Source organism: Microchirus variegatus (assembly GCF_963457635.1).
Source record: "Microchirus variegatus genome assembly, chromosome: 11".
NCBI lineage: Eukaryota > Metazoa > Chordata > Actinopteri > Pleuronectiformes > Soleidae > Microchirus > Microchirus variegatus.
Window position 1 is genome coordinate 13467218 of NC_139812.1, and position 54379 is coordinate 13521596.

The window sequence follows — 54379 nt, forward strand, 5'->3', positions numbered from 1 at the left end:
GATAACGTTTGTCGATATCATCTGTGGACCATAGAAAATAATCCGTGTTGCCAGTTGTGTTTCTTAACCGCAGTTTTTAAAGAACCTGAATAGGAATGGTGGTCACGTGACCTGCACGGCCCGAGTCTCCACAGACACACAGCGCAGTGATTCATCGCTCTATAAACGATCTTTGCTCCCTCTCTCCCTCACTCTGTCTCTTATCAGCGAGGAAACTTCAAACCCGCTCGTCCCACATTAACCTGAGGTTCAGCCTCCTCTGGACTGTTTGTGTGAAACAGCTGTGAACACACGACTCTGTTTTCTGTTTTTAAAGAAAAGAACGAACACAGCAGCACCACTTTAACAACATGCCTGTGCGGGTGGTGTTGCAGGGTCCCGGACCCTGGGGATTCAGGCTGGTTGGGGGAAAGGACTTTGAGCAGCCGCTGGCTGTTTCCCGGGTGAGTTGCTTGTCACTGTTCGCTGTTATCAAGGACAACACCTGAGTTTATTGTCCACCTCTTGTCTTCGCCGTGAACAGGCTAACAGTTAGCTTCCACTAGCAATAGCCTCAGGTAAAGGTGCTACCGTTAGTTTACACAAGCCTGTACTTTAGCTAGCGTTAGCTTGTCGCCGGCGTGTTGTTAGTGACTGAAGTTGTTTTTTTTACTTCAACACTTTCACTGAGAGACAGCACTTAACACTAGGCTAAAGAATACATGACGTGTTTTTCAGGTGGGGAACTGTAATTCGCTGTTTGGCTTATTGTTACAGGTGAAACTATTATTTGACGTGAATATTTGTGTTGTGACCAAACAGGCAGAAAACAAACCAGAGTATAACACAAACTACAAATAATAATTTTCAATTAAACCCCGTTTATGTATTAGTCCAGGTTTTGAGTGTATAGGTAGCCAAATTATAGACATTAAACTTAAGCAGCCATATCTTACCCTGTCATCATCAGTGGACCAGAACATTTCCTGATGATGAACAGACATTCCATTCAGTCTGCGTATTCCTCATCAATCATAATAAGAACAATATAGAAGAGAGTGACTCATTTTCAGGGTCACATTAATCCTTCATTCCAACATTTTTATATCTCCTATTTCCAGGGTTAGTGAGTGAATTTCAGTTCCTTGTTGAGCAACTGAAAACCACTGACTTATTGATAGATTTGCTATGAGATTAACTTGACACTTGACTTGAATATATTATAATTTCAGCCATTAGCTTAATTCTAATTCTGTTCATGCTGCATTGAATGTATCACCCTAAACCAGAAGTCTCTAACTCACATGCGGGCCCCCAATCGATCACATGCAGCCCTCCACTTAATATCATGTTATAATGAAAACATGCCCCACGACCTCACTGTCTTTTAAACACAGTTTGTAGCTGAGGCACAGCTGCCAGCGAGGTGATAGAATAGAATATATGTTTGCTAGCACTGTTTATTATAACAGTAATAATAAGACATTTGGTCATAATTTTCCCATTTTTAAATGTATCAATTACAACATTCTATTACATATATAAACACGCTTGTTAGGGCCCGAGCCACGAATGGCAGTGGCCGAAATGGCTCCTCCTACACTATTGTTTATGTAATTTAAAATAAATGTCTGTTTTTATCATGATGCAATATTGTGAACAGCATTGGCCCCCATGTCATTTCAGTTTGAGACCCCTGCCCTAAACACACATAAAAAAGCAGCTATATACTCTATCCGCTGTTACAACTTTGAATTAAAAGCATAAACTTTTACTATCCCCCTGTGTTGTTTAAACCTTTCTACTGAGTCAACAGTCATTTTACAGGACCATCTTACATCTATATACATACTTTATTGCTTTATTAGACACAAGTACTCCAGTTTATTTTTTTTACAGACGGACACCCCTGTGGCTGTAATGAACCAGAATATGACTTTCCACTGTGTACTTTAGGCTGCTGTTCTTGTTGTAAATGTTGTTGCAGTGGTAGGTCCACCCCACCCATGGAAAAGTGATCAGGAATTTCTGCACTTTGCCAGAGTCTATCTCAACCTTATCTATGACAGTGGAGCCGCCGAGCCTGAACCACTGAAAACACCTCTGCCTGTGTTTACTGTCAACAAAGTTTTCAGAGACAGAGCTCAAATCTAGTAGTAGCAGCATGTTCTCATTTGATTAGAACCTTCTGGAAAGCACACATGGAATTGAGAGCATATTATGTTTGTTGTAAAAGTGTGCTTCCCATTTTTAATAAGTTAACTTTGTAGACTGTCAATGCTTACAACACTAAATGTTTGAATGAGGCATGAAAACACATGTGTTAAGACTTTGCCTCACGTGTCTCAGAACTTACTCTAGAGTTACAAATGACTGTGCAAACACGTTGAGACTCAACACATGAATATTTTAGCCCAGATTTCTGAAATGTTTGACAAATGATTGTTGTAAATATTAAAACATTAAAAGAATTTGAAGGCGCAAAAGTCATCATTGCAGTTGACTGATTTGAAACCTTTTTTTAATGTGGTAATGTCACAGCCCTTAAAGTTGTTGCTTTATATTGTGTTGCAGGTGTCCCCTGGGAGTAAAGCAGCTCAGGCCAATCTGTGTATCGGAGACATCATTTTGGCTATCGATGGAGAGTCAGCAGAAGACATGACTCACTTGCAAGCGCAGAACAAGATTAAGGGCTGTATCGATGAGATGGCGCTCTCCATAGACAGGTAGGATGTAACCGCATGTACCAGTCTGATGTAAATTGCCTCAGGCTGGAAAAACACTGAGTAACTTGAGACGGTTCACCTACACTCAAGGTGTTCAGGGAGTGATGTTATGCTCTTAAAAGGGCAAGTTTGTCTTTTGTTTTCCTGAAAGGAGTATATGTATGCTAAGCTTCGGAATACAGTGTCATGTCCGTGTCAGAATATTCTTATAGCAGATTATTTTAAGCAGTAGGTTTGTTGAACACACTTGAGGAGGCAGACTGAAGTAATTTTGACCATTCATGTTAAGAGAAAATCAAGAAGCCTGGCAATGGTACCTAAAATAATTGTGCTGTATTGAAATGTGCTACAAGTGAAACGCTTTGTTCACTTGTGAATAAAATCATGTTACTTCGTCACAGTGTTTACACAGGAAAACACCCAGAAACAGAAATATTTTTCAGGCATGTTACATTAAAAACCAATATGTGTAGAATTCTAAGCTATTTTCTCCCTCCTCTGTCCCTCAGGTCGGAAGCTAAATTGTGGTCCCCGCTTTCATGCAAAGAAGGGAAGACGCATCCATACAAGATGAATCTTGAATCAGAGCCTCAGGTGTGTATGTGTCGAGCTCAAACCTTCAGGCAGCACCTGAGCTTTCTACAAATTACTTGCCCAACTCTGTCATTTAGATCAAAATTGCGAGTGTTCCCATTCACAGGTAGCCATATATTTTCTGGAAGCTTGCGCATTCTTGTCCAACCACACCCGCAAAGGCTTGTGGGTTCTTTTTCTCTTTATAGTGTCAATGATGAAGTCATTGTTTACTTTCCAACAGGAGGTTTCCTAGGAGACGGTAGTTTATCAGCCAAGCTCTGACGCAATCCACAGTCCCTGCCAGCTGAGTGGAAAGTTGAGGCCAAAGTGTGAAATCATGTAGGAAATGATGTGATATCTTCCAGACTCTGTGTGTTTCACAAGTCACAGATGTTGCATATTTTTGTTATACACACAAAAGCACGTGTTTCCAGTGATTGTCTGGAGTTTTTCACTTTGATGCCACTTAAGTTTTTGTTATATATTCAAACCACTGTATTGTTCAATTTAAGTTCATGTAACATTTTTCCATGCAAGTACTGTTTTTTTTGTCTTTTCTTTTTCTACATGAACTTTCTTTCTGAGACTCTGGGGTATTCTGTAATTAACATGTCAGATGCTTGACGCACGAGTTATGTTGAGAGGCTTTTTCCATGTTTCCACTGCAAAGCATGGGCTACATTTTGTGGTATTCGTGTGCCCACTTTAATGGCATGCCAGTGTGATGATGTTAACTGGTTAGCTACAATTAAGGCTGACTCCAGAGTCCAGACTGATAAATTATGTGTGACTTTGTATCAAACTTGAAGCAGTTCTCGAAGGAAAAGACATTTTCACTTCAGAAAAGTTTAAACATTACTTCTATTGAAACAATTGAACCACATGTAATACTACAATCGTAACTGCATGTTTTTTGTACATGTTCATTGGAAACTGTTGTGGCCACCTTTGCATCAAGTTTGTCGTACATGTGTGTTGCATGTGTTGGATAGTGTGAGTTATGTTAAGTGTCAAATACTTGCACTCACCAACTTCCTGTCTGGTTAACCTTTTTAACAGAAGTGCTTTGATTTTTACAGGAGGTGAAACACATCGGGTCCACCCACAACAGGAGCGCCCTGCCGTTTGCTGGTTTTGGCTCTAAAGTTGTGACCAACCAGTACAACAGTCCCTCTGGTCTGTACTCTTCAGAGAACATCAAGAACTTCAACTCGGCTGTGGACGAGGTGAAGACCATCACTACAGCCAATGAAGCCACCAGCAAGTAAGAAAAAGTTCAAATTAAACTACTTTTACTCTGGTGACGGTGCCCCAAGAGGGTCAGGATTAATACAACACTAATGTTATCACAAACTCAAAGATTTAACTATGGTCTTTGGAGTTTGAGGTTTAAGAAAGTGCACATCGAATACATCTGGTAAACCATTAGGTTTTTTTCGGATGCTGCAATTTTAGAATTAGTCGAGTTATATCTCCACTCTGCAATCCATGTTTTTTAAAGTAATTCCTCACTGTTCTCTTGTGCGATAGCTTTTTTCCCAACTCCTTTTTTTTATCGCAAATAAAAGTATGTCCATATACATCACCTTTTTAAAATTGAAAAAGCAGGTCAGAGTTAAGCAACATGCCATGCTCTCCTAGTGGTTACTCTTTTTATCATTGAAGTTACTCTCTTACTGTGCACATGAGTTAAAAGAAATTAAAAAGTGAAGAATAATAATGACACTAAGAATAATTTAGATTGTTTGAATTTGTTGATTTTTTTTTATTGATTTATTTATGAGTTTGCTCATCAAACGTTGAGCTTGTAAGACTTGGGCAACTTTTGTAACAAAACTTAAATCTTTTTCTGCACCAGGGAGGTTTTGTTGTTTTTGTTGTTTTATAAAAGTAAGGGATGACATTGTGGGGGGGGTGTAGTTTGTAGATTCAGTATTGTATTTTAAAAGCAGTTGTATTCACACTGTGAGAAACTGCGGGGCATTTGCAGAGCTTTGTGCTCTGAGTATTTGCCCCAGAATTAATGTGTGGTGATGGTCAAACAAGTGGAGGTATTCAGAGCTATAGGGGGATTATATTAAGATTCTCATACCACTTACTTCAGCCTTTAAGACCTCAAAATGTTATAAGACTATATTAAACCATTTTTTTTTAAATCATTATTTCAGCTCAGATTTTGTCAGCTTCTTTTTTTCTTTCATGGCTTAATGTATAAACATTGAGGATATGCAAAGACAACATTTTTACCTACTGCTGACATACTTGCTTTGTAGATCTCCTTCAGATCCATCAAAGATGAACAAGCGGTCGCCTGTGACCGCAGATTCAGAGGTCTACAAGATGCTACAGGAAAACCAAGAGTCTGATGAGCCTCCACGACAGTCGGCTTCATTCATGGTGCTTCAGGAGATCCTTGAGACTGGTATGAACCCTGATTATTATTCACAGTTTCTATAAAGTATTATTATATTATTATTTTTACACTGCATGCTTTCTGTGGAAAGCACGAATAGATTTATTGGGATTTTCTGTTAGAAAAATATGTAAAATCATCAGAATCTGTGTTCAGATCTCAGTCTGTGTGATGTTTGTAGGTGACCCTGACAAACCTTCAGGCTTCAGGAGTGTGAAGGCACCCACGACAAAGATCGGCTCATCAGTGGGGGGTGTAGAGAAGTTACCCACCTGTGACAAATGTGGATCTGGGATTGTGTAAGTATTTTATGATTCTGCTGTAACCGTCTTATATAAAGCGCACAAAGGATTTATTACTTCCAGATCTCATTTCAGTGGCCCAGATTTGTGTTCACCTCTGCACTGATAAGATTCTGGCATCTTTAAGGTGCCGATATGCTGTTTATCTTGTTTCCGTCTGATGACATTTGGTAAAAGATAAGATGAGGAACACAAAGAGGCCATGAACATCTCAGGATTGTGTCTCCCTCTTGTGGCTGAATGTAGTAAAAACCACCAGATGAACCTTGCTCCCGCAGCTCATTTGTTCTCTTCACTTCACTTGCAGTAGTGTTGAAATACAATTTTATTTCATTAGAAGAAATATTAAATTAATGCAGGTATTCATTTTGAGTGAGTTTTCTGTATTGGATTAATTTTCCCTTACAATCCATGATATTACACTTTGGTCACCTGAGGTTGTTTTTTAAAAATGCTATTGAAATGTTTCAATTTTAATGAGGTTTGTTCCCCCAAACTTGGCATACAGGAAAATAAGCCTGTTTTTCATAATGTCGATTTGCACATACAAAAGAAATTGATTACTAGAGATAAGACGAGCATAGGCATAATTACATAAATTATCGCATGTTTCAAACATCCATCCATCCATTTTCTTGTCTTTTAGCTCTTGCTGTGAATCCAGTCCTCCTTGTGAAATATTGTACAGCAGAATTATTTTACTTTTTGTAAAGACCGTCATGAGTATAAAAAGGAATTTGTCCTACAAATATGTGATTGACTGGGAGCAAGTCTTTGCCACCATGTCGGTTGTAAAAAAAAATTCCCACTAGATTCATCATGTTCAGCAAATCGTTGACAATATTTGGCCACGCAGAATAGTTCTTAATAATTTAAAGTGCATATGTGATGTGATATTGTACATCATGTGTTATCTGATCTTTACATGTGCACTTCAGGGGGATTGTGGTGAAGCTGAGGGACAAGTTCCGTCACCCTGAGTGCTACACCTGCACAGACTGTGACACCAACCTAAAACAGAAGGGACATTTCTTTGTGGAGGACCAGATTTACTGTGAGAAGCACGCACGGGAGCGAACGACTCCGCCTGAGGGCTACGACGTGGTCACTGTCTTCCCCAAGTAGAGCGCCGGCTGAGCTCAGCCTTGGACTGCACACCACTAAAATTGCATAACATAATCCAAGACATTACAGTATTTAGCTCATGCTACTCTTAAGACAATCAAACGAATCATTCTCTGTCTGGCATTCTGCTTCAGTACAGTCACTGAAAGGCATGAAAGTAAGCAACTACCTGTTTTCAAAATGTCAATTTGCACATTAACTTAGGCTACTACAAAAGATAAATTGATTACTGGAGATAATTATTATTCTCCTCTTCCCCTAAAATGGTATTAGAATGACAGCCAATTGTTGTCTTTGTACATGTGAGTCATGTTTCTTTTTTAACAGACAAACTCCCCCAAGAGACGACATAGTTTTCTACACTTTTATTAAATAAATAGACCAACTATATGCTGCAAAATAGCACGGAAAACACATTTGAATGTCACTGCCAAATAAATATTTTTTATCTTTAACCCACTGTGTCACAAGTCGTTGATTGTCCTCCATGGTATTTTAGTGACATCGTCTGTGGTCATGAGATAAAAAGACAAAAATGTTCCCAACCTCCACAAATGATGTTAATGGCTAACTTTGAAAAGTACTTCATTTTTTAAAATCCCTTTTTAGTGAGAACTTTGTGTTGTAGTAAGGTGCTGCCCTGTGTGGGTTTTTATCTGAACACTGGCCCCTTGGCACAGCAGCCATTAAGCATGAAGATATCATTTAATAAATTACGTGTGATTTTCCTTCTCTGATTTATCAAATTGGCTGCTGTGTCAAGGGCTCAAGATCAGACGTAAGTGCAGGTGTTGAAGGTTTTGTCCAAGTCCTAATCTAACTACTGAACATGTCGCTGCAGGTGACATGCTTACTCTTTTACCCGTCACTGTTCATTACAAAAACACTTAATTAATAACAATAAACAATTAAACAATAAATAGTGCAAAGTTTTGAGATGTTTTCACCACATAGACGCGAAATGAAAAGCTTCGCCTCTTCTGATGATTTTACAGCTCATTTCATTGACCGACGCGTAATAGCTGTGCGGGTCAAAGTCAGGTGAGGACACATAACCAGAATCTGCAGGTGAAACACTCGGCGGGTTCCTCAGGTTTGACACCAGCGTCAGGTCCGCCGTGCGTCCCTGCGGGTCTGCCATGCGCAGAGTCTCCGTCAGAGCCCAGATGTAGTTGTGCGCAAAACGCAAAGTTTCTATCTTGGTGAGTTTTGCGTCTTCGGGCAGCGCGGGCAGGATGCTTCTCAGCTCGTCCAGGGCCGAGTTCAGGTTGTGCATCCGGTGACGTTCCCTGTCGTTTGCTTTCATTCTGCGTCTTCCCCGCGGTCCAGACCTCTCACTCCTGCTTCTGTGCTTGGGATGTCTTGTTGAGGACGGTAGTCTCCGCATTAAAGTGTCTTCTGAAGTGTCCCCAGCTTCATCCTCGGAGGTGTGGGTTGTCGCTGGGTGTCTGGACGTGCGCAGGTCACCGGGCTCGCATTGGACTGCAGGAGACATCCTGTGCAATTAAAACAATGATGAGTCTCCATCAACACTGCTGTAGCCAAACTTAAAACATGTTTTCAAACATGCCTCGTGTGGAGATGATTTTACGTATCTCCGTCTTTTAAATGATGCACTGCGGTCAATACGCATGTGCACTACAACATATGGAATCCATACACCTAACAGAAGAAGGGTTGTTACAGTATGTTGACACTTACTTGTGTGCTCGTGACAGGTGAAGCTTGGATAAGGAGTCAGTCAGTCGTCCTTGTTAATCCTGCGCTGGAGCTGGAGGTGCAGACGGTGCACACGTGCAGCTGACAGTGAGGGATGGATGCGCATCTTTGTCATTTTATATGGCCTTTATCTTATCTTTTTGCCTGAATCAACAGCGGCTGTCAAGTAGCCAATCAGCTTCCAGGCAGCGCGTCCTTCACCCTCTCCATCTCTCAGTCTCCACAGTTCTTTATGTGTTCGTTGTGATTTTCATTTAAATACACTCAGAATGAAGTGGAATAGCTGATGCCAGCTTAATATATTATCTCAAAATGATTGTGAAATAAGTTCCCCTAAGCATTGTGGTCTATTAAATAAAATATTGGAACCATTAATTAAAATATGACAGGATACAGAATGAGCTATGCTTATAGTTATTATGATTATATTACTATTCACGTATTAGAAGTGGTAACAGCAAACATTATTGTCACCTGACCACTTGGCAGTGATGAACGTGTTCTGCCTTGTGCGTCAGTAGTTTTGTTTATTTCTTTGTTTTCTATGGACGCACACAGCAGAGGGAAACATTTTACGCATAGAATCTTTATCCAAATCAAACATAGTAAAGATGTTTGCTCAGATCCACCGTATGATCTCAAGGCTGCAGTATATGTATATGCGTGTCTTATTTGAGACGTTTAAATTGCGCAGATAATCTTATTTTTTTGGCTGTAAAAGCTGTGGCATTTGAGTAAGTATTTAAAATGTTGCTTACGTTTTGGAGTGAAAAATTATTTTAAGCAGAAGGTACGAGTTTGCTCATGCATTTGTTAATAGATCTCCATCCTTTATGGTTAATTGTGCCACCTTTTACGCACATGTTGGCACGTGTGCTGCCTGGTGCACAGTAGTTATGGTACATTGAAAACTGGCTCCAAGTTCAGAACAGCACCACACAAATACATAAAATCACGATTATTCGCAAATATATTTTTATAATTAAGTATATAGGTGGATTTTAGCTGTGCGCTCAAGTTTGGCATTTAAGAACCTTGAATACTTGAAAACTCAACCAAAACCGTTTTTTCATGAGAAGAAGAGAAACTAATTTAAACTAAATACTCGTCTCTGTGTAAGCGAATACAATTTAACCTATATCAAACAAAGTGTTTATTTTAAATGCCACACGTTTGGACAAACGTTTGCTTGCTGCGTTAAAGCACAATGCTCCGCTGTTTGGACAAAGACAATTACGCATGGAGCCACCTGACAAAGGAGATTTAACAGGGCCAAACCTTTTGTGTGAACTGATAGTACAAAGGGTCTTGTTGTGTGTGACGACAACAAAAGCTCGATTGCATCTGTAATGTGAGCCTACATGTGTGCGCAATGGCCTCTCCAAACATGTCCAATTTCGCCCAAACTCAGTATAGCGCATGAGAGGTTTGTAATATAACTGTACATTTAAGAAGTTAAAGACCAATAAAATGTGTCAGCAAATACACACACGTCTCAGCTCCGGTGGGGGGAGAGAGGGGGAGCGTGGCTGAGCTCAAACATGATTTACAATTGCCAGCAAATGATCACAAAAAAACTCCCCTGAACTTTCTGTCTAAATATGTGTTTTGGGAACAATCTGATAACCATATGCTTTCAATAAACTGGACAAATATACTTGTGAGATATGAGATGGTGCCTTGCTGTTATAAAGGGCACGAATACTCTAAAGTAAACTAAATATTACCACTTTACAAATAATCATTGATGCCAAATCCATATTCGGATATCGTGAACAGGTGTGGGTTTGAAGTTGCCAGTCTCTCTCCTTTGATTTTTTTATCAGTGTGCTGTAGTGTCTTGCTTGTTATGCAAAGTATAGGCAAACATAAGCGGCCAGTCGCTGTGGAAATAACAGATATCAGAGAGGAGTCGCTACGAAAAGTGATTTAACAATATTTAACAATAAACCGAGTAAGCTCCAGAGCAGGTGATACCTGCCCGATTCTCCTGATTAATACTTCCTCAGCTACTTCACTTTACAGTCTCTTTGCTTATTTATTATACAAAATCTATTTATTATTATTTTAGCAAACAGAAGTACCAGGTGGTGCTTTATTTTCTTCTTCAGCTTTTTGTTTGAAGGACGTTTTGAGGGGGCAATCAAAGTCCAACAACTCGCTGACCAGATTGTTGTCATCCCAAACTCGCAGCGAAGCCATTCAATGTGCCCCCCCTCCTCTTGTTCTCTCTGGCAAAGAGCTGCCGAGAGAAGAGAAAAAGAAAAGGAAACTTCTTCAAGAAAGGAAAAACATCTTAAAACATTTAATTGCAACCCGGATGCCATATGTACACCTCTTGTGCAACCCCTCAACAATGTGACTGCCTTTTAGAAAGTATGGAGTGCGCCTTTGGAGACGTGTGCGCTTTTGGAGAGGTGCGCACGTCGTGACCAGAATGACCCCGAGCACACTTACAACAAGAAGTAATTCACTTTTAATGTGCTTTGGAGTTTCCTTTCACGGGCATTTCATTGTAGCTCTCACCTCAGCTTTTGAACACAGTGTACACCAATTACAGTGGAATAGCTGTCCTTTAGAAAGAGTTTGTCTTTTTGTAAAGATTGAAGATTTTAAGCACTAAGGGGGCTGTGGCTGCAAGTCGCCCCCTTTCACCCTCCAGACTACGGTAGATTGTTGTTTTTCTTTTTACGCTGGTTGCGTGTTTGCAATGCTGAACTTTGCATTCATTAGTTGCTCTTTGAGGATAACAAATAAGAACAAATGTGCATTTTCTATAGCTGGATAAAGTTCTTACAGAATATTTATGTTAGCCACTGAACATCAACAAAATGTCACTTCTACTAAAACTAACACAGGTCTTTTTTGTGTATGTGGGGCTTTTCATTTGAAATGTTGTGTCCATGATGCTTGGATGTGAATATAAATAAAATACGATTTCCATTGTGGAGAATGTCCCATTTTTTTTATATAGTTTACAGTTTTATAGATTTATGGTGATACGCTGATGCATGTGAACATAATGCAGCAACTGTTTAGGGCTCTTTAAAACTATTTTGAGCTTATCTATTACTATAAACTGGCATTCACAAGGAAGAATTATCAGCTGCATTGTAACAGCCACAGTGTACACCACAGTCTGAGCTCACTGACATCGTTATTTCAGTGACTTCCTCGGTAGTTTGTCATATAAAATATTTGTATTTATGTATGATTAATTAAAATGAAAACATATTGTCCTTTTTAACAAAGTAGAGACTTTCATATTTAGAGACAAAAGTTATTATTGCAACATCTTTCTTCATGGTGTACTGTTGGCGTTGCACATGCAGTACCACTGCTCGGCAGCTCAGTGGCGCTGTTTTCACTTGTAAAATAAAAAACGTCCTCACAAAAGCATAAAAAATATTTTATTAGTGCTACTCAGGATTGTTTTTCATTTTAGTGACAATATTTGTGGCTTAGGGACTTTCGTTGAAAAATACATTTGTTGCTATTGTACAAGACAAAATAATTAGTATTTTAATTCAATAAATGCAATATAAATCCATGATAAGACACAATAATAAATAGAGGTGATGGTGAAGGTGATGATGATCTCACCACTGCAGTCTGTGCTCTTTTGTTCACTTGTTGTCATTAAATGTACGCAAACTACCGCACTTGTATATCTTCATTTATAAATCCATTCTTGGTTTGCTGCCATTTTTTTTCCTCCCTGTTTCCCAAGGCCTTCATTACATTAAATGTTTCCTCAGAATGTAGTGAGCTTGACAAAAAAGTGTTTTCCTATACTCTGCTCCTTCAACCTGGAAAATGCTAAAGCACGATCTTAAACTATCCAGATTGGTCCAACTATTGGATTTTACATTTATTTTAAGAGCACTAGAGTGAGACTCTTTGGAAACCTGTTCCTGCTTTTAGTATGTTTATCTGTTTTTACTTGATACTTAAACGTGTACTGTATTGCAGTATTAAATCTGTCTGTAAGTACATTTTCTTATATGCATGTTCAAAACAGGCATTTGTTGTGAATGAAATGATTAATGTATGCATGGCCAGGATATACAATCTAAAAATTAAATATTACAACTAAAAGTTGCCTCCTGACTAAAATGGACTTTGCAACGATGAAACTGTATTTAATGCATCTGCACTGCAAACTGTTATTTCAAAAAGAAAAGAAGCAACAACAACAACAAAAACAGATGATTAAAATATGACTACACAAGTGTAAGGACAAGTAATGATAACAGAATAAGCCACCACCCACCCACATATATTTTTTAAGTTTTTTAATTTCAAATGTTAAGAAGTTATTATGTCCACTTTTTATGTATTGTATGTGTATTGTTCTGTGTAGCAGTGTGGCTCACAAAATAGTATCTGTGCTCCTGTTTCTGTGATGAGAAGTAGCTCATTCAGAGAGGTGTGGTTTCTCTTCTGGCCACAAGGTGGAGTATCCGCAAAAGTGAGCACAGCTCCCAGTTCCATAGTGTGCCAGAGTAATTTATATTCTATTTTTTCCAGCGTGAGAAATACAACGTGTGTCAGGAGTGCGTGACGAACCACCAAAAAGCGTGACTGTCACGCTTAATGCGTGCGAGTCCTCTCATCTTGAAGTTCTGGTGTGGTGAAAGTGCATTGCAACAGAAAAAGCTTAACTACAGGGTAGGGTAAAGGGTAACTACAGTGGCCTTTGCATACCAGAAAAGTGAGTTCAGTTCCCATAGCAACTAGAATATTGTATTTGTTTTCAGCTGTGAGCGTATTTACTTTATTCAAAAGGCTTTACATAAATGTTAACTCAGCCCTAAAACGCGAAAGCATACCGTGGCTTGTTTGTCCCTCCGGGCTCCTGCAGAAACATGGCGGCGCAAGATGGCGGACTTCATCGCAACAACCTTGCCTAAAGTACATTAAAAAAAACTTATTCCAAGGCTTCGAAAACCAAAAGGTTTTTATTTTAAAGCGACTATACACATATACAGCCATACGTATAAGGAGCATACCTATTTATGTCGATAAACCCTCCTAAATGTTTCACACTGCGCCTTGAAATGGAAGATCTACAAACTATGTGGGGCCACACCACCCGCGGGCCTTGTCATGGCACATATCCATGTGACTGTAAGATCAGCGCAGGCGGCTATGTCAGTCTACTTCCTGAATCGGGGGTTAGCTGCTTGTTGCTGTGTTTCATAGCACCATGTAGATGAGAAGCAGAAGAGGGGGAAAGCAGCAGCAGGAGGCGACTTTCCTGAGAAGCAGAGACGAAAAGAGGAATTTGGGAGAGAGTTGACCTCGAAACATGGATTACTGGGTGAGTGTCGCTTCACTTCGCTCTGTTTTTGCACATTACGCACACAGTGCGGCTCATGTGACGGCGACACAGCTGCTGTAGAGAACAGGAAGACTTGTTTATCGCCACTAACTCGACTTGTTTACTGGCGAAGATGCTGCAAGTTCACAAGCAGCGAAGCGAAGCCCTACAGTAGAAACAATTCACCCACACGTTAATACTGCAATGTGACATTTAATATGAAGAAGTGTCATTGTCCTTGATAATCCACAACAACAATATAAACAAGTAACTCATAGATCTGCCTTTAGAATGATTCAAGGTTTGTTTTCGTGAAGTCACAAAGCTGATTTGTTTTCTAATAAAATGTGGAGCAGTGGAAAGTAGAGTTCCTCCTTGTAGCAGGTTTAAAGCTCCATTCTATTGTTCACTGACGCTCATACAGTTTAAAATTAGACATCCTGTTCAACACAAACCTACAGGAAATCCAAACAAAGCACTGCTTTCAATAATAATGCCTGTAACTGCAGAGCTGTTGAGATTTGTGGGATTTTTCCTCAAAGGACCAACATCAACTTGTGTTGATGGAGTACACCAGACATCAGCAGCAGACGAAAGACTAGAGGGCAGCTTGTCTTACACAGATGTGCTGTCAGTGCAAAATTACCTTCCAGACAAACTCTGTCCTGCTCTCTGCTACTACATCAGTCAAGAATGAGCTTGATTTTGACTGGAAAATCAATGCATATCATGATAACACTTGTTTAGACACACTTATAAACCTTGACTATCAATATGTGCCCTTTTACTGTAGCACAACTGTAAAAAACAACAAATATTATTATACATTTTCATACTTTGTTTCCTTATACTGTATGTCACTCCTCAAGGGGAAGGTGATGAGCACCTGCTTTACCCTGCTGTGCGCCTGCTCGTCTTTTCATTGCAGTTGTTTGCATATCTGTCAATGTTTGTTCACTTTTGACCGTCTTTTGAATAAAGCAGTAATAAAAAAGTGTGGGCTGTGGCTCCCTGGTGAGCAGTGAGAGATCATGCCAATAAACAGATATAACGTTTTATCTGTCATTAAACTTCAAACAATTGTAAAATATTTTAGGATTGGTGGGGCAGAATTTAAAATGGGCCACTACTGTTGAATTTGGGAATGACTTCTCTCTGGGTCTCTCTTTTAGACTGTGAGCAGTGGTGATGTTGTGCTCACTGCCAGCTTTCACCTTGCTGTATCCAGGAGCAGCCACCCTGCAGTCACACCCAGTTTTCCATGAGAACATGACCTCCCCTCTGAACAACAAAAGCTCTTCTTACACGAACAGTCAAATGTTGTATGAGGGGGAGCTAAGGAATGGGCGTCCACTGCTCAACAATGAGTCGCACAATACGCATACAAAAGTCTTTGTGTGGAGTCCGTTTAGGTTTTCCTGGAGCGAGACTCGCTTTGAATGGTTTTAGATAAGTGGGTGGACCAGAAAGGGAACTATATTGGCAGAAAATATGTTGGATAACATAAAAAGGCCAGAGGTAGACCTGCCTAATGCACTGACATTATGTGTGTAGCATCAGTCAGTTATGTATTAATCCTGTTGTGAACATTTCCAGTCAACATGTGTTAGAAGATATTTTCAGTGTAGACATGCTTGTCTCAATGCAACTGATCTCGCCAAACCTGTATGAGAGCAAGGTAAGGGTTAGCAGGCAGGTAGATTCACTCCCCATTTACTATACATGAAAAAAAAAATCCAACTTCTCACAATACTCAGTGGCTGATTGATGAGGCGTAAATAATACCTGACCTCCTCTTAGGTTGGAACTAAGTAAGTGGAAGGTTCTGACTTAAACACAGATGTTTTCTTTCTTTGCAGAAAGTGGAACTTTTATCATATTTATTATATTATTTCAGGTGTTACTTAAGATAATGATCTTTGAACCTTCAGCTTTTCTCCATCTGATTGTGGCTGATGTGGAGAAACCGGTGTCCCTGCTATCAAATTGCCCGCTATAGTGTTGTAAAAACACGGCGCGAAGGAGAGATAATGAAAAGATAATAATGCTACACTTATGAAATAACATTAATATGTAATTATCGTGTTGCATTAAGGCTCAGTTAGATCTACCCACTCACTCAAAAATAACAGCATTCATGTTTGGATGTCCAAAAAGCATTTCAGCAGTTATTGGTAACAATACAGTTCTGTCTATTTCAAGTACAACTTCCTGTCTTGTCTCACCAAGAATGACTCAACCGGCTGCACGTGTTGTTGTGGGTTTGGGTGCTGGGAGGGGCTTGGTGATAGTCGTGCTTTCAGCAGAAGGAGATCTCTTAATCTTCACATGGACGACTGTCTGAAAGACTTCTAAAAAACAGTGTTAGGAGGAAACTGAGCTCTGTTAGATCTGACAATGGCTTTGGGAGTAAGTACTAGAATTTGACCATTTAAATCAAGACTTAGGACTTAACGAACTTAAATCAACCATTTTATCGATAGTTATTTATTTAGTGTATCGTTTTACTCTAAACATCAACATTGTGTGCCATAGAGTTTGACTTAAAGGAGCTGTATGTAAAAAAAATAAAAAATAATCTATTGAGTCAAAAATGACCATGCCATCACAGATTTAAGGAAACATGTTCAACCGAAATACTAGTTAACTGATAACAATGGTGCAAAGTTAATTAAAATGAATTGTACAGCCCGAGAATACTGTTCATGTTAATGTTGTGGAAAAGACAGTGCTTCTCGTAGGTCTATCTTTGGATTCATGCAGAATTGGTTCCTCAAACTACCTGGCAACCTTGAGTGTCTGAGGAGGAAGAGCATGGGAGACGATGCTCTCCTATATTTTTTTCATTTAGATTGGAGTACACACTCTAGTTGTACTGTATGTATTATATAGCCCCTATAAATACATCACATATTATTAAATATTAACACACTGTTGGAAACCAGACGTCTCTGAAACTCTCCTGTGTCAGTAAAGCCGCCTTCTTGTATTGTGATACATTGTGTGTGTGTGTGTGTGTCTGTGTTCAGAGTGCCTTGGAGGTGTATAAGGAGATGGTGCTGCTGTATGTGGAGGAGGGCCGGCGGCAGGTGAACTCTCACTGCGCGCACCTGGAACCGTGGCAGATCATTGGAGTGACAATCATCGCCACACTGGGAGCAATCTGGATCAAGGGATTCCTCTTCCAGCAAGAAAGTAAGCTTTCACATGTGACACGTCGCTACAACGAGGGGTCTTGTGTAAACTGCATCAAAAGATAATAATAAGTCAACAATGATGCATCATGCTCACTCAGCTTTCTGAGTCATACTGTAATTTGCAACCACTTCACCTCTGGTAACGTACTTGTAACAACACGTGGTCTGAGCAATTTAGGCAATTACTTTTCTTTTATCCCTTTTAGTTTCCCTCATGCTCTGAAGTCTTCCACTACTCTATAAGGAGAAACGTACATGTATCTTTGTTACTGAGAAATCACAAAGACTTTGCAGATGTACTATCAGTCAATCAATGGTTGAATTCCTCCACAACAGAGTCTGCCTCACCCATTATACTTCAGCTCTTTCGAGAGTGAGAGAGAGCTGGAGAGTTAGACTAAAAGTTCTAAGTCGACATGGTTCCAGTTCTCATCGTTCACTTTTTGCCCAGACACGTGATGACTGGTCACAGTCAGCTGATTAATCTGTTGATGTACCACAGTTTCACCACAGCAGCTGTCTTGTCTTTTTCTTTTTGGTTAATAGGTCTGATGTCACGAATAAAGAAGCGGTGCTTTCGACTCATCAGAAAAATACCCTACATTGGCGGAGCAGTAAGTATCTGTGGTAAATCTGTTCCCTCTTTTCCTGCATATGGGCACCGTCTCTGCCGTCTCTGGCTCCATGAGTCACTCTAAGATGATAACGCGCAAAGGGAGGGGAAGGTGGGGGTCAGACCTTTGGCACACATAATATCACGCAATAGTGATAACACTTGGTTACTTCAGGTCATTGCATCACTGTGAGTGAGAGCTCACTTTCAGGCTTTATCAAAATATGTCAATAGCACTTGTTATTTATTTTCGTGGCTTTTTAAATTACTCTATGGTGATATAGTCAATGCCTCTAAATCAACTCTTCCCTCTCTCTATGGCAGATTCAGAGCCAGCTGAACAAGGCTTTGGATGACATGTCTGACAGTCTGTGTACTTTGAAGAATGGGATGAGCTACACTAAACAGCTGCCGTCTAAAGGACTCTCCCAGACGCAAGTGCTAGACAAAATCCGAGAGTACCAGACTCTGAGTAAGTCTCCGTTCCCCCCGCCTGAGCTTTCCCTCATTGGTCATAAACTTAACAGCTGAGTCCCTGCATTTGTTGTTTTAAATGTGTTCTCCTTTAATTTCAAATAATAACCATGAGACTTGTTTTTATATCCCAATGTTAAGCTTTTATGACCAATGTGAAATCCCAAATCACATCTGAACTATTCTGAGAAAACCAGTTTTCCAATTTCTAAAGAGACTCCGTGTCATTGCAGATGAGGTGAAGTGGGAGAAAGGATGTGTTTCGGGTGCAGTGTACTGGGGTGACGAAACGCTGACCAAGCTGCTGGTGAAGGTATTCATCTTTGTCTCTCTCTCAGGACCTTCGCACAACACAATAACATTTTAGCATTAGTTACTGATAGCAGGACATTGTTCAGTTTTGTACGATTAGGCAAACTAATTCTTTGCTACAATAGTCAGTAAATATGAGCCGGGTTAAGGAGTATTTTCTCCTGCTATATCTGTAAATGTTTTTATTTCTCTATCTTTTTAACTTAAGGTGTATGGAGATTTTGCTTGGAGCAATCCACTTCACCCAGACATCTTTCCCGGCGTAAGAAAGATGGAGGCTGAGGTTGTCAGAATGTGTTGCACACTTTTCCATGGTGGTCCCAACTCCTGTGGCACAGTAAGTAACCGTACTGTACATGCTCATAAAATACACAGGCCAGACTTCATATAACATTATTTACATCTACTTTGTTCAGGTTACTTCAGGGGGAACTGAGAGCATACTGATGGCCTGTAAAGCATACAGAGACATGGCGTATGAACGAGGTGTCAAATACCCTGAAATGTAAGATGAGCCGTGTCTGTGTGTGTGTGTGTCGAGCCTTTTTGTTTTTTTCACCGTAACACACAGCTTTTAATAATGTTTATGTGTTTTGTTCTGACCTCAGTGTTGCTCCTGTGAGCGTCCATGCAGCCTTTAACAAAGCAGCACATTATTTTGGAATGAAGCTTGTTCACGTGCCCCTTGACAATAAAACTATGAAAGTAGACGTGAAGGTGAGAATACAACATATATAGACCGCATGTTATTCTTAGACGCGAGCTCCCCTCATATTGTTTTTGTTATTTTATTTTCAAAGGCTATGAAGAGAGCGATCGGCAAGAACACAGCCATGCTCGTGTGCTCAACGCCACAGTTTCCTCATGGAATCATGGATCCTGTTGAGGAAGTCGCTAAGGTCAGATGTGAAACATTTTCCTTTTTCATGGGCTTACAAATGAAAACAAAGAAGTCCCATGATGACACTTTCCCGCGGTGTGTTCCAGCTGGCTGTACGTTACAACCTCCCGCTGCATGTGGATGCGTGTCTTGGAGGTTTTCTCATTGGCTTCATGGCCAAGGCTGGTTATTCACTCGCCCCGTTCGACTTCAGGGTAAAAGGCGTTACCAGCATGTCTGCAGACACTCACAAGGTAAGGAGTGGCTGCTAATTTCCCTTCAAATAAATCTGTTTTACATATTATTTTGTTGTAATAGCTTACAGCAATCATAGAATGTAGAGAGGATTCATAGAATACGCCATCTATGAGCTCAGCTGGCTCTATTTGCTGTAGTTATTTTAAAGCTACACTGTGTATATTAATGTGTAATCTGTGTGACATTCCTCTCCAGTATGGCTACGCCCCCAAAGGCTCCTCAGTAATCCTGTACAGCGATAAAAATTACCGTCACTACCAGTACTTTGTAGCTCCAGACTGGCAGGGTGGGATCTATGCCTCACCCTCTGTCGCAGGCTCCAGGCCAGGTGGAATCATCGCCGCCTGCTGGGCGACCATGATGCACATGGGAGAGAACGGATACTTGGACGCCACCAGGAAAATCATCAGTACAGCACGCAAAATCAAAACAGAGTAAGACACTCAGATTCACCCAGTGTATTTATAATGATACAGAATGTCATTCGTCTTTCAACACCTTTTAACATTTTTTTTTTTTCTCATTCACAGAATCCGCAAGATAAAAGGAGTGTTTGTGTTTGGAGATCCGGAGGTGTCAGTAGTGGCAATAGGTTCAGATGATTTTGATATTTTCCGTCTGTCTAATGCTCTGACGTCGAAGGGCTGGAATCTGAACACTCTACAGTATCCATCCAGGTACGTATTAAACAAGAATCGGTGGAATAATAATAATTATTATTATTATTCACTGTTTTTAATGTGTCATTTTTTACTCTTCCACAGCATCCACATTTGTTGCACAGTTCTGCACACCAAGCCTGGAGTTGCAGATCGCTTTATCAGTGAGGTCAAAGAGCAGGTCGCCATCATCATGAAGAACCCCAAAGAGAAAACTACAGGAATGGTGAGAGAGCTCTGCTTACACACCTGACAAATTTACATTAGGGTAAAATATAAGTTATTAATATAAGGTTTCAGAACTTTAGGTTTACTGTATTATAGAATATAAAACAAGATGCAATATGACCACATGAGATACCACCAAATATCCAATGACGTCTATGACGTCATGCAAGGATGAGAACTTTAATACATGAACTGTTTCAAACATCTATCTTGCATTTTTAATCGGCACACAACATTCCGACTGCCGCTGCACTGTTTGAAAATGCGATTTACATTGAAATTTAGTGTTTCAACCCTTAATGTGGCTGCATGTTTGATCAGCAATTAATTGTTAAAGACCAATTGTTCTAAAATAAAACACACTGGGTGTCTAAGGCAAATAAATATGATGGCCGATCAGCCATTCATTTTACAGAATTGGTTTAAAAAAAAAAAAATTATGAAATGACATGACTAACTGTAACTAACTTTAGCACTATAACTGAATGAACATTGCACTGATTGTTAAAACAAAACAGACTATACAGACAGAACATCTGCACTGGAATGTACCAGGAAACCTAATGTGGTTTAGTATCATCAAAAATATGAACAATGATACTCTAATGCAGGGGTGTCAAACTCATTTTCACTGAGGGCAACATCAGCATAATGGTTACCCTCAAAGGGCCAGATGTAACTAAATGTAACCAAATATAATGTAAAGGTAACTACTCCGTAACATATTGCTTAATAACTTTCTGTATTTATTACTTATTCAAGTTACAAATATGATGCATTATAGATGTAACCCGGTCCGCGATGGTAATGCCGTCAGTTTGCGGGTAACGCAATTGCCATGCATTGTGGGAAATATAGTTTATGGTCAACGCACGTGGACGTACAGCATAGACCTATTTTAACACAGATTTTTAAGACCAATTAATCACTCGCGGGCCACATAAAATGACGTGGCGGGCCACATCTGGCCCTCGGGCCTTAAGTTTGATATATGTGGTCTAATGAGGAATGAGGAAACAGATATGAATGGTTTACAACATGTTTACAACAACCATCGATTGTCACGTCACTGTTATAGTAGAGCAAAGAAACCAGAACATATTCATTCTTAAGAAACTGTCATTTCATTAACAAAAATCTAAAACACTGAAACTGATTACTCAGTTGTCGAATAGCTTTAGTAATACATTAATAGATTAATTGTTGCAGCACTAACAGTCACAATAGAAGGCTTAAATTGCAGCTTTAATGATTGTGTTGTTTTTAAACACTCCACTGTTTTTTCCTCACTTAATCTTGCTTGAGAATTGTGTATTAGTTTCCCACTGGGACTTGTTCTGCTCCTCAGGGTCATACCTGAGTCAGATACGAACACACACATGCTGTACATATACTTTCAGATTTATCTTGACCAAAACAAGCCGAGTATCTCGGTATCTCTAAAGTCCATCATGATTAAGCTTTCAGACCTCCACGTTGCTTCTCTATCAGAATATTGCAGTGATAACGGCATGTAATCTATGCATGACACAAACATCTTACTCAACATAGTTTTCACTTAATAACATGTTATAAAAATACAGACTTTAAATATAAGCCAGTATGTTAAAACCCACTTATAACTGGACAACATTAATAAAGGGGCGTTGTTAGATAATTATCCACTAACAGCTACACTGTGCACTGATGCACTCGCTCATGTTTCAGGGAGCGATCTATGGCATGGCCCAGTCCATCCCAGACAGATCCATGGTGACAGAGATCTCCCGAGGCTTCCTCGACTGTCTCTACAGCACTGAGGTGCGCGACACCAGCCACATGAACGGCAACGGCAAAGCCCACTGAAACAGAATTGGGCCCCCCTCACAGCCCGAGCACACTGCATGCTTGTTTTCCTCATAAGAGCTCTGATGTAACTGCTCAACGGTTGCCTTACCTTGCACACCTACAACATGGGAGAACATCAGTGAAGATCTGTGAAGCACAAGCCACTGTCATTTTAATCAGCCCCAGGGGGTAATCACATGTAATTCTGAGCCCAAACGGCTCAGAGAAGTGACAACTTTTTGGTCTTTTCATTTAATTAACTCAATGACATAGAACTGTGTGACTTATGTTTTTCAATGTTCATTTTAATTGTTTTTTAGCTTTTGTCAAATGCATATATCTGGCATAATTTCATTGTGAATTAATTCAGATTTTTTAAACTCCAGAAACATTTCAGCTTGCAAACACTGCTTCAATGACTCAGCAACAAATACAGGCCACTGAATGCTCTTTAGAAACTCTGTGCTGCCCTCTAGCATGAAATCTGATGTACTGCTCCAGACTGGCTCTACACATGGAGCTGTGAATACCATTTTCACCATCATATAGAAATAGTTTGCTGGGAAATAGCATTTAAATGAGAATGCACTGCTATGCCCTGACAAGAACATATCAGGTAAATCTGTAATTCACTTGAAACTACACTTCTCTGACTTTATGTCTGTTTATTCTGGTTTGCACTGTGTTTGATGACATTCAGTTTTTTCTTTTTTAAAGTCTATATATTTGTGTTCTAACATCCACCATGATAGGGATTGCAGACAGAGGGATAATAACTTGCAATGTGGGGTCTTAAAATACAACAAATTGTTTTTAAATTTAAGCGAGAGACAAGTTGCAACCAGGAAAATGCATATTTGAAAGCGGGAAGAGGAATCCAAAGATTACCAGCCATTAATTTTTTTTTTTTCCAGCATTGGGGAAGAACTTGCGCATAGTCGTTGGCTTGTAAAACAATCTTATAATAACAGACTGGACTGAAAAATGTTTCCAACCCTGGTCTAGTGTATATTATCATGTATCAGACACTTTACTCAGTCTGCAGAGTCACCTGTGTACTACCTTTTTATTTTAATTATTGTTCTCCTAATTCAATCTACCTCAGTTTCTGCTCATCCACTTATATACATTCTAACAGGGCAACTGTTTTTATTTTCCACTTATAACACAAACTGCAATAGTGTTCTTAATTGTCAGTCACAATCCGTTCAGCAGGAAATGTGTGCATTCAGTCGGTTGATAAAGTCACGAGGTCACACCAAAAGGACCTTGTGTTGTTCTCATTACGTGTTCTCTCCTAATATTTTCGCTTCTTGATCTTTGTATTTCCATACAAATATGTCCACGTTTGTGCAATATGTTTTCCTTTTTAAATGAATGAGAAACGAAGGGGATTGCTCCACTATCAATGTTATGTTATTAGAGGCATAGTGTTGGACGATGTTATCGGTGTAATTTACCATTTGTGTTTATAAGTCACTTAATTTGTGAGGCTTTTCTTAACCACCTGTGATTTTACAACACACTGAACAGTTTTACAAAGATGATAGATGAATGTATTTTAGGTTATTACATGTGCAGGGACATTTTATTTTTCATCTTTTATTCCTTCACGCCTTGTCAAATGACTAATGACAGATATTAGGACATTAACAGCCCCACTAAACCCATCCATCTTCAAATACTGCAGCCAGTGACAGGATGTGGAGACATGCCTGTGCAAAACAAACAAGGGCTTCTCCAACAATGAACAACCATCCAATTTGCTTTTTAGTCAAAAGTGATGAATAAATGGCAAAGAAATATCTTTTTAATAAAAATGTTTAATGCAAATTCCTGTGTAACTGACAGTAGTTATTCTCTATTTGTTTTCTGTCTGTAAATTAATCACATTATTGTATTATGGGTTGTTTGACGGGCGTCAAATGTAACAGGTGACGGCAAGAGATATTGGCAGAAATGGCTTAAAGTGCCCCTCTTGCACCGCCTCTCACGCGAAGGCTCAAGGAGAGTTTTGTGTGACCTTGACCATAACTTAGGAAGCTCCTGCAGGTTTCTATTAGCAAATGATCCACAGCAAACACTGTTAATCCACTCAGCACCGTTAACGTTTAACGCAGCAGATGGTCCGCACAGTTGTTTCCACTGAAATGCATCAAGTCTCTGCTCAATTAAAGCAACGTGAAGGAGAGAGAAAGTGATTTTAATGACAGTACACTCTTAGAAATAAATAAGTGCTAAGTAGAACCATATAAGGTTCTTCGGCTTGTCCTCATAGGAGAACCCTTTTTGGCTCCAGGTAGAACGTTTTTTATAAAGGTTCCACCTGGAACCCTTTTGGAGGGTTACACCAAGAACCCTTTAAAACCCTTTATCCAGGAAAGGGGGTTTAAAAGGTTCTCTGGATCAAAATGGTTCTTAGTGGAACCATTAGTGTTACCAAGAACCCTTGAAAAACCTTTTCCAGAAGAAGGGGTTTTTCAGAAGCAAATGGTTCTAGGCAGAACCTCAGCCCTTGTAGAAGGACCTTTTTGGAACCCTTATTTCTAAGAGTGTAGAGTACAAACATGTTTAGGACATGAGCTGTGACAGAGGCACATGTTGAGTTGGTAGCAACTGGACTTGAAGTTTTTCTTGATGTTGAAGAAATGCTGTGGAATTAATAGTGGAATGGTTACTGAGGAATGACTTGAACCCTTATACTTTGTAAATGTGATTTTATAGCCAAACATCAAATACATATTGGACCCTTTACAGATGTATGCCGCATGATTCAGAATGAAAGTAACTGGTTCAAATTCTTTGGATTGTGCAGGTCAGAAACACAGATCAATGACTTCCACTGCTGATTATTCCTTTACTGTGAAAACGTGTTGGTCACATCAGAGATGCTTGGTCTACGAAGGTGGCCAAAGTGATGTCACGCTGCGACAAGCCTCCACAGTCATGTGTGCTGAGAGTGATTTGAACCTGGAGGAACAAACGGGAAAACTGTGACCATGACGATCATCAAATGACTCGGATAATTAGGTTGACGGTTCATCTAAACAAGTAATATAGACAAATATCTAAAGTATCTGCAGTTTAAAAAACTGAATTGTTTCTAGTTTATAAAGCAGTCCTCAGCTTCCCAAACAAAAGTTAGAGAAATCACAACATTTAACTGGAACCTACATACCATAGAACCCTTTCAAAATCCAAACAGTCGTTTCTCTTGTCCTTTTTAGATAAGAGCTGTTTATACTGAAGAAGATGAATCTTTTTAGTGCATAGGCGGTATTTATATATATATAGCACTTTTTCTGGTCTTGATGACCACTCAACTGTTGCCGTTTACCCATTCATAGACTTTTATATGGCACTAAAATTCGCTGCACTTTTTCTACCCGTTCTACCTAAATTTGGGGTTAAGTGTCCAGGGATAATTGACATGCACATAAGAGGAGCAAGGGATCCATTTGCAGTTTTTATATAGTTTTTAAAAAACGAAGCTAACCTCCTGACTACCAGTAGTTCAAATCTGTCCTCTGTGGAGGACATTTGTAAACGTGAATATCTCCCACCCACTGCATACTACTGAATGAAGTCCTTTTGGTATCTACATTAATTAATAAAAGGGCCTGTTATAATATAATATAATATAATATAATATATTCAGTATTCTAATTACCTTGCAAAGATTGGGGAATTAAACAAAAAAAGTGTGTCCCTAAAATAAAAATCATAAATAACCCAAAAAAATCTGCAATTAACTATGAAATATAAAACGCATGGCTTTTTTTTTTTCAGTGCTTCTTGTTTAGGAATGTATTGTTTACAATGTGAATTTAAATCTGGGGGACATGATCCCAGTGCAGCTCTCCTCTCTGGCAAGTCAATCATGAGGTGATATTATTCACTCATGATCAGAGATGTAGTCACTTTAAAAGGCCTGTACATACTCTGCAAACACAGATAAATGAGTTCTCTCTCCTAGTCCTTTCAGATTGCTCTTGACACGTTTTTCTTGTGTGGTGTTTGACAACTATTGTGTGATTGACCAGACATTTGAAGAGAGCGTGGTTAATGCAGAGATGTTACCATTCCCTGTGAGGACTTTCCAGGAGTTTTGCACTTTCACAAGTTTCACATTTAGTATGAAATGAGCAGAACTAACATGTTCTTGTTCTTGCCACCTCAACAAATGTCTGTGTTCTTGCGGAGTATGTAGAGGCCTTAAGGAGTGAACTCTTCACTGCAGTCAAGACAAGTCTTTTATACCTTATTATAGACATTGAACCACTCGGGATGATGGTCCATCTTCTCTGCTTGTAGAGCCACTCTGGACATGAAACCGAAAGCCTGAAATGGAAGACAAATGATTGCAGCAGCAGCAGCATCCTATACACAATCTGTTGAGTGAAGCGCTACACAATGACGGCTACAAACCTGATTGAAGTCTTTAAAAATAAACTCTTTGTAAATTGCGTCCCGCCCCACGACCTCCACCCACTGAGCGTTGCGTAACAGGGGGAGGAGGTGAGCCCTCTCCTCTTCATTCAGACTCTGTATCTTACCAGCCTGTGGGGACAGAGCAGCTGATTTTAGAAGGGGCAGTTACACAAACACAAACAGTGATTGGCTGCACAGAATCACATCTGGAAACAATGAGTCTGCATTCCTGCTGTAAAAACTAACCAGGCATGTGGTGGTGTTGTGGGGGGAGGTTCGGGGGTGGGGGAACTCTTTTTTTTTTTTTTTTGTCATTCGGTTCATAATCTTGTCGCATGATGCAGAGTCACATGCTTTTAAAATCAATGAACCCCTCCGTAAAAACCCGCCTCCCACATCTTAACTGCACTGACAACATTTCTCTACATTGTGCAAACAGAAATTACTCTGTTGGTGCTTATATATTCCACAAGATGAAACGGATGATATGACCCCGGGACTAAAACAAAGTGATGACATCACTGGGTGTCATAGCAACGCTCTAATCACCTTTATCTGTGGAGTGAATGGGCAGAGCACAAACAAAAGCCACTGGCTTAAACCATTGTGCTTGGACACAGGAAAATCTGCTTATATCCTATCCTGAAATAACATGTCTACACTTATAGATATATGAGCATTTCTCAGCCTGCAGTAAAACATGATCCAAACAAGTTTCAGATATCAACAGGTTGGTTTGTGAGGTGATCAGCAGACATGTGATGGTGCAGAGGTTGTGTACTCACCATGTTTGCAGAGCGCCTTCACACACACACACAGAAGAGAGAGAGGATTCAGCTCTCAGAGACAAAATGTGTTGTCACAGGCAGTAAGTGAAGTGCAACTGGAATGAACACATCTAACACACATGAGCTGAGCTGTGTGTGGGTCCTGCTCACAGCAGCTGCCCCTAGAGAAGCCTGAACAGAAATGCTCCCGGCTGATTGGCTGCTCAGCCACTTGTCAACACAGGTTTAATCATAAACTGTCATCTGTTGTGCAAGGTACACATGGTGAGGTTTTGTAGCAGCAGATTCAACACAAAGGCCAGCGCACAAGTGTTTGCTGTGTGATGAAAGAATGAATTTACCATCTCCCCACTCTTTAATAATCTATTCTATGTTGTGTATGCACACATATTTATGACAAAACATATTTAGTTACACATTGAAAACATATTTCAAAGCTTTAACCTAACTTGAGACACAAACAAATCCTGTTTTTTTTTTTTTGCCTTTATGAATAGGATGTTGTTGATTGATTTGATTTGTTGATTTCTGCAACATCTGTAGCTTTAGTGGATTATGACAGAGGTGTCAAACTGACGGCCCGTGGCCCACAACCTCCTCTTCCTATAATTTATAAATGTGTTTATTATGTGTGTGGCCAAGGCACACATGCCAGTGGAGTGAGTGAATAGATACAATAATAATGCAAAATATATTTGCTAGCAATATTTGACATTTGGGTATAATTACAACAACATTCAACATAAACTAACATGCTGCATATACGCTTGACTGGTGTTTTAATTACAGTTGTCCATGATATTATATACTTCATTTTAGATGTAGTTATGTATGTATTATCTGTTTTGTTTTTTTTATTAATTTTGCATCATTAGCATGTTTTTATTGTGAAGGAAACCTAATTTCACATTAAAAACATGCGCTTTTACTTTGAAATTCATGAATATCTAAATTGCGAACTCATATTGCTCACTTGCTACTGAACAGTTGTTTTTCCCTCTTGATCAGACTAGATGCTCATTGGGCCCCAGGTCATTTGAGTTTGACCCTGCTGGATTATGGTGACTGTGTAAAGAGGGTGGACACTGTGTGCCACTAAGTGCTATGTTTTAATACAGATCTTGGACATTGTTTACATAACTGCACTTTATCGTTTTTGTATTTTCACAGATTTACTAATTTGTCTACAAATCTGTTCTTGGTTTAATTCCTACACATCTGTGTTCATACATACAGCCAAAAATAATGAAGCCCTGCTCTCAAATGATAGTCAACAAATGTCTGTCTCCAAAATAAGAACTGCTTTCTCCTTCTATGTTTTTAAACGCCTTTAAATGTGTTTTATGGACGGTCATCAAAGAAACATGTTGTTGTTTCACATTTAGCCTTTATGAGGGGTTCGGATTAAGGATCTTGTTGTTATGGCCTGTATGCTTTGGCACTTTAATGTATTATTACTTTATTAGTCTCTCTCTCTTTTTTTTAATTCTTCTTTAATTACTTTCTTTTATCTTTTATATTCTGTCCTGAGTTTTATATCTGACATTGATTGACAGTGTTGTCTATGTAATTATTTGACCGGGACTAAGAGATCTTCTATATCACTGGGACCGTCCTGCCTAAATAAAGGATAATATATCTAATAATATATAATGATTATAATTAGAATAAAATACAAAAGGAATTTATAATTTTTTGGGGAATTAATAGAAGATAGAAATATTGACTGAACATTGTGTTTTATGTCTTCTACAATGTATAATATTTGTCTTTGTTTGTATCGTGATTGTCTCTCTTGTAAATTAAGTATAGATTTATACAGTATATTTAACATGAGTTAAAAGTGCACAGTGCTGGTCCACTACAATTAATGTCTGTGTTGAACAGGACAGCAGATTTTAAATGTGAGCTCTGCCCCCTCAGCTGAACGGAGTTCATGTCAAAGGTTAATGAGGTGCTCCTGTGAGATTGCCCCGGTGAACTCAACTGTCACATCGAGCGCTCAGGGAAATGAACTCGTTAATGAAATGAGAAGAGGAAGAGGATGTGACAAGTGATCAGCTCTTAACAGTTGGCTGGATAAGGTAAATGAGAAGGTTGATGTAGCGGTTTTTTTTTTGAAGAGGAAAGCAAGATGTTAGCTAAAACAAACCCCTAAAATGAACATAGCAGCAAACTGTGTTTGAAACTGTTCAAACTTAAATGAATACTTCACCAATTTGCGTTTAGCTTTGTATTACTAGAATAGAGGTAGTATTTTTTGAAAAATTGGGCTTCCCAACCTCAATTTCCCCTGAGTTGAGAAATATCTCCATTATTTTTTTTGTTACGTGCCCACCACCAGTGGCACCTGGTCCTGTTAGCATAACTGTTAGCAAAGATGGCGGACACTGTTTAATACTGTTTATTAATGTTTACTGGTTACGCTAACAGGTACGTAACAAAAAAGAATGACGATATTTCTCAACTCAAAGAGAAACTCTCATACACAAAACTTGGTGAAGAATTCCATTTTCCACACACACACACTCACACACACACACACACACACACACACACACACACACACACACACACACACACACACACACACACACACACACACACACACACACAGAGACAGTGCTTAGTGATTATTTGTTGCCCCAAACATCAGACAGTAAAGCATGCCTTCTGCCCTTTGACCACTTTTTATATTGGTGAGAGTGATAAAGATGAGCAATAGACAACAGTGGCCGTCCTGAAGAAGCAACATGGGGCTCAGGTTACTGGAACAAACCATTCTGACTTTGTTGATCGTTGTAGCCAGCAGCTATGGACAACATGTGAAACCAGGTGAGTCATATTATGGTTCAGTGTTGGTGGAAGTGGATCTGGTTTCGTTCCCATAGCGGTCGTTTTACATCCGAGAGTCTTTTTATAGTATTTCAGTCCAAAGTATGTAGTACGGCTTCTAATCATCAAAGTCCAACTCTATAATAACACATAGACATGTGTGAACGTATTTCATCAATATTATAGATTATGTCAATGTTATGATCTTGATGGTGACTGTGATTTAATTCTGCTCTGTGTGATGTCCAAAAAGCTGTAAGTCATTGAACTGTTCCAGGTTCCAGTCTGAAAATGGACCAGGCTTTGTTGGCGTTTCATAACGAGCTGATGGAAGAAGTGCAGGTTTTCTACACATCAGATTACTGCTACAAGGTAAAGAAATCCTGCATAATAATGTGTAATGTGGTTGATGTAAGATGTAAGGACAGCAAATAAGTTTAAGGATGATAACCCTCAACATTACTGTATGTCCTATTGTTTGTTTTTCAAATTTGGCAGAAGAGATTTTAGAGCAGGGGTGTCAAACTCATTTTCACTGAGGGCCACATCAGCAGAATGGTTACTCTCAAAGGCTCCAGATAAAACTGTCATAGAGAATAAATGTAACCAAATATAATATAAAATGAAGGTAACTACTCTGTATCATATTGCTAAATAACTTTCTGTATTTATTACTTCAATTTCACTCGTCACATGATGCATATACCATGATACACTGTGATCTAGTGGCGGTGCCGCCACTTTGCGGGTAACACAATCGGCATGCATTGTGGGAAATTTAGTTATACAATGACGTGGCGGGCCACATCTGGCCCCCTGGCCTTGAATTTGATACATGTGTTTTAGAGCATTGAGGAGACACATTTAAGTCAACACTCTTTAATGCTGCCTTAGACATTGTCTGTTTGCACTCATCAAATATTACTTAGTTACTTTTTACAGATATTTATTAGTTTTAACATTCCCTTGAACATTCTTGAATCATTTAACCCAGTGTTTCTCACTCCTGGTCCTGGAGAGCCACTGTCATGCATGTTTTAGTTTCCTTAGTCAAACACACCTGATACAAATAGTCAGCTGGTCAGTGAGCTCTGCTGAATCCTGATTACGACCCATTTGTTTGAATCAGGTGTGTTGGAGCAGGGAAACACCTAAAACATGCAGGACAGTGGCTCACCAGGACCAGGAGTGATAAACCCTGCTTTAACCATTAAATATTTTGACTATTTCATCCTAAGGGTCCTTAACTGTTTTAATTCTCTCTCTTTTTCTTCTTCTCAGTGTTTGTACCAACATTTAGTCACAGTGAAACCCAACAACTATAGTGCATCTGTGGTGATCAGCACTAAATTCACTCTGACTGTGCAAGTGGAATCGCAGATGAGGAATGAAAGTCTTTGCAGGTAAATTCCACAGATGGCAAAAAAAAGTGCTGATTTGTTTCTCCTGTTTACTCATAATGACTCGGCCTGTGGGAGTGTATTTCTCTTGTCTGCAGACATAATATAGTGCGGTGGCAGCCTAAGAGTGCATCAGCAGTCTGTGTGATTATTTACAGGGCAGGGGGAGTAGTCCTGACCTGCTTTCTGGACCTGAGTGATGCCCTCCCTTAAACCACTTCGCTAAGTATTGATCCGGGGCCTTTTTGGGGTTAATAAGACCCGACATTCCAGTATTGATGAAAAGGGCTCTTTAAAGCTTCAAAGCCACACGTCCTGGGGAAATCTCAGCGGGGATGTTAACTGGAGGAAACTGTTACCATATTTATAAACAATCAGTACTGACAAGATAGCAGGGCAGAGCTTTCCATTTGGGGGTCACCCACGAAAACATGGTGCCAGGGATTCAATTGCAGGACGACAGGTTTGTGGTGCGTTCTCTGCTTTTTCTCAGCGCCCCTGCTCTTGGCCTTCTTAGATCAATGCTGAGGTCTCTAACCAGACTGTGCTGCTATTGATTTCCTTCTCCCTTTGAAATAACACTCCAAGTGATAGCTAGTATGTCATCCCAACAGTGGATCAATATGAGTGTGTAATGTGTGTTTTGGGGGTCCAAGCAGAAAGGGATACACTTTGAGTCCATGGACACTAGGGGGTGCTCCAGAGCTGTGACGGTGGTGCCTTATTCTACAGTGTGTGGAAAAAAAATGTATTCCTCTGTGGAAAAACACAATCTCAGAGGAGATCAAATAAACACAGCCTCTTGTGTTATGTAATTGTCACTGTTTTGGATACAGGTGGAGTCAGACATACGGAGAAGGAGGTCATTACTCTGTGTGCATCCAGATGTCAGAATACACCAGTGAACCCAAATGCATTCATACTGTGGCTAGAAGAGCAAACAATGCACACATGCGTAAGTGAGCAACAAGATGATGAATTTCTGTCATGAAGCTGAATAGTTCCGACTGAGAGTGAGTGTACCGTCCTTATTTTAGACACAGTGACAGTAAAATGGGACCTGTGTTCACTCCCAGGCCGAGCCTTTGATCCACTCTCCACCTAAACTGAGTCAGCAAAGAGCAGAATCACTCAGCCTGTCCACGTCTACCGAGCAGTAATTCTCATCCATCTCTTGGGACATGATGTGTATTGATCAAATCAGACATGGTTTCTTGAAAAGGGATAAAAAAGAAAAGCTTCTCTGTTTGTTTTGAAGGCCTGGCTCCGTGAGTGGGGGATTGTGGGTAATACATTAGGGAGTGTGGAAGGATTAGGGCGTAATGGGATTTTGAAAGCGTCTCCGTCCATAATGTACACTCTACTTAACAATATTGCAGATTATGTTGTAGATCAGACTTTTAAGGCCAAGTAGCCATTATCCAAGCAGATATATGGTCAGTGTGACTGCACCCCTCACAGCACGATGAGCTTCCATTAGCTTCACAGACCGGTGATTATACAAACTCCCCGTAGGACTTGCTCAGCTTAAGTAATGGTTTGGTCAGCAGCCTGGGACAGGTTAGAGTTGCTCTGCTAGGGAATTTCAAAGTTTACTTCAGTGTTTCTCATTGATTGGCCGCAGGTCTTCATGAGGTCATTTGCTGGGTGATGCGCTGTGTTCTTCAAGGATGTATTATCAGATCCACCCTTTAATCGTATTAGTACTGAATTCTGCTTCATACCACAAACCACAGGTCACCTGCTAAGGCACAGGTCTCACACTCACACAAGTGTCCCTCCAGTCAATTTCCTGTGGCCCACCACTTAATTCATTTCACATCATAAAAACGTTATATATTGTTCCATATCAACAGTTTTGTTTTCTGTGAAATATCAAAAATATTGTTATTGCAATATCAGAATATGGTGATATAATTTTCATATCGCCCACCCTAACTGAACAGCTGCTTTTACCAAAAAACATGACCTTTTTTCACTTGACCTGCCCCTCCTGACCAAACTCAATGCTCAGTGGTCATTTTAGTTTAATAACCCTGTGCTAAGACTTTGACTAATCGACTTAAGCAAAAGTTTTGACAATCTGAACTTAATTTAGCGCTTTCATTACCTTCATTAAATTATTCTGACTGTAACATGTAGAGTGAGCATGGCTGCTGCAGAGATCTAATGTTGTTTATGGTGTTTTTATGAGCGGACACCAGAGATGCCATGACTTTTCCGAGGTGATTAAGTGAGCACTCTTAGTTCAGAGTGGATGTCATAGTGTGGATACTGCCCGGGTTAGTATGCCGTCTTTTTGTTTGTTTTTCCACTGAAGACAAACACGGCGCGCACATACTGTCTCTTTGTCTCCCATGCTTTGACGCAAGATGACGGCACCAATATTTCCTGTGTTATAGCTTTATAATCAGCGTCACAGCTGTCTAATGTCTTGCTGATATTTCACTGCTACTGGAGCTGTCGATGAGTAATAACCTCCATTTTTGTTTGAGAGACAGAAGGTGAAAATAAGTGATATTTAGCATATATTACTAAATAGTCTCCTATTTAATATTTCCAGCAACACTTTAGATTAGGGAACACATATTCACATTAACTAGGTGCTTACTAACATGCATATAAGTAGCATACTAGCCCTTTATTAGTAAATATTAAGCACCTATCAACACCTTATGAAGGAAAAATCTTAATTCAAGTCGTAATAGAGGTACAATAAGGTTATGTAGAATAAGGTGTTAATACATGCTTAATAATTACCAATAAAGGGCTAGTATGCTACTTATATATGTTAGTAAGCACCTAGTTAATGGTGAATATGTATTCTCTAATCATAGTTCCATCCACATTATGCAGTCGTACATATTTTGCTATTATTATCAGCTATTCATTTTACCCCAGTGCTTATTTTAATGATTTTAATTTCATAAACCAAAGGCATCCAATGAATTTGTTGCCTCTTGTAGTGTTCTTCATTTAGACCTAGTGTAGTCTTACACTTTCCTTTCCAGATGCCTGCTGGGTTAGATTACCCAGGGTGATTGTTCTGTGATGGATCGACCAAGAGTTTTCCATTAAGCTCTTGTATGTCACTTGAGGGATCCCCTTTGACACGGTTTGATTCCCACAGGGAGTGTGGAGGTGAATGAAGTGGACTGTTTAGACTAGTTTATCAGGCCTTTTTTATTCCCAGTCAGATTATATTCTGATAAACATGATGAACATTGACGTCCAGTCAGAGAGACTGTGACGTATGGTGCTGCAGTTTTATTACACAACTTCCATTGGTAAACATACACGTTTTTTTTCTTTCCTTGTTCTGTCAGCTATCCTGGTCTCAGCTCTCTTACTGGCCATAATCACACTGCTGTTCAATGTGGCACTGTACATCTACAGGTACCCAGGTTTTTTTCACATCATCCACAATGAAAATACCATTCTGCACTGATCACTCTTCCATCAGACCCAGACAGACCAGACTTGTTGTTTTTTTTACAGGAGGCGTTGTACATCAAACTTTATTAAGACCATTTGCTGCCAAAGTCCTCAGCACTCAGTGGATAATGTAAGTAAAATACTGCTGCCGCTGATAAATATCTTTCTACACATTATGAGATGACACAGATGCATAATTTGATTGCTTAGACTTGGATCAATCATAAACAAATGAAATGAGTGCTTGAGTGTTCGTCTCATCAGTATCAGCTGTGCAAATTTTTATATGCAACATAAAACTCACAATTTTGTTCATTTGTGCAGTTGTAGAAACATGGTGTTGCAGGATGGCGACTTCTGTAAAGCAAGACCCTTACTGTACCTAAAGTACATATAAAAGGCTTAGTCTAAGGCTATTATACAATCATACAAACATACAGACATACTAATGGGTTGTATATTACATTTCTGCCAATAAACCATCCTGAGAGCATTCAGAGACACACAATGCAAAAACAACGGCACCATTTTTACTTCTTCCAGCAGAAATTGGTTGACTTAATGCTTTCTTGTAGTCAGAGAGTAACATTGCCTTGATCCAACAGTTACACTGAATTATTCTTGTTGGCCAACTCCGCAGCCTGCATACCAAAATTGCTCAGAGACTCCAGTCATCAGGCCGTTTGGGAGACACTAATGGAATGATTGATACAAATGTTTGCAGAGCCAGTTGTGCTGCAGACTTGCATACAAGTGATAGAGCAGAGCGTTGTGCTTCGTCCAATCAGCTCGCTTGATGGAAAGACCTGCTGTGTATTTTCAGTGAGCATGAATGGCTCCTCTTATTCTCCCAAGCAAGATGTCTCAGTCTTCCATATGCTGTCTGGATGGCAAGCCGATCCATCATAACATATTAGAGCGAGTGTCTTCCTGCTCTGGCTCTTTAAGCTGCTGCACAGAGGCCAGTGAGTCAGGCTAATCCAACTGAGAGGGCAACAGGCCAGAGTCATCTCTGTGCTGCCTTCAGAGACTCAGAGACACTGCCGCCGTGCACAAAAAATGACCCGGGATACAGAGAGGATGAATACGACTTTGAGGGGTTATGACCAATGTGACATTTTAGTCAATATTTTCACATCTCAGCACAGTTATTGTAACATATCTTTGAGCGTAAGACATTGTCAATCACTGGTGCTAAGACAAATGTTTATATATTTAAAAATGTACTAAACATTGGATGTGTTTAATGTTTTAATTCAATGACTTGCTGCATATGTGTAAAAGTGGCTTTAAGCCATGGAAAAACGTATATTTCTTATTAAGGGTAAACACTCTACATTTAAATAAAGGTAGTTTGTTTTTTGGGGGGAGATCTAGTTGTTTTTGTGACATGACTTGTTATTTTACCATTATGCTATGCTATATGCATACACAGATGCCTGCTCTTCGATTGGAACTAAATATTTTTCTCATGGTAGTTTATACTTTGAATGAATGCCCTGCTCTGTACGTCTTCCCTGGCACTTTGCATGTTCTTAATGTTTTTCATTGGTTTTTTATATATATATATATATATATATATATATATATATATATATATATATATATATACATATATATATATATACTTTAGCTTTCCTTTTGTGAAATATAATATTTGAAATATTATTATACTATATGAGGGGGGCTTTAAGTGGCTGCCCTCCATGCTAATTGTCCAGCAGGTTGTCGGTAAACACAGCATAGCATTTTCCTAGAAGGTTATCAATGGCAAAGTTGTGCTAATACTTTTTCAATATCAGCTTGATCAGAAGTTTAATGTTTCTACAGCAACAATGTCTTACATGTTTTGAAGCATAATCAAGCATAGTGGAGCGGTCCATTTGTTACCATTAAATGTTACCAATTCTTACAACACTGGGCCTTTAGTTTGTTAAGTTGAACACATATGCAACACATCTTATCTGTGCCCATGCAGAATAAGTTGAAACCAGAGTTGACTATACAGTATGAGAGTTAATAAAGTCATATACTTTCATATAATCCATACTGGGTTTGACTTAAAAGACACTGTCATTGTTGTCCATACAGGACGAGGCTCATGCTGATGAAGAAACCACCAAAGTTAAACCGACACGTCTGCGCTCACTGGACACTTTTAGAGGGTAGGTACAACAACAATACGCAACTCATTCACATTATGCTTATTCTGTTTGGAGCAGTCTGAGGAAAATGAGGATCTACAGGCTCAGCATAAAGAATAATTACCGGGGTCACAGTCTGGCCACATGCTCCCCCCCAAGCCTGTGTTATCAAGCAGTATAGCTTTGGGCATGATTTCTGATATCAGTGCGTCTCGAGTTTGGAACAGTGTGTTTCTGTTGGACAGGAGTGATGCATGTGATTGAATCTGGTCTCCGTACGAGCCTTAATTGTGGCCTGGGGGTAGACACAAAGCACGCCTCACTGGAAACAGGATGCTGGTGTGGCTTTGACCTCCCCCTCGCCAAATAATTGATGTAATAATACCGTCAACATATCAGCACACATCCACACAGTCATAGATCTCTTGCCAAAATGCAGAACGAGAGGAAATCCAGCAGCACAGAGGCAGCATCTCGCAGATGATTGGCATCTTCTCAATCCGTGGCTTTCTTTTGCATGAAAAGACTTCTGAAAACTGCCGTGCATATATGCTGAATTAAAAGTTTAGAAGGTTATGCAACGATTCAAGGAAAAGATACATTTTAATTTGATTTCCCTTTTAATTCCACATGGTTTTGTAACACTGTTTAATCTTATTAGCTGAAATGTCACTAGGAATACAGTTACTTGTTGCATATTGATGTCCCGAGTGGTAATACGAGAAATTCTCATACCTGACAACACACTTAATCACACTGTGACTCGGGGCTCAGGATTAACGCTGCGTGTGCCTCCCCAGCTCAGTGACTTATGATCCATATCTCTGATAAGTAACAACTTTCCACAGAGAACAGACACATCACTCATCTGCCATAAATGCTGAGACATTTCTGAAGGCAAAAGGCTTTTCTTGTGAGCTGAGAGGTTTTTTTTGATCATTGCTCAGGCTCCACTGACATGATATACAGACCACTGTGGGGTGCAGTCGCACGTTAATTTTTCTAAAAGGATTTGGATTTTAATCTTGTGCCGCTCTGCTAAAAGCCTGTTGCTGGTTTCCTTGCTGTTGAAAATCGCACCGTCAGTAGTTAGCAGTCCCATACAACAGAGGGAACAACTATTACATCAAAACAATGGATTGCTGGGTGCATTCACCTCCAGGTGGCTGGTTCATTAGTTTTGTTTTTGACTGTGCTCCAAGTTTTCCTCCTATTTGGTTTCAGATCTGCTCAGATGTTTGGCCACACAAAAAAAGAACCTTGGCATTTTCTCACAAGTAGTTATTTATTATGACTAGATTGGGTGTCTGTGTACTTGATATGGCCATCGCAGTAAGGAACTCAATACTGTGCACTGATATTGCGACAGGGAAATGTACTGCGTTATTGCTGTAATTGGTAATGCACGTGCAGGGGTTCAAATTGAAGAAGTCTGAGTTGTACTCAGTTGCCACTGCTGCAACACATTTGTCTTCAACCTGTTAGCTTTAAATAATACACGGCGACCTCCAGACATGAATTACATCTGTTATTGAAGTGACAAATATTCAATACAGAGCTTTAGAGGGATATTTACAACTTAAACCTGAGAAACACTCCTGTGCTTTTTTCAGCCTGGACATTATCTGTTGTTAAAACAAAGTAATCTCAGTACTCATATTATTGAAGCACTTGTATAAATCATGATTAGCCGTATGAAACACATGTAAAGGCCTTTGTAATGTAATCTGCCTATAGCGGTGTGATTATTCAAATTCAGACACCCAGTGGTGTTTTAATCAGAAAGATTGCCAATAATCCACAATATGCAGAGATTTTCACAGGGTCTCATCTGGCTAGTGATTTAACCTTTGTCTTTGTTACTATGGCAACTAATGGATTTGTTCGTCAAAAATTAAACGATAGCCTGTGTGTGTTTGTCCGTGTGTGTGTGTGAGAGAGAGAGCCCATGGACACATGCGCCAGGGTTTAGTCTACTTTAATAGCCCCTTTTGAGATAATAGTGGCCGATTAAAATCTTGTATCAGCAGGTTGGGCTAAAAGAGCAGTAATGGCTTCGGTTCACCTCTTAATTTAATCTAAGCAGAAAAACAAGAGGAGGCAGAGGGAGATACAGAGCTCCTTATCACAGAGTCTCATTCTTGGAGGTTGCTCTAATCTCATTTTGCCTCTTAAAGACCCTCTTGTGAGTTTCCCTTTTTTATTTAGTTTTGATTAAACAACACATAAATCAAAAATAATTACCTGAAATATTTTGAATGGATTCTGCCTCAGAGCAAAAACGGTTGCTTTGACCACGCTTCCATTTACATTCTGCTGCAAGTTTGTGTTGTGTAATGGCACGCAGCCATTTTCTTACATGCTACGCAAACACCTTTTTTTCTCTCTCTCTCTCCAGCGTTTGATTCAGTGAAGCACTCCATCACGTGTGCTGTGTTTCAGCAGCTCTGGCCAGTGCTAAGGCATAAAGTGTATCATATATTAGCCACAAAGTCTTGAGTCAGCACTCCTGCTTGAGGAGATCCAGAGGACAAGTGTTCATTTTCCTGAGTGATTCATAATGCTTAGATTGCATTACCTTGCATTTGGAATGGGCCTCTTTAACTTTGATTCAGAAGTTGAAATTGATTCAGAATGAAAGCATCTCTGGATTGTTGGACGAGTGTCCCAAATATTTACATTAACATGCAGTTCACATTTTATCATGTGTTTTTTAAATTGATTTATTGACTCGTGTCCAGCTCACTCAGTGTTCTGTCTTTGCAGGTTTTCCCTCACAGTGATGGTGTTTGTGAACTATGGTGGAGGAGGCTACTGGTTCTTCCAACATGCACCATGGAACGGTGAAGTAAAACCATTCATTAAAGACAAAAACAAACATAAAACAGAGAGAATGCACAAGTGTATTGTACATGGATGTTGGCTACATCTGTCATTCAGGTAGATTTAGTGAATGAAAGGTCCAAGTGTTCACAGCAGGCTCTTTTAAGCCTGATATTAAAAGAATGCAGGACATTACTCAATGGCTGCCGTTTTCCCCCCTCGTCATGTCTGCAGCATTTTCTGACCTGTTGTCACTAATTATGATAAATGCCATCTCAAAGCAAACATACAGGATGTCATTCGTCATACGAGCCAAACCAAAGCCCCAATCTATACATGTCTATTGTTATTAACAACCAGGGAGGGGGACATAAGAGGAGGAGGAAGAAGAAGAGGAGGAGGAGGAGGAGGAGGGATGAGTGTTTAACTGACAGCTGGGAGAATGTGGGAGGGTGTAGTAAAAGTGTAATGCTCCCCCACTGCAATTACCAGTCTTTAGGTGCCCTTGAGCAAGGCATCTGTGTGATTGAAGGAGACAGTTGCTGTGTCCCTTTTCTTTTACCTGGATGGATAAAAGTAAAAAAAAAAAAAACATTTATGAAATGCATTACATTTTATAATGCTACCGAGCCACATCCACAAGGGTGTATTGATTCCCTGGGTGGTTTGATTGATGAATTGTCTTTGCTGCAGGGACACTACTGTCACTGGAGTGAAGGTATTTATTAATCACACCTTTTATAAGTAAAGGTTAATATCAGGAGCAGTGCCTCAAGGACATTATTTTGTTTTTTCTCTTGTTGTCCCTTTTGGTTGTCAAATTATAAATATGTGAAATTCAAATATCTGCATCTATTGATGTTACTGTTTTTGTGTTTTTTTTTACAGGTTTAACTGTAGCAGACCTTGTCATGCCATGGTAGGTTGTGTCGTCAGCTATTTATATAAATCTGCATAGTTATATGTTACAGCTGTTTATTGTTGTTTTTTTTTCTTCCAGGTTTGTGTTTATCATCGGGACTTCAGTGGTCTTAGCGTTCAGGTCCATGCAGAGGAAAGGTGTGAGTCGCCTCCAGGTGTTGCGCAAAATCACCTGGAGAACAATCGTCCTGCTGCTGCTCGGCTTCTGCTTCCTCAACTACTCTCCGAGAGATGGACCATGTAGGTGCACATATACTGTCGTTATTAATGGAACACACACATGTATATGGGTGTGTATGTTTGTTCTGACCCTGGCATGTCTAATAATAGGTCTACTTATGATGTGTGCGGTAGTTAAAATCATTATCATCAATCCTACAGCTGTACGTCTGAAACACCATTTGCTGGATTTTGTAACAACATTTTGGATTTTGAAACAACATTTCAACCTCTGTAAGGTGGCATTTTGGTATCCATTTTCATATTATATTGAACTATATTAGAAAAAATCCAATTCACTATCCATACTAATTACACCAGTGTATAATCACCGTATAATAATTATGGTATGATTTTCTTAGCCTTAGAACAAGCCATTTATATTAATAAAGTCACGGGCGAAGTCCTCCGCCATTGCGACGTGCCATGTTTCTAAAGGAGCCCATAAGAATGTTGCACTAGGAGGTTCCAGCTCCAGCAACGAAGAAGAAACCGTGTCATGTGACAGAGGTAGAAGTTGTGAGAGAGAGAGAAGTTAAAAAGAGGTGTAAAATAAATTTAAATTAAAATGAGAGAGGCATTGACATTAGGTTGAGTGCTAGGGAAATGTGATTGGCATTTTCTCTGACTTCTTGTTATATTATTATATAAATGAATAATGAATTATTTGAAAAATTATCAGCAGATACATTTATTATGAAAAACAAGGCTCTTTCTGTCATTATGAAGCAGGAGTTAGACTGTCATGCGGGTTAGTTTAACCCTACTGATAATTTGCTGTTGCAATAGTAATGATATAAAACAATTTTCTGGGTGTCATCTGGCTGTATGTACAGATTATATTGATTCTATTAATCCTACAAAGGATTTCTGCAGGTCTCTGTTGGGGTTTAAAGAAGGGAAGCAGGCTGAAAAATCCCTATTTCATTGTTCACCTGGGGATGCACAGAGTGCCCCTCACACATTAGTCATTCCCAGTGCTAATGGACTTTCATGGGTGGATGTCTGTGTAACTTGGTTAACAAAAATATTGTTATTGTATGTGTAGTCTAAAAATCCAGCACCAGGGGAAATTTAACCGAGGCAGATTGAGCAAAAACAACGGCTGTGGTAATGGACAATTATAAACAGATAGAGTTACACACTTCAGGCCCATGCAGCTGCTGTGGAAGCTCCTGCTGGATCTGCTCATAGCAACATGGTGACTTTTACCATAAACTGCAGCTTCGTCCTCTGTCTCCAAGGACGTCCTTGCCAGTTCTGTTGCAAGGTTTGATCTAATAAGAGAATGGAGACAGATATCAGCTCAATGTTAAACCATTTCAGTGTCAGATGAGACAGAAGAAGGTGTTAACCTTTAACATCAGCTATGAGTCATTTCAAATAAATCCCACGTCTAGGTACTCGTTAAAGCAGTGTGACGGGCCTTGAAACTCCAGTTTTAGCCATCCTAACTTCTATGCCGGTTTAAATATTGATAAAATAACAGCTTTAATTAGTTAAATTGAAATTCTATCTGGAGAAAAAGGTTCTTCAAGATTTTATCTCAGACCGTGTGACTGCTGTATACTTAAGAAAAGATCAGTCAGATGGCTTTGCTCACTTCCAGGAGAATCACCGTAATCAGTGTAAGTGAGATGCTTGTAATTGTAAATGATATTGAGCCTTAAAAGGTCTAATTTTCACACATACCAAGAGTGAAACACAAGGTGTTGCAGTTTCCTGCATTCTGGTTTACAACTATATCTTTCACAATAGGTTTTCTTTAAGTGACAGCTTTGTGGCGAGACAGGTAGTAAATTATCTTATATCCTGCATATTTAACAAATGTGTCATCAGTAAGAGCTTCCTCTTTCCTGTGAAAAGAGAGATTTCCGCCTTTTATTTGATTTGAGCAGATCAATGATTGGGACTGCATTGTTATTACGCCACATTGTGTGGCAAAGAGGTTTTCAATTAACTAATGTGTAGATAAAAATCAATCTCTCAGCTTGGGGGCCAAGCCGTATCCAACCCAGTTTGTCAAGACAAAGAGATAAGTGGGAATCTTTGACCAGCTTCCCACCTTCTTGACATGATCTAATTCCGAACACTGACACTTGTCTGTCCATCATCCTCTCACAGGACGTGGAAGTAGCATGGTCGAAAAGACACGTTTGTGTTCAATGTGATGGAATTCCTGATTTATAATTTGCTCTATTCAGCAGAAATTACATCTGTGAGTAACGAGTGATGTCTTGTGCGATTTTTAAGTTGTTTTTTACACTACCGTACAAAAGTTTGGGGTCATCTATATAATTGTTATGTGTTTTCCATTTAAACTCACACAACGAGTTGCAAAATGAATACAGAATATAGTGAAGAAATTGACAAGATTAGAAATAATGATTTTTATTCAAAATAATAATTTTGCTTTTGTCAAAGAACCAGCAAAACTGTTTACAGCTGTGCTAACATAATTGCACAAGGGTTTTCAAGGGTTTTCTAATCATCCATTAGCCTTCTAACACGATTAGCAAACACAATGTACCATTAAAACACTGGAAATGGGCCTCTATACACCTGTGTACATATTCCATTAAAATAGAATAGAATAGTCGTTTACCACATTAACAATGTATAGAGTGTATTTCTGATTCATTTAATGTTATATTCATTGAAAAAAAAGTGCTTTTCCCTCAAAAATAAGGACATTTCTAAGTGATCCAAAACATTTGAACTATGTATTATATATCATTACCAATGATCCAGTGTGTAAGAATGAGTGACATCTAATGGTGAGACAGCAGACGGTAACAAAAGGTGAAAATATGCAGATTTGGGAAAATTGGACACTCTAAATTGACCGTAGGTGTGAGGGTGAGATCTTCCTATCTAGTGGAGTTCTTTCCAGGACTGCTTCTAGGTTGCTTATTCCTCTTTTGTCAGTCGCTTTGGATAAAAGCGTCTGCCAAATGCTTAAATGTAAATGAATGATTGTTTGTCTCTATGTCCCTGCCATGGATTGGCACCAGCAACCCCCGTGACTCTCATGTGGAGGATAAAGTGGTAGTAGATTGATGGATGCTTCAAAACATGAATTACATGCCCTGGCTAGTGTTTCCATTCAGGTTGCGGTAAAAACATGGTGACGCAAGATGGTGGTCTGTGGAAAACAAGTAAAAAAAAAACCCACATGATTTCAAACAGTTTTTCAGTTTCTACAAATGAACCCCATCCTAAATGTTACACATTAAGCCTTTAAAGTGCACGGTGCTATTGGTTGCGTGTTTATCCGTGCTGTGTGTTTTTGACTTTGTTGCAGTGTCCTGGTCCTGGCTGCGGATCCCTGGAGTGCTGCAGCGTCTGGCCTTCACCTACTTTGTTCTGTCTCTCCTGCAGACTTTGTGGAGACAGAGAGAAATCCCACCGACATCAGTGAGCAGCTCTGTCATGTTCAATTTCATCATTACACACAAGGGGAAAAGAACAAAAACACTTAAGAATACTATATACTATACATTCGATCTGGTCTGTACTTTGACACAGAAGCACCAGCAAACGGGTTTCATCACACTCTCAAAGTTAACATGCTGTGGCAGGTCTAATGTTTATCTTTTTTATCTGTGCACGTTAACGTGTGAATTTATAACCAACAGAATGTGCAGCTAAAGTATTTCGCCATAAACCAAGTAACAGGACAAGTGGAAGCTTTAACACTGCCTGATGATTTGTAAGAGCAGTAATTCCAAAAATGTGGGCCAAGGTCTCTTAATGCACCATGAAGGTCGTAAAAACAAACAAATAGGAAGATTTTAATTTTGAGTTTTAAGCCATTGAGCTTCAATAATTGTAAAATATTGAGATTTAATTTATAAAACAAGTTGCTCTGCAAATATGTGCATTCATGTGGATGGTTTCATAGATAATAAATAAAGAGCTTTGTGTTTTAACCTTGACAAATTAATTGAGTTCACTATTTGTAATAAACAGCTTCACAAATTAAGCAAATTAAAATGTACTTTCTTTTTTTTAAAGGGAAACTCTACTGTTTAAGTAAAATTAACTTAAACTCATGCCTGAGTCAAGGTTCACATGTTTTTTTCTGACTGTTAATGAAATAATGAATTTAAAGCCCACTAAATTTAAAGATTTAGTGGGCTGTAAATCATTTAGAGAATTTAAAAATGGTCCGTTAGAATGGTCTGTTAGATTCAGAGGTTTGGGAATAAGGATCGATATGATCAGTAGCATCATTGACTGTAGAAAATCTTGTGGTAGTCCATCACATTCAATTTGAGAAATAGATCAGTGAAGGTTTATTAAAAGGACATCCAAGTCTTAGGATTCATCCTCTGGGTAACATGATTCATTATCTGTCCAATAACAGACTGGCAGACAGACTGACATTGCCATCCCTACAGAAGAGCTTTTTGAAGTGATTTGCTGTATATATATTTTGTCATTTCTGTTTAGCAGACTCACTGGTGGAGTCAAGTCCAGGATTTGGTCGTGTATTGGCCCCAGTGGCTGATTATCATCCTGCTGGAGACTCTGTGGCTGTGCCTCACCTTCCTCATGCCTGTACCTAACTGCCCCACGTACGTCCAAGCACATATTTCACTTATACTCACTGATACTTACTCTATGTAAAATATTTACTTTTCATTCACCTCTCAATTTTGATGTAATGTAATGTACAGTGGGTGCAGTTGGCGCTGCTGCAGCAGAGGTGTTAGTCTGCACATTGCGATGCTGCTGTTACGAGCCGCTGTGATTTATGGGCCTGTGGTGGAGGCTTCAGAGGGCATAATTAGCCAATCTCAGACTGTCATGTGCAATAAGAGGAGCGGAGGCAGAGGATCCATCTTCCTCGCTCCGTGTCTTCTGCTCACTGCAGCTTTTACTGTTTTCCCCACTTCTGTGACTCTGCATGGCACAGTGTGACTTCAAATTGTTGCATTTCCCCCCACAGCTTTTGTGTTGATATTTATCATCAGATATGATTTTCTTTTTTTCTTCTTTTATTTTTTTAATCCAGCTTTAGAGGTTCAAATTTTGTCACTTTATTATGTTACTTTTTTATGACTAATCACAGTTCTGCTCTGTTGTCAGAGGATATTTGGGAGCTGGTGGAATTGGTGATAATGGTCTTTACCCCAACTGCACTGGAGGCGCAGCAGGATACATTGATAGAGTCATGTTTGGTGATAACATGTATAGATACCCCACATGCAAAGTATGTTATTTTTCTTCTTTTACAGAGACTAGTCATTATTTTATCAAGCGTTACAAATTGAACCATTGAATTTTTTTCTTTTTGCAGGAAATGTATCAGACAACGCAGCCCTTTGACCCAGAGGGCGTTCTGGGTACAATCAATTCCATTGTCATGGGATTCCTGGGGATGCAGGTAGGAAAGATTACGTATTTCCCTTCTACAAATCAAATTAGTATTTTGATATCCTGAGTTTTTTAGAAGGGTTCATAGTTTTCTTTGTTTCGTGGTTGGTTCCAATTTTTTGTTTTATAGTCAGGCACTATATTCTTAAAATTCAGGTGTATAAGTAAGATTATTGTGAATAGTTTTCACACAAACTCTCCTAGTGCCTTGGTTTGAATGTATTTGTAGATATTTTATACAGTATATGCCTTTAATATACAAACTATTACACAATAAAACACAGACATCACTGTCTTCATAGGGACGTAGAGTTCAGATATGAGTAAGTTCCCACGACATCTGTGGCCAGCAGGGCTTCTGGAAATACATGATTTAGATGAATTGACCATTGACGGTAGCTCAGTGGTAGAGCGAGTCATCTTTCATCTTGAAGGTTGTGGGGTTGATTCCTGACTCCAGATGTGTCCTTGGGCAAGACATTTAACTCCATGTTGCCCCTGCCCGCAGCGTGTGAATGGGCTCGGAAGATGAGTGATAGATAAAGCGCTGCTCATAGATACGCTGTATGAAAGTGTGAGTGAATGGGTGAATGGGAAAACTGTATTGTAAAGCAGCTTTGAGTGGTCATGAAGACTAAAAAATCTCTATATAAAAACAGACCAATTTACCCTTTTAGTTCTTACAATTGTGGCACTTGATTGGCAGAAAAGCCATGAAGTAAATAAAACAAAAAAACAGCGATTATTAACCAAAAGGAATAGTGATGTTCTTTACCCATATCATCCTTTTAGTAGATTCATAAACACCGCTCATCGGCTGTAAAACTCTCTACTTAAATGAAGGTTATGTGAAAGACTCTTTCCCACCTAATTGTAAGTGCACAGCTGCCCTCCTTTATGGACACAATGATGTCAGAAAATGGGTGCGTGTGCTTCTGGTTGTTAGACCCGAGTCTGCGAAGGGGACAATGTCACTTATAACCATTTGTGTTGTGGGAAGTTGCCAGGCAAAAGCAGCCACATTGCTCAATTCCCAGTGGGCGGTTAGCGCTGAGCCCTTCAGTCAACGTGTCTTAGACAACACACCAGGTGCCTGCTGCCCTCCTCTGTGTTCACCCGTGCTAATGTCCTCAGCTGAAATGCATTCATCATCACCAAATTAATCAGAGGGTGCGGATGACTTAAAACCAACATCTGGTCCGACTGGATAGGAGAAATGTGATCACCACACCAGGGACACAATATTGACACCCACATCCCAGGCCTATTTTGTTACTGAAGAGCAAATACATGCACACAATATATGTTTATAAGGTATTTCTCATTAAACAAGTTCTGGTCTGTCTGCTTATCTCCGTCTCCTTCTCCACAGGCCGGGAAAATTATCATTTCCTATAAGGGAAGAAATGTCCATATCCTCAGTCGCTTCCTCGTGTGGGCTGTCCTCCTGGTAGGTTTCAGAATACGAACGTTTTAAACACAGCTGATAAAGAACACGAGTGTGTAAATGTGCAGCCAGGACAACAAAACACCATGGTCCCGCTTCTATGACTCACACACAGCTGAGCACTTAGATGGTCTTGCTGTTTTCACTTCGCCTCGCAGGTAAACTCTGCAATGTGTTTTCCAGCTCAGGTATTAGTCATAGCTGCCAAAGCCATTCATTAGCAGGACTTAGGAGAGCACGTATGTGTGATCTCAGTACAATTAAACAACATCCATGTGTGTGTGTAGCTGTGTTTCCGGACAGACATGGGTATCCAGCGCCTCGGGAGGATTACACTGTCTCTTATTGCCTGTCGGTATCACGTGTGGTTTTACATCAGGAGAGTTGTGCACACTACTTACACACATCTGCAGTCAGTATCATTAGCATGTAATAAATAATATATATTGCATAAGATTTCCACTTATATTTGTTTTGGATTTGTGCTCATTCTGGGTGGTCTCAAAGCACAAAGTGTAGCAAGCTGGCTCCTGTATTCATTCAGAAGGGGAATCTCTCCCACAGGGAGTACTATAGTGTCAGACGAGACGGCCCGTTTTGCATCTGTAAACCTGTGACAGAAGGCTGATGGTGTGCTCTCACAAGATTGAGATGTATCTGAAAAAGAAAAGACAGATTTTGCTGAACTGTGCCCGACCACTGTTTTTTTTTTTGTTACGGATCAAACTGCATGGATGTAGTTTGTTTGTAAAATGTGGTGAGTGCAGCAGAGGCAGACATCCTGAACTAGTGTTCAGTCCTGTGATCTGGAGCGATGATGGAGCTGCAGGAGCTGGCTGCATCATTTGGCCTTGGATATCAAACAGTTCAGCATGAAAGGAAAAGGCAAATTGACTCGGCCTGAGGAGAAAACTGCACAAAAACGGATATCCCATTAGTTTTAAGTTATATACGTACTATACTTATAGTAATGTTTTAGTTTAGATGTTAAGATTATTTGTACAGGGTTGTCAGGTTTATTCAAATTTTTACATGTTACTCACATACTATAATATCTAAATTCAATTTACAGTCACACAGTAATAATGTATCTTTGCCCAAATCATTCTTTCTACAATTATATTTTTTTAAAAGAATCCCTTGAAGCCTCAGTGTGTCTCAGCTAAATATTAAGATCAGCGTGTAAACACATTCACAATGAAAATGCCAACTGTTGTATAGAGGTTATCATCATTTTAAGCTTTATTGTTTTTATATTATTCATTTAAAGTTTAGACAAATAAGAATAAATGTCAATAATTATACAGTACATAAAAACAACAATCCGATTAATTAGAGGAAAACATAATAGGGGAAAAACAAAGAAATCTGCAGGATCAAAAATAAAAGAACCACCCTCCAAAATGCAAGACATAAATTAAAACACAAAATACATGAGAAGGCTCAAGAAAACATAAAACCTGACATTATATAAGCGACCAAGAAAGATAGAGGTGCAGGAGAACTTGTTAAATATCATCCTGTGGTGAATATTAATGTGATTTGGTTGAGATGTTTCAGTCTGGACCGATGATGTGAAACACCACCATCCTTAAATCAAACCAAGCAAAAAAAAAAAAAAAAGGAGAAGCAACCTCAGTGGAGTAAAAGGCAAAGTGGGAAAACACTTATAATCAGAAGGAGGGAACGATGCCAATAAAAATGAAGAGAAAGTTGTGAGAATTTATGTCATTAACCTCAATCCTTGAAAAATCTCCCCCATTTTATCTCCCGGTGTTGAATCTCATTGACTATTATTGTGCAGTGAGCAGCCGCAGGGAGGTGAAATAAATTAGATCCATTTGGTTTCTCCTAAAGGCAACGAGTGATAAAGTAACACATGACCAAATAAATAACCAGCAGACTTTTATGTATTTCCACTGTATGTTATGGTTCTCCAGCGAATGCTTTAGCAGATGCAGATGCTGCCCGAGAGTACAGTGTTGGAGACGACAGATCAAACCATGTTTAGCCAAAGATCAACGCTTAAAATCTTAGTAAACAGACTGAAAATAAATTAAATTGGTTTGACATTAAAAAGGTGCATTCCGTTTTAATAAAATTTGCGAGCAGCTACAGACACGTGTACAGCAGGTAGTCTTGAATTGGTTTCTTCCTTACTCCCAGTGGGTGAATCTAATTGTAGACCAACAAAGCAAAACTAGCTCCAGTGATTTAACCTGTTCTTAATTTGGACTTTTCTAACATGATTTGGGCTCAGACAGGAGGCAGCAAGCAGAGCTGAACTGCCTCTTGTTTCAGACATGTGCTCTTTACATTAGCAGATCTCCTCAGTGGAGGAGGAAGCACACAAGCACACGATTGATATTAACCCACAGTGGGTTCACAAAAAGCGCTACTACAGTTAACGATAAACCCAGGTTCTGCACTAGAGTTGACTGTATTTCTATGGTGCACTGATATTCAGGGCAGACCACGTATCTTCCTCCTAATAAACAACAATGCCTGCTAATTAAAGTCCAACGACCAGGCTCCAGAAGTGAGAGATTGAAATTGAGCGATTGCCCCACATACCAGCGCGATCCCACATCCCACTGCCTGGATGGCCCCGAGGCTTAATCCAGCCCAGCTAGGCTATTTCCACACCATCGATTCTGTCATCTATACACATGATGGATATCTACCTAACAAGGATTGGATTCTAATCCAGTGCACTGGGTTTCTCTCTTGAGCACAAATGCTTCTGCTATAAGTATCTACTGTAAATCATATGTAAATAGACGAGACAATAAAAGTGTTTATTGATATGAAGTTCATTACATCCTTTATATTGTGATTAAGAAGGCTGTGGAGTCAAGTCTAACTATGTACTGGAGATACATCTAGGAGTATCAAATTCTAGTGTAGATGATAAAATTGGCAAGTCTGGTGTGAGAATATTTTAAGAGGTCTCCAACTCGTGGCCGTGGGCCACATGTGGCCCTTCAATCCATTTCATGTGGCCCGCCACTTAAATGTTTGTTTGCGATATTGGTCATTCATTTTTGCATCATAAATGTGTTTGTGAATTATTGCTATGCATCAAAACAAGCACCTTTATTTTGAAAAAAAAAAAAAAAAGTCTATTCCTACATCATGATGGAATATCGTGATAAGCTAATATCACCCATTGATGGACTTGGACCAACTGTTGGACCAAAACTGAAGCTCATGTGGCCCCCAGGTCACTTGAGTTTGAGACTCTTGCTTCAGGAATTCTGAGGCTTAGTTTTAGGCACCCTAAAACTTAGTTTTAGGGTGAGGCTTAAATCTATGGCTAGGGTTAGGCTAAGGGAATAGGGAATGCATTATGTCTATGATTGTGCTTACGTCTGTAGAGGCTGATCAACTCTGTTTCTCTGACTCTCAGATGATCGGTTAATCCGCCTCCCTTGCGCGATTCTGTTGCTTCACGTTTTAGCTGCCCAATACGGCTCACTTTATCGCCCTCCATCGATTTGAAATCTGTTTCATTTCCACCCTTAGGGAATCTCTGCAGCCATCCTTTCTAAGTGCACGCGAGACGGAGGATTTATACCTGTCAATAAAAACCTTTGGTAAGTGCTTCCTGACCCTCTAAATCCAGCCACTTTTCCTCACAAAAGAAAGAATGGGTTTCCAACAGGCACAAATCAAGGCTGCTAAAACACACGTTTACTTACCTCTTACAACAGCTCCGACTGTAAATAAGCGCCGGGGCTGTTGGGAGTGTGAGGTGGAGTGGTTATACATCCTCCCAACATGATCACTCTTCCTTACGGCCGACAGACTTAAGGATGCTTTATCCTCTCTTCCCCAGAAGCACTCACTACACATCACTACAGGCTAGGCTGATGGCTCTGGGAAAAGCATCTATTTAATCATACAGCTCTCTAACTGCTCCCAAACTATCATATCCCCCCTTTTTTTGGGTGGGGTGTCTTGGTAAATGTTTTGTATGAAATACAGCACAATAACCACCACAGACACAGATGACTTAATGACCTGTGCAGTGGTTCCACTCCCACGGTCCCTTTAATATGATGTGAATCATTTTAATGTTTGTGTGCAGAAAGAATACCACTTCATCTGTGATGTGTAAGCAAATTCTTCGTGATGCTCCACAGGGCCCCTGGTACCACAGCGCTCATCCCCCGCCATTACCTGACTGGCTTTTATGGGCAGTTCATCATGCACAGGTTATTGAGCTCGAGAGTATGAGTCCCTGCCTGGATGTCTAGAAGTAATTAACTCTCAGCCAAGAGTCCTTTTTGGCCCCACTTCAGCTGAGATAAAAAATTAGAAGAAGAAAAAAAAAAGTCCAGTGAAAGCTCAGGGAGGCCGCCATTTTACATTAGATGATATTACATCAAACATTCTTGCACTTAGGAACAGACAGGGACATGGCTGGCTGGCACCAATCCATGTGGCACGTGCCAAGGATCCACGTTTGATGCTGGAGACAAATCCAACAAACTGTCCCACATTTTTGCCCGATTGCCTCGAAATCCCTGGGTGTTATTTATCTGAGTATTGATAGACTCTGTGTCTTTACACGCTTGTTGACACCACGCTACTAACATTTTAGTGATGCCCCAAATGTTAAAATACTGATGTTGTTTCTCCAGGTCGTTGTCCTATGTGACATGTATGGGCTGTTTCTCCTTCCTGCTGCTGGGAGCCATGTTCGTCGTCATTGACATCAAGGGCTGGTGGGGTGGACAGCCATTTATATACCCAGGTAATGTTAAATCACAAGTCACATGGCTCAAAGTGTATTAACAGTCTTTACTGCTCATTGTTTGGGCTTTCTGGCCTTTAACCTCACTCTCATCAAGGAGATTTCCGTACACAGACAGCTGTTTTCTCTTTCACCTGATCACTGCTCACCATCTGACCAGAACCAGATGGTCGGAGGATGCTGGTCCTGTGTTTCCAATTTCACAAAATGGAAACATTTTGGTTAATGCAGGATCAAATGAAAATGATGTTCCCTTTTTTGGACATATTGAAATTTGTGAAATTGTTCATTCCAGTTTATTGCGGCAAACTAATGTCAAAAATGACTTTGTATCACGTGTTCACAGTGAACACAGGAAATAGCCCCCTGGAGTGTAACGACTGGGGCTAATCAGCTCATCAAGCTGTGCATCTTCAGTTATATAATCTGTTAATTTAGTGCTTATATATATATGAATATATATATACACACAGTATATTGCAAGGTTACAGCCTGATGCTTTCTAGTGGTCATACTTTGTTTTTTACCCATGTCCACCAATGTGCGATTCTTCAAAGCTTCCGGACGTTCTCCCTGTTCCACCGATATCTTCTGTTTTGCTGTTATTTAAACAGTTGAATGATTTGACTAAGGCTAAAACACACTTATCTCTTCTCTCCACCTCAGGGATGAACTCCATTTTTGTCTATGTCGGCCACTCGCTCCTCGGTTTCTACTTCCCGTTCAGCTGGGAGATGCACTTCCAGCAGAGTCACTGGGAGTGGCTCTTCCAGAGTCTGTGGGGAACCTCGCTGTGGCTGCTCGTTGCCTTCTTCTTGTACAGGAAGAAGTTCTTCCTTAAAATATAAATGCCTGTTTAGAGAGACTGGAGAACCAGAATACAATAGCAAATAAAATTTGTTGTAACCTGGTTAAAAAAAAATCAAATATTATTCTAATGGTTTGCTATATTTGAAATACTTTTGAAATTACAACTTAACTCATTGGCTGCCAGCCATTTTCAGCATTTTGACTGATTTTCCAAGACCCACAAAACAGTGTGTTATGACTATGGAAACTACCAAAAGAAAGAGTAGATTCTCTTCTTCCGTCAGACGTCATTGGTAGTGAACGGTTGTATTTGAATTGACGTCTCTAGACGTCATTGGCAGCCAATGAGTTAAACTGCATCATAATACACTGTT

General features: G+C 39.6%; 4 protein-coding genes across 4 annotated transcripts; 3 read left to right on the forward strand and 1 right to left on the reverse strand.

Moving 5' to 3' along the window:
- The first annotated feature begins 202 nt into the window (after nt 1-202).
- On the forward strand, nt 203-7536 carry pdlim1 (PDZ and LIM domain 1 (elfin)). Its single transcript, XM_083897261.1, has 7 exons — nt 203-443; nt 2554-2705; nt 3215-3299; nt 4361-4545; nt 5555-5703; nt 5876-5993; nt 6935-7536. The coding sequence occupies exons 1-7, from the start codon at nt 351-353 to the stop codon at nt 7119-7121; spliced, it is 969 nt and encodes a 322-aa protein (XP_083753387.1). The 5' UTR covers nt 203-350; the 3' UTR covers nt 7122-7536.
- A 6508-nt stretch (nt 7537-14044) lies between these two features.
- sgpl1 (sphingosine-1-phosphate lyase 1) lies at nt 14045-24350 on the forward strand. The gene is made up of 14 exons (XM_083897788.1): nt 14045-14163; nt 17193-17358; nt 17907-17974; nt 18298-18445; nt 18681-18760; nt 18968-19096; nt 19176-19264; nt 19368-19476; nt 19560-19658; nt 19747-19893; nt 20093-20331; nt 20428-20574; nt 20662-20782; nt 22492-24350. Exons 1-14 carry the CDS (start codon nt 14152-14154, stop codon nt 22627-22629), a joined length of 1692 nt encoding a protein of 563 aa, XP_083753914.1. The 5' UTR covers nt 14045-14151; the 3' UTR covers nt 22630-24350.
- Nucleotides 24351-25405: 1055 nt separating this feature from the next.
- On the reverse strand, nt 25406-27905 carry pcbd1 (pterin-4 alpha-carbinolamine dehydratase/dimerization cofactor of hepatocyte nuclear factor 1 alpha). Its single transcript, XM_083897958.1, has 4 exons — nt 27828-27905; nt 27040-27171; nt 26872-26952; nt 25406-25581 (listed from the first exon to the last, which is right to left on the reverse strand). Exons 1-4 carry the CDS (start codon nt 27828-27830, stop codon nt 25489-25491), a joined length of 309 nt encoding a protein of 102 aa, XP_083754084.1. The 5' UTR covers nt 27831-27905; the 3' UTR covers nt 25406-25488.
- A 3051-nt stretch (nt 27906-30956) lies between these two features.
- Nucleotides 30957-54043, forward strand: LOC310933794 (heparan-alpha-glucosaminide N-acetyltransferase; the record flags this gene model as incomplete). The annotated part of the gene is made up of 17 exons (XM_083897364.1): nt 30957-31037; nt 31947-32068; nt 32902-33020; nt 35392-35461; nt 35564-35630; nt 37592-37665; nt 40411-40487; nt 41356-41386; nt 41468-41628; nt 44912-45024; nt 46066-46187; nt 46702-46825; nt 46913-46999; nt 48362-48439; nt 51962-52032; nt 53083-53195; nt 53862-54043. 17 exons carry the CDS (start codon nt 30957-30959, stop codon nt 54041-54043), a joined length of 1692 nt encoding a protein of 563 aa, XP_083753490.1.
- Between the last annotated feature and the right edge of the window lie 336 nt (nt 54044-54379).

Excerpts from the sequence above, each read along its gene's own strand:
- pcbd1 (XM_083897958.1), bottom strand. Across the intron at positions 26,953-27,039 it reads TTTTTAAAGACTTCAATCAG|GCTTTCGGTTTCATGTCCAG; the intron begins GTTTGTAGCCGT and ends CTTCCATTTCAG. Across the intron at positions 25,582-26,871 it reads GGTTCAATGTCTATAATAAG|GTTCAAATCACTCTCAGCAC; the intron begins GTATAAAAGACT and ends TTGTTCCTCCAG.
- sgpl1 (XM_083897788.1), top strand. Across the intron at positions 17,975-18,297 it reads TACCCTACATTGGCGGAGCA|ATTCAGAGCCAGCTGAACAA; the intron begins GTAAGTATCTGT and ends TCTCTATGGCAG. Across the intron at positions 18,761-18,967 it reads TGACCAAGCTGCTGGTGAAG|GTGTATGGAGATTTTGCTTG; the intron begins GTATTCATCTTT and ends TTTTAACTTAAG.
- pdlim1 (XM_083897261.1), top strand. The coding sequence starts at position 351 with ATGCCTGTGCGGGTGGTGTTGCAGGGTCCCGGACCCTGGGGATTCAGG. Across the intron at positions 3,300-4,360 it reads ATCTTGAATCAGAGCCTCAG|GAGGTGAAACACATCGGGTC; the intron begins GTGTGTATGTGT and ends TGATTTTTACAG. Across the intron at positions 5,994-6,934 it reads AAATGTGGATCTGGGATTGT|GGGGATTGTGGTGAAGCTGA; the intron begins GTAAGTATTTTA and ends TGTGCACTTCAG.